Source organism: Salvelinus fontinalis, chromosome 30, assembly GCF_029448725.1.
Source record: "Salvelinus fontinalis isolate EN_2023a chromosome 30, ASM2944872v1, whole genome shotgun sequence".
Lineage (NCBI taxonomy): Eukaryota > Metazoa > Chordata > Actinopteri > Salmoniformes > Salmonidae > Salvelinus > Salvelinus fontinalis.
The window spans coordinates 27745828-27814980 of record NC_074694.1 but is presented as its reverse complement, the minus strand read 5'-3'; the positions used below and the strand labels follow the sequence as shown (position 1 = coordinate 27814980).

General features: G+C 43.7%; 4 protein-coding genes across 4 annotated transcripts; 1 reads left to right on the top strand and 3 right to left on the bottom strand.

Annotated features, from left to right (window-relative positions):
* Positions 1-19525: 19525 nt before the first annotated feature.
* On the bottom strand, positions 19526-21559 carry msrb1b (methionine sulfoxide reductase B1b). Its single transcript, XM_055890259.1, has 4 exons — positions 21408-21559; positions 20971-21113; positions 20687-20804; positions 19526-20482 (listed from the first exon to the last, which is right to left on the bottom strand). Exons 1-4 carry the CDS (start codon positions 21460-21462, stop codon positions 20472-20474), a joined length of 327 nt encoding a protein of 108 aa, XP_055746234.1. The 5' UTR covers positions 21463-21559; the 3' UTR covers positions 19526-20471.
* Positions 21560-21791: 232 nt separating this feature from the next.
* Positions 21792-23355, bottom strand: neurl2 (neuralized E3 ubiquitin protein ligase 2). Its single transcript, XM_055889515.1, has 2 exons — positions 22288-23355; positions 21792-22153 (listed from the first exon to the last, which is right to left on the bottom strand). Exons 1-2 carry the CDS (start codon positions 23096-23098, stop codon positions 22038-22040), a joined length of 927 nt encoding a protein of 308 aa, XP_055745490.1. The 5' UTR covers positions 23099-23355; the 3' UTR covers positions 21792-22037.
* A 1549-nt stretch (positions 23356-24904) lies between these two features.
* Positions 24905-63627, top strand: tex2l (testis expressed 2, like). Its single transcript, XM_055890255.1, has 12 exons — positions 24905-25423; positions 41063-42566; positions 43615-43815; positions 44113-44440; positions 44939-45189; positions 45289-45438; positions 45786-45885; positions 49715-49865; positions 51379-51516; positions 55658-55873; positions 60224-60344; positions 60559-63627. Exons 2-12 carry the CDS (start codon positions 41094-41096, stop codon positions 60736-60738), a joined length of 3309 nt encoding a protein of 1102 aa, XP_055746230.1. The 5' UTR covers positions 24905-25423; positions 41063-41093; the 3' UTR covers positions 60739-63627.
* Positions 61372-62979, bottom strand: rnf151 (ring finger protein 151). Its single transcript, XM_055889532.1, is given in 5 exon segments — positions 61372-61389; positions 62073-62379; positions 62644-62725; positions 62728-62830; positions 62947-62979. Coding segments are annotated over 5 exon segments (543 nt in total).
* Positions 63628-69153: the final 5526 nt, after the last annotated feature.

Here is a 69153-nt window from a genome sequence, read left to right as displayed (position 1 = left end):
TGGGCCAGCATCCCTGTGTAACGCTTTCGACACCTTGTAGAGTCCATGCCCGGACTAATTGAGGCTGTTCTGAGGGCAAAAGGAAACATTGCATGCGCAGTTTGAGCTACTCTAGGAAGTGACGTTGCAGGCTAGCTCAGTGCTGCCCCCTCTCATGGAGTAGCTGAAGTTTAAGGCCGAATGAGGTACTGCAGACTGCCATTAGCCACAAATTATCCTTATAACTTTGTCTGTGTGTGTGATTTGAAAGTAATCGGTTCAAGGACATACATCTGGTGAAATAGAAGCAATTATTGGTACCATGATTGTGTTTTTTTTATTTTTATATCCACGAATATTGACTAGAAGATTGAGATTTCCCCATTCACTATAATGGGGATCCTGTTTTTCTGGAAACAATGCCTGCAGTACCGTGGTCGGTCTTTAACTGGGAATCCTCAATGCGAGTGGGCAGTCATTCTCCCCTGATTGACCTCTTACTGTTACCTGGCAGCCCGTCAATGTGATCCAGTCATTAAAGCTCAAATAAATGATTTATCTCTCTGACTCTTTGACTACTCTTCCATATCGATCTGTTTGGAATGTTGAAAAACAGCAGGATTCGCTTCTCTGTTTTTTGCCTCTGCTACTTTGGTCAAACTGATAAATAGATAAATAACACTCAATTTAAAATATGTTATATGGTCAGTTGTATTGCGCACGCACGCACACACACACGTACGCACGCACGCACGCACGCTCACACACACACACGCACGCACACACACACACACACACACACACACACACACACACACACACACACACACACACACACACACACACACACACACACACACACACACACACACACACACAGTGACACCTCCCGTGTTGAATTCCTACCGGCCTGTGTAAGGTGCTAGGTGTGGGAAAGAAAACGGCTGTATAAAGCTTGGCAGCAGATTATTATGGTCTGTCGTCCTGGGTAAGTACCTATGACGATCTGCCCTGGCTCTTCAAAGAGAGGATCCATTTCAACTGTCTCCTCGGCTCAGATCCCCTCGGGCTTAAAGAGGATAGACACAACTAGAGACTTGTTTTATGATCATACTGACGTGTTATTGTTTACAGAAATATAAACGTTATCGCTTGTCGTGTCATGAGGAGCCAAAATCCTCTTTCATCGAAGCTGAAAGTGACATTGAGTTGGAATGTATGGATCAGGGCTTGGGAAGGAGGTGGCAGACTACCAAACAGTTCCTTTTTGTGATAGAAAAATACTTTTCTGTTTCAGCATAATAGCTTTGTTCAATGCTTTAAAGCTTTACACAATGGTTTAGCACTTCACTGTCTCTGGTGAAACTGTATGAGCAACACTTCTCAAGTTTACCGTTTTGAAGAGGATGACAGATAGTGAGCTGGTACAGTTGTCCCGTAGGAGAAAGACAGTATTGTGTCTATATAATACAGGACTACAGGAGATACAATGCATGGGGCTATCTGCTTGAAGAGGTGCTCTTGAAACTGGCCTATTGAGTCACCTGGATGGAATGTCTGTGCTGGCCTCACTCTGAGGGACAGTAATCACACACGCGCGCACACACACACACACACCTAGTGAGCCCTTCTGTCATAAGGGATCATACACAGGAACCACAGGACAAAAGGGGCCATGACACATCATGCTGAACCCGACAGCTCATCCCTTTCAAGGAACCGGAGCCTGCTGTAGTGAAGGAAGAGATCTGGCTGCTCCCTGGCTGTTTATCCAGCAGAGAAAAGACAGTTGTTGAAAGGTGCAGCCATGTCCTATCAGCTTCCCCTGTTCTCACAGTCCTCTTTAGAAAACATCAAATCAATATCATCACCCCCCTGAGGTGCCGATGGCAAGGGCTGCACTGAATACAATGAAACCAGATTGAAATATCCTTGCGGTAACACCTAAGTGAACTTTAGTGTGTCTCTATAAACTTTAGTGTCTTTCCAATCTCTGCAAGATGTTGTTTTCATTCAGCTTTAACAGTAGGCCTATGTAGATTTCATCTATGATGTTATGTAGAGCAGTCTTGCCAACCATGTTTGCTCAAAACAGCTGAATAGCAAACGAGCAAACTGCCTCTAAACTAACGAGTCTCTTCTAAGTATGGAGGGGAGGTACTGAAGGTCCCAGCATCCTCTCTCTCTCTCGTTCTCTCAATCTCTCTCAGCCCTAACTGCAGGGCAAAGTACTGCGGTTAGCTGGCTAAGTATAGTTATCGCAGGGCTAGCAGGCAAGCATCGCAAAAATGCTTTCAAACGGGAGCAGCTTTCAGGGTATAAGTAAGTGCCAGGCATGCCTATGCAGGAACATATTCCTGCAAGATGTGAGAATTTGGGGAATAATAACAAATGTTTATCAGCCTGTGAAACTATTAAAGATGACAAAGAGGCCGTGGAGGCAGCTGCTGCTGGGAGAGCCAAGGTGATGCCTGACCAACCACCATTAATGGCTTTATTGCACTGCATTGTGGTTATGTACCCTCATTGTCTCTAGTAAAAGGAGAAGGGGTGAAGTTGCCCCCTGAGATGTTCCCGTTTACTTCTGGTCTGATTGTTTCACCGTACTCATTACTCACTGTAAACTAATATGTATAACTTAATGTAAACTGTTTGAGATCAGCCTTTAGGTTTGGAAAGAGAATTAGCGGAGGCCATCAGCTGGGTTATGCTGAGTGAAAACAGTCAGGGCCTCACGTTAAAACAAATACTTTGACCATGATTACTGGGTTAAGTCCTTATAAAACTGACATTCTATGTAGGGACTGGGGGGGAATGCACAGTGGTCTTAAATTCAAAGTTGAGTTTTTCTGCACCAGCACCATACCGTGCTGTCAGCAGCTTGTCACAACTAGAATCTGAAATCTAACCTCATTCCTTTGATTGGGATAAGATATCCCCTCAGGTGTGATACAGTCTGGAGATCCAGACACAACATTGGGCGAGAACCACTGGAAATGTAGAGGCCTGAAGTACGTCTCTACTGCTGCTGCTGCTAGATGGAAAAAGCAGATGAATGAGACTGAGTGGCACATTTACAGCAGTTACAGGAAGACTATGTTGGTATTTCTATCATTAGTCCATTGGTGACATAGTCCCAACATGTTTTGCTTGTCAGCACGCAAGTTTTCAAGATATGTAACTTTCAAAATACAGAAATCATCACAGTATGATACATTTTGCATCATGTGATGCTGCGTTTTGCATCATACGGGGATGATTTCTGTATTTTGAAAGTTACATATCTTGGGAACTTGGACAACTAAATATGGACAATACGCACTCCCAGGAACGATGAAATCACGACGACAAGTCAAATACAAAATCAACCTCAGAGGTAACAGAGCATCTGGCCTTTAGTCTACAGGAGTAAGCAATTAGCCCAGCTTTGATAGGTTGTTATCTGAAAGGTGTAATTCACCGTGATAAGACCACCCGTAACAACCTGCAGTGGACAGCATATGGACCCACATGAAGTGTGTGTGTGTGTGTGTGTGTAGTGTACCACATATACTGTGTGTGTGTGTGTGTGTGGCTGTTTGTGTACCTGCCTGCCTGCATGTGTGCGGTATGTGTGCGTGCATGTATGTACACATGGGGTCGTTCTTGACCTGATGTTTCCCTCCTGCAACAAATCTGACCACTTAGCCTAAGCTCAACAATACAGTATGCATTTCATATACATTACTGCATAGTGGGACACATACAGAGAGAATCCCAAACCACTTGATGAAATGATCTATGATGTCATCTATGGAATAAGGAGAGGCCTGTAATCATGCTGGTCTCTTCTTCGTCTGTGATGGCTTCCACAGAGAAAGAGAATGTATCACAAACCAGCTTATCCATAAATAAACAGAAGTGTCCATTGGTGGCTAACCATTTCAGAGAAACTTCTAGAAACCAAAAAAGCAACTAAAAATGATTAACGAGACTGAGATTTATGTCAGTATGTTTTTCTTTGGAAAAGAGCAAATGTATCTCTATGATTGATATTCAAATGTGATTACGTGATCCTGATTCTGCAGGACCTTGGGTCTATGTGTTGTATGATAAAAAAAAATGATTTTTTAACATCAACCAAACTATTGTGAGCCTATTCAACAGCTTGACTCATCATCTTGTCAAAGAACAGAACAGAAATAGAGCTACATAATATATTTTTCCTCAGTACAACTCCCACAAACGGCACCCTATTCTCTACATAGTGCACTACTTTGGACCAGAGCCCTATGGACACTATATAGGGAATAGGGTGCCATATGGGATGCAGACATAGTTCCAGGTCCCTGCAGAGGGAAGGAGGAGATAACCTGATTAAATAGTTTCAGAGCCCGCATCGCCATGGTCTGGGACATTGTTTCTTTTGAAGTCTTCCCCTGGTTCGGTTGATGTGTTTCAAGGTTATCTCTCTCATAGGAAAGATAACACTACAGGACAGGAATCAGAGGTGATGTTTACTAACATTCACTACCACAGCCTTCCTCTAAGTAGTGATAGGATGAGGCAGCGATACATGTCTAGCAGAAGCAACTCTGGAAATGCCAGCTATTTAGTCTTGAATGCATTGAATACTATTTGTATTTGTATGTATTGTGGATCCAAGGCAGCAGCTACTCTTCCTGGGGTCCAGCAAAATTAAGGCAGTTATACAATTATTTATATTTTTTTACAATACATACACAGATTTCATGACACACTGTGTGCCCTCAGGCCCCTACTCCAGCACTACCACATATCTACAGTACTAAATCCATGTTTATGTGTGTGTATAGTGCGTATGTTATCGTGTGTGTGTGTGTGTATGCATGTGTCTGTGCCTATATTTGTGTTGCTTCACAGTCCCCGCTATTCCATAAGGTGTTTTTTTATCGGTTTTTTAAAATCTAATTGCACTGCTTGCATCATTTACTTGATGTGGAATAGAATTCCATGTAGTCATGGCTCTTTGTAGTACTGTGCGCCTCCCATAGTCTGTTCTGGACTTGGGGACTGTGAAGAGACCTCTTGTGGAATGTCTTTTGGGGTATGCATTGGTGTCCGAGCTGTGTGCCAGTAGTTCAGACAGACAGCTCGGTGCATTCAACATGTCAATAACTCTCATAAATACAAGTAGTGATGAAGTCAATCTCTCCTCCACTTTGAGCCAGGAGAGATTGGCATGCATGTTATTAATATTAGCTCTCTGTGTACATCCAAGGGTCAGCCGTGCTGCCCTGTTCTGAGCCAAATGCAATTTTCCTAATTCCCTTTTTGTGGCACCTGACCGCATGATTGAATAGTAGTCACGGTGCGACAAAACTAGGGCCTGTAGGACCTGCCTTTTTGATAGTGTTGTTAAGACAGAGTTGCACTTTATTATGGACAGACTTCTCCCCATCTTAGCTACTGTTGTATCAATTTGTTTTGACCATGACAGTTTGCAGTTCAGGGTTACTCCAAGCAGGTCCAAGGATGTGCATAATTCACCAAGCAAAGAATAGAATGTGGATATATACAGTATACTCTATATATAATAAAAATTGTGATAATATATTACCTACAGCATATACTGTGCATGTTGTATATTACCTCCAACTGATCTGTGAACTGTGTCCCTAACTCACATCCCATAGAGACGAAACATCCTTAGACAAATAGACTGTTACTAATATGAAGGATCAACCACAACCACAACCACAACCAATCTCTGCCAGAGATAACAGAACTCTTTTGATCCTTCCTCCAACTTCAAGTTCCTTCACTTGCACATCACTGAGGACCTGAAATGGTCCCACCACACCGACACCGTGGTGAAGAAGGCGCAACAGCGCCTCTACAACCTCAGGCAGCTGAAGAACTTTGGCATGGCCCATTAGACCCTCACAAACCTCTAGAGATGCACCATCGAGAGCATTCCATTGAGCTGCATCACCGCCTGGTACGGCATCTGCTTGGGGCACGCTGCCTGCCCTCCAGGAAATTTACGCCACTTGGTGTGAAAGAATGGCCAAGAAGATCATCAAGGACCTCAGCCACCCGAGCCACGGTCTGTTCACTCTGCTACCTTCTTAGCAGACAGAGACTGCACAGATGCATCAAAGCTGGGACCGAGAGACTAAACAACAGCTTCTATCTCCAGTCCATCAGACTGTTGAACAGTCATCACTAGCTGGCTACCTGCCTGGTACACTGCCCTGTGCCTTGAGACTAATGCCCCATGTACTGTACAGAGCCATTTAATGCAGGTCAATTCATATTCTGTTTATATACTGTTGTTTACATACAGTGTATGTATATACTGTATTCTCAACATAGCTCATCCTAATATACATAATGTACATACCATTCTCTTTATATATTTATATTTATATTCTGGTCTATACACACCACATATTTATATTCTGGGTGTATTTATATTCTGGTCTATACACCACATATTTATATTCTGGGTGTATTTATATTCTGGTCTATACACACCACATATTTATATTCTCGATTCGGACAAATGCTCACTCTATATCTACTCTGGATTGTTAATTGGTCCCGTTTGTCATTTCTTTATACAGTATCTTGTTTAGGTTTTTTGATTATTTGTATTGTATTTGCGTGACATTTACTGCACTGTTGGAGCTAGTAGCATAAGCATTTCACTGCACCTGCTATAACACCTGCAAATCTGTGTAAGTGGCCAAGTGACTCCATATTTACTGTGGCCTACATGTACTCTGCAGATGTTTAGTTACACACATCAAAGCATGATGCATTCTGTGTGAAAACACATTGGGTGCCTTTACACTGTAGTATGACAAGCATATTGTCAATTATAAGTTCATTTGAATGTGTGAGTCTTTATATGCACACACAGTAGTAGAGTGCAGTGTAAGGGACAACTTAGCCTTCTTGTAATAAAACTATGATTAAATCCACTTCAAGGACACAAAGGCAATAAGTCATCTTGTTCCGTTGTCGATTTCTAACTTCATATCAAATCCTATATGGATTTGAAATATGTCAATGCTATTTTCTTTGACTGTAAATTGACCATTAATCAGGCACAGCCTGTCCCCTGTATCATGGTATTTGATGCATTGCTGAGTGTGTGTGGTCTTGAGGGACTATGCGGGTTACATGGGACTATGTGGTGCGGTCTGGGGCAGCATACAGCATGTCAGAGGAGGAAGATGGATGTGGCTATATGCCAGCCACCCATTGGGGGAAATGGAGGCTAACGCAGCCCAGATGTGGTGTGATCCTGTCCCATTTGACAGGTGAGGGTCCCTGCAGGCTTAGAATGATGTGGATAGAGGGGTCTTTATTTAATCCAATATATACTCCTCTATCCACTGTCTTGCTAATTAAAATGTTGGCGGAGTATTTTTTTTTTTAAATGTTCTAGAATATTTTAGCATGTTAGTGGGATTAAAAATGACTGTAGGAATTACTAAAATTGCAGTTAGGATTTGTCTACTCAGACTGAAAGCCACCAACTGCAAATTGAGAAATCATGTGACTAAACTGAATAAAAAAAAAAAGAAACAACACTATGAAACAAAGATAAATGGCATAAAGAATGATATTAAAAAGTTTTGGATCACCAAATTCTGGGCAGAAAGGCAAACTCCACTCCATCATTCATTGAATAAGATGGCTCATTCATTACAAAACCAATTGATATTGCCAACTACTTTAATTCTTTTTTCATTGGCAAGATTAGCAAATTTAGACATGACATGCTAGCAACAAACATTGACACAACACATCCAATTATATCTGACCTAATTATGAAAGACAAGCATGGAAGAGTTTGGAAAAGGTGAAAAAGTGATTGTTGTCTATCAACAATTACAAGCCAGAATTACAGACTTTCAGCATGTTTATAGGGAAGGACATTCAACAAGCACAGCACTTACACAAATGACTGATGATTGGCTGAGAGAAATTGATGATAAAAAGATTGTGGGGGCTGTTTTGTTAGACTTTAGTGCGGCTTTTGACATTATCGATTATAGTCTGCTGCTGGAAAAATGTATGTGTTATGGCTTTGCACCCCCTACTATATTGTGGATAAAGAGTTACCTGTCTAACAGAACACAGAGGGCATTCTTTAATGGATGGCTCTCCAACATAATCCAGGTAGAATCAGGAATTCCCCAGGGCAGCTGTCTAGGCCCCTTACTTTTTTCAATCTTTACTAACAACATGCCACTGGCTTTCAGTAAAGCCAGTGTGTCTATGTAAGCTGATGACTCACCATTATACACGTCAGCTACTACAGCGACTGAAATGTCTGCAGCACTTAAAAAGAGCTGCAGTTAGTTTCAGAATGGGTGGCAAGGAATAAGTTAGTCCTAAACATTTCAAAAACTAAAAGCAAGCTAAACCTCAACAAAATCTTGTAATAAATAATGTGGAAATTGAGAAAGTTGGGGTGACTAAACTGCTTGGAGTAACCCTAGATTGTAAACTGTCATGGTAAAAACATATTGATACAACAGTAGCTACTGTAAGATGAGGAGAAGTCTGTCCATAATAAAGCGTTATTCTGCCTTCTTAACAGCACTATCAACAAGGCAGGTCCTACAGGCCCTAGTTTTGTAGCACCTGGACTACTGTTCAGTCGTGTGGCCAGGTGCCATTTAGGAAAATTTCAGTTGGCTCAGGACAGGGCAGCACGGCTGTCCCTTAGATGTACACAGAGAGCTAACGTTAATAATATGCATGTCAATCTCTCCTGGCTCAAAGTGGAGGAGAGATTGACTTCATCACTACTTGTGTTTGTGAGAGGTATTGACATGTTGAATGCACCGAGCTGTCTGTCTGAACTACTAGCACACAGCTCAAAGGAGATGATCGGGGACTACAAGAAAGTAGGACCGAACACGTCCCCATTCACATCACCAACAAACTGTCCGCTGTCCGCAGCAGCTAATGGGGATCCATAATAAATGCAAATACAAATATAAACACGTCCCTGGATGGGTGGTGTGGATATACAGATGTAGGATCTTAATTTGATCACTCTGTTCCTTCAATGCAGAAAATGTAAAACGTGTAGTGTATTTAAGGTTTAAAAAGGCATCTGAAGTAGTAATTTCCACTTTGAAATTTCAGGCTTGATTTTCCTTTACAAAAATGTATCAACCCCTACAAAAATATCCATTAATTATAATCCACATAATAATTCACATTTTCTGTTGCTGCCAGATTATTTTCCTGCTGTAGCAAACTGAATCAAATTAAGATCCTACATCTGTCTGTACACGCAGGTGTGTAAATACCCTTAGTGTAGCTTCCCCTATGGGATAATGCATTTCCGTTTGAACGTTTACAGGTGTTTTTAACGGCAGTAATCAGACAACAGACTGCTTGAACTCTCCCATGACGACGGCATTGTATGTATGTGTGCGTTTATGCGTGTGTGTGTGTGTGTGTGTGAATGATGGAGTATGCGGGTCCGTAGGTCCCATGTACACTAATAACCAAGACACACCTGCTGTCTCACTGCTAGGGTCAATGACTATTTGTGTGTCCCTGTCCTCAATGATGCCCATTGGACAAAAGCAGCTGCGGTGTGTACTGTAATAAGTACAGTATAAGTGCATCAAGTGCATATTCCTGTTTTTCTGGTGTGTAGCTTAGACTTTCACACTTCTCTGAATGTTACCTCTGTATCAAACATTAACCTCATCCCCCCACTTTACCTGCCGTGTATTTGGAGTTTTAGATGTTCAGCGACTGTGGTTTCAGATGAATGCATGACAAGTCTCTGCTCTGATCAAGCTCATTAACTCAGCTTCAGCAGTGTCCTCAAATCACCTTCAACTCAAGTCCTGTAGATGACTCTGCTTTAAGAAGACTGAGAGAGTTGCATTGTAATGACTGGGCCAGAAAGTACTATGTAAACAGTTGAACTTGACTCACATGCATACAGTATTCGTGGATTTTACTGCTAAGCAAATGTAGATTTACATAATATCTTACACATAACAGTTACAGTTAATATGAGGGTAAATCCCTGTGGCTATAATGTCACTGATCTCGGTGTGAAGAGCTACATGTCAGAGCACAACTGGTCGTCTACGTCTGCCTCAACAGAATTCACTGTTCAAACCAGTTTGTGGCTTACCTAACAGCTTTGTGGTGGAGACGCATACTTCTCCGAGGCAGCCAAAACACTGCTTTGTGTCGGGCTGGCCTGCACCACCCAGGATTGTGAAGTGATGTCTGGTTTCTTCAGCTGTACCCTGATTAAACATTTCTGCTGCCCAGTTATCTAACGTCCAGATCATCCTGTGTGTGTGTGTGTGTGTGTGTGTGTGTGTGTGTGTGTGTGTGTGTGTGTGTGTGTGTGTGTGTGTGTGTGTGTGTGTGTGTGTGTGTGTGTGTGTGTGTGTGTGTGTGTGTGTGTGTGTGTGTGTCTGCATGCGCGTGCACGTGCGTGTGTGTGAATGATGGAGTATGCGGGTCCGTAGGTCCCATGTACACTAATAACCAAGACACACCTGCTGTCTCACTGCTAGGGTCAATGACTATTTGTGTGTCCCTGTCCTCAATGATGCCCATTGGACAAAAGCAGCTGCGGTGTGTACTGTAATAAGTACAGTATAAGTGCATCAAGTGCATATTCCTGTTTTTCTGGTGTGTAGCTAAGACTTTCACACTTCTCTGAATGTTACCTCTGTATCAAACATTAACGTCATCCCCCCACTTTACCGGACATGTTAGTTTAAAATACTTTTAGATACATCATCTATTTGGAGTGTTAGATGTTCAGCGACTGTGGTTTCAGATGAATGCATGACAAGTCTCTGCTCTGATCAAGCTCATTAACTCAGGTTCAGCAATGTCCTCAAATCACCTTCAACTCAAGTCCTGTAGAGGACTCTGCTTTAAGAAGACTGAGAGAGTTGCATTGTAATGACTGGGCCAGAAAGTACTACGTAAACAATTGAACTTGACTCACGTGCACACAGTATTTGGTGCATTTGACTGCTAAGTAAACATTTATTTACGTAATGTCTTACACAGTTTCAGTTAATATGAGGGTCAATCACTCTGGTGGAAAAATGTCACGTAGCTCTTCACACCGAGATCAATGTCAGAGTACAGCGTGGCACAACTGGTCGTTTATGTACGTATGCCACAACAGAATACACTGTTCAATCCCGTTTGTGTCTTACCTAACAGCTTTGTGTTCGGGAGGCAGTCAAAACATTGCTTTGTGTTTGGCTGGCCTGCACTACCCAGGATTGTGAAGTGATGTTCAGTCTCTTATAGGACGAGCCATGACTAGAATACATTATATACATATAAAGTGGGTAAAACAATATGTAAACATTATTAAAACCTTTTAAGAATCGGAACCTTAATCTAACTGCCTGTAGCTCAGTACCTGAAGTAAGGATATGCATATTCTTGATACCATTTGAAAGTAAACACTTGAAGTTTGCGGGAATGTGAAATGAATGTAGGAGAATATAACACATTAGATCTGGTAAAATATAATACAAAGAAAAAAACGTGTTATCTTTTTTTCTTATTTTTATCATCTTTGACATGCAAGAGAAAGGCCATACATTCAGATATTATTTACCTTCAGCTGTGAATGTATCAAACCAGTTGCCATGATAAAAGTGTTTTGTTGTTGTGCACTATCCTCAAACAATAGCATGGTATTTTTTGCTCTAATAGCTACTGTAAATTGGACACTGCAGTTAGATTAACAAGAATGTAAGCTTTCTGCCCATATAAGACATGTCTATGTCCAGGAATTGGCTGTGTTTACAACGTCATTCTAGTCACATTATCGCATATTGAGAAACAACTGTCCCGGTTTAGGGACACCGCTCCCGCAGAGGTTTTAATGTGCCCAGTGTTCAATGACTATGTACATAGTGCAGCAGTCTCTAAGGTGCGGGGTAGAGTACCGGGTGGTAGCCGGATAGTAACAGTGACTAAGTTCAGGGCAGGGTACTGGGCGGAGGCTGGCTAGTGGTGACTGTTTGGCCTGGAGATACAGAAGAAGCTGTTTCTCAGTCTCTCATCCCAGCCTTGATGCACCTGTACTGTCTCCGCCTTCTAGATGGTAGTGGGGTGAACGGGCCCTGGCTCGGGTGGCTGAAGTCCTTGATAATCTTCTTGGATTTCCTGTGACACCGGGTGCTGTAGATGTCCTGGAGGGCAGGCAATGTGCCCCTGGTGATGCATTGGGCTGACCACACCACCCTCTGGAAACCCCTGCGGTTGCAGACGGTGCAATTGCCGTACCAGGCGGTGATACAGCTCGACAGGATGCCCTCAATGGTGCATCTGTAGAAGTTTGTGAGGGTCATAAGGGCCAAGCCATTTCAGGTTGTCAGTAGGGTAGTAGTGGAGGGTAAACTCACGTAAAACACCAGTTACGTTACCTTTTTATTTGTGAAATAGAACTTACTCACTTTTTTATTTTGTTAATGATTGTTTACCCATTTATTATTGAGTTCCCAGCATTGATCAACGCTCAGAACTCTAACATTCTTGATCAAATCAAATCAAATGTTGTTTGTCACATGCTCCAAATACAACAGGTGTAGACCTTACAGTGTAATGCTTACTTACAAGCCCGTAACCCCCCCCCCCCAAAAAAAAATTAAGAGATAAAAATAACAAATAATTAAAGAGCAGCAGTAAATAACAATAGCGGGGCAATATACAGGGGGTACTGGTACAGAGTCAATGTGCAGTGGCACCGGTGTCGAGGTAATTGAGGTAATATGTACATGTAGGTAGAGTTATTAAAGTGACTATGCATAGATAATAACAGAGAGTAGCAGCAGTGTAGAAGACATGGGGGGGGGGGGGGGCAATGCAAATAGTCTGGGTAACCATTTAATTAGCTGTTCAGGAGTCTTATGACTTGGGGGTAGAAGTTGTTTAGAAGCCTCTTGGACCTAGACTTGGCGCTCCGGTACCGCTTGCCTTGCGGTAGCAGAGAGAACAGTCTATGACTAGGGTGGCTGGAGTCTTTGACAATGTTTATGGCCTTCCTCTGACACCGCATGGTATAGAGGTCCTGGATGGCAGGAAGCTTGGCCCGGGTGATGTACTGGGCTGTACGCACTACCCTCTGTAGTGCCTTGCGGTCGGAGGCCGAGCAGTTGCCATACCAGGCAGTGATGCAACCGGTCAGGATGCTCTCGATGGTGCAGCTGTAAAACCTTTTGAGGATCTGAGGTCCCATGCCAAATCTTTTCATTCTCCGGAGGGGGAATAGGTTTCATTGTGCCCTCTTCATGACTGTCTTGGTGTGCTTGGACCATAGTTTGTTAGTTTGTTGGTGATGTGGACGCCAAGGAACTTGAAGCTCTCAACCTGCTCCACAATGAGAATGGGGGCGTTCTCAGTCCTCCTTTTCCTGTAGTCCACAAACATCTCCTTTGTCTTGATCACGTTGAGAGACAGGTTGTTGTTCTTGCACCACACGGTCAGGTCTCTGATCTCCTCCCTATAGGCTGTCTCATCGTTGTCGCACCACACGGTCAGGTCTCTGATCTCATCGTTGTCGGTGATCAGGCCTACTAGTGTGGTGTCATCAGCAAACTTAATGATGGTGTTGGAGTCTGTCTGGCCGTGCAGTCATGAGTGAACAGGGAGTACAGGAGGGGACTGAGCACCCACCCCTGAGGGGCCCCCGTGTTGAGGATCAGCGTGGCGGATGTGTTGTTACCTACCCTTACCACCTGGGGGCGGCCCATCAGGAAGTCCAGGATCCAGTTGCAGAGGGAGGTGTTTAGTCCCAGGGTCCTTAGCTTAATGATGAGGTTTGAGGGTACTATGGTGTTGAATACTGAGCTGTAGTCAATGAATAGCATTCTCACATAGGTGTTCCTTTTGTCCAGGTGGGAAAGGGCAGTGTGGAGTGCAATAGAGATTGTATCATCTGTGGATCTGTTGGTGCGGTATGCAAACTGGAGTGGGTCTAGGGTTTCTGGGATAATGGTGTTGATGTGAGCCATGACCAGCCATGTGAGCCATGTGAGCCATGATCTGAGTTTTAATCAAGCTTTCTTTTCTGCGATTCAGGTATGCTCATTATATTTCCCTGCTCCCCCTGATTTGCCAGCGCATTCATTCAGCAAATTCATTCATCACTCTGTCCAACAGCAAACTCTGCCCATGGCTTAGGCCGAGATGTGAAACAACTATGGCCTTCTCCTTCAATGTTTTTTTTTTAAGGAGGCGAAGAGGAAATAGGACACAAGGAGTATGCAAATTAGATTCTTCCAGTGTCCTTGCGAGATGCTGGACATAACATCCCTCAAGTCATGCCGTGTCAATAGACATCCCCCCTAACAAAACAACCCAGACTCTCAGAGAATGAGTGTACAACTGGTAAATAGTCGCTGATATTTCAGCCAGATGGGCTCTGGCTTCTGTAGCTATGATCTTAACAAAAAATAGGCTACTATAAGTTCTAATAAAATAAACTTGCTTTACAAAGAGTAGTGAGACAGACGAGGCAGGCTGCAATGCAGGAGGCAAAGGAGACACAGAGAGAGGAAGCAAGCAGAGAGAGAGGTTAGTAGAACAGTGGTTCCCAATCTTGGGGTCGGAGACCCATGTGGGGTCCCCTGAAATGTAAATGGGGTCCCATAAGAGAATCTTTATTCTCATCAAACACATTTATAACTTGTTTCTCTTCAAATGGGTATAGAATACAACATTTTATAGTCCACTAAGGGCATTTTACACTGGTGCACTTTATCAGTTTACAACATAGAACACTGAATTGCAGTGCAGCTCACATGAGATACTAAGAGCATTAAATTAATTAATTAAAAGATAACACATTTGAATATAAACATCTGCACATCCTATTTTTCTGGACTTTTCTAGTGTCCAGTCCAAATTCGCTATTTTGGGAGGGATGTGCATTTTGTGTCATTGTTAACTACAGGAAATTACATTAGGCCTTCTTCCATAAAAACCTGCATGAAAATGCCATCAAACAATACAGTTCTGAAAATGTAATATGTTTTGGTTTATATCGGTGGTTGTTCGTCTTATCTCGATCGCCCACTGGAGTTTATAGTTTACCCACCTTTTTTTTACCACTACAAGCCGAGAAACTTGAAGCTTTAGACCCTCTCTGCTGTGGCGACGTCGTGCTCTCTCTGCTGTCTCCAGAAGTCCACAATCAGCTTCTTAGTTTTGTTGACGCTGATGGAGAGTTTATTTTCCTGGCACTACTCCACCAGGGCTCTCACCTCTTCCCTGGAGGCTGTCTCATCGTTGTTGGTAATCAGGCCTACCACTGTTGTGTCATCAGCAAACTTGATGATTGAGTTGGAGACGTGCGTGTCCACGCAGTTATGGGTGAACAGGGAATAAATAAGGGGGTTGAACATGTACCCCTGTGGGGCCCCCGTGCTGAAGATCAGCGTGGCGAAGGTGTTATAGCCTACCTTCAACATGTAATTACAGTGAAAGTGCAGAGTCATGTGTTGGATCTGTCATCACTGCTAGGAACACTAGCCTTGTCGCGAAGCCTGGGGAATTTCCATGGCAGAAATAAGCTGAAGAGGGGTCGGAACCCTGTGTAAATCAGTGACACCTCGTAACAAATCAAATGGCTTGCATTTTACAATGTTTGCAGCACACTGGTTTTCACAGAATTTCTGTTATTACGAAATGAGCTAGAGCTGCAGCAAGAGGGGAGAAATGATCTATAGCTGCAGCAAGAGGGGAGAAATGATCTATAGCTGCAGCAAGAGGGGAGAAATGATCTATAGCTGCAGCAAGAGGGGAGAAATGATCTATAGCTGCAGCAAGAGGGGAGAAATGATCTATAGCTGCAGCAAGAGGGGAGAAATGAGCTATAGCTGCAGCAAGAGGGGAGAAATTATCTATAGCTGCAGCAAGAGGGGAGAAATGATCTATAGCTGCAGCAAGAGGGGAGAAATGATCTACAATGCTGGCATATCAATATTTTACATTTTGATGTTTCTGAAGTCATATTTGGCTGTAAAGACTAGCATGAGGGACAGGAAGTAGATGGCAACAAGAGGTTTGTTTTGAGAACAGTCAGCTAACCTTGTAAGCTACCTATGTATAACTAGCTAGCTACTAGCTAGTTATATTTCTTTCATGATTATAAAGCCAACAAAATGTTCATAAAAACAGCATATTATTGACCTAAAAGGCTGGCAGTGTTAGCCCAGTCACTAGCTTATTCTTCAGCAAGGCCATTCTACTGCCAATGTTTCCCTATGGAGATTGCATGGCTGTGTGCTCGATTTTATACACCTGTCTGCAACGGGTGTGGCTGAAATAACCTAATCCACTAAATTGATGGGGTGACCACATACTTTTGTCTATATAGTGTATGTGTATAATCGACATTGACAGTAGTTCATTTTGAAAAATAGTTCAACAATTAAAACAACTTTAAACACTTCACTTGAAAGAATCAACACTTCATCACTTCAAAATGTAAGCTAACTGGTATGTAAACAAATAAGCTAACTGGTATGTAAACAAATAAGCTAACTGGTATGTAAACAAATAAGCTAACTGGTATGTAAACAAATAAGCTAACTGGTATGTAAACAAATAAGCTAACTGGTATGTAAACAAATAAGCTAACTGGTATGTAAACAAATAAGCTAACTTGTATGTAAAGATTAGATATCTTAGTCTTAACAACAATAGATAATTGAGTAGTAACAAGTAGGATATTATTACTAAAGCAGGATTTCTAGTGAACAGAAAATACTCCATACGAGACCTGGCCAACCTTGCTCCTCTGATCCCTGACCTACTAGGTGAGCAGACTTCTATTCCAGCCCAGCAATAGCACACTTGATTATCAACTCATTAGATTTGGTAGCAAAGCTGGATCCTAGAGCTTTGTGGACGAATGGAGACAAGGAATAAAGCATGTTTGTCACCAGGGCGGTTTAAAACATGTTGTGACGTTTAACTTTCCCCGCGTAATCCACTGTTCATTTCATGAAAAATTAATCGCAGGCCGACGGCCACACTTGATAACTTTGACTATAACTTTGACTATCCTACCGATCCTCGACTTCGGCGATGTCATTTACAAAATAGCCTCCAAAACTCTACTCAGCAAACTGGATGCAGTCTATCACAGTGCCATCCGTTTTGTCACCAAAGCCCCATATACCACCGACCACTGCGACCTGTATGCTCTCGTCGGGCTGGCCCTCGCTACATATTCGTCGCCAAACCCACTGGCTCCAGTTCATCTATAAGTCTTTGCTAGGTAAAGCTCCGCCTTATCTCAGCTCACTGGTCAGCATAGCAACACCCACCCGTAGAACGCGCTCCAGCAGGTATATCTCACTGGTCAACACCTGCTTTGGCCGCCTTTCCTTCCAGTTCTCTGCTGCCAATGAACGAATTGCAAAAATCGCTGAAGTTAGAGACGTATATCTCTCTCACTAACTTTAAGCATCAGCTATCTGAGCAGCTTACCGATGGCTGCAGCTGTACGCAGCCCATCTGTAAATAGCCCATCCAACTACCTACCTCATCCTCATATTGTTATTATTATTTTTTTTGTTATTTTGCACACCAGTATTTCTACTTGCACATCATCATCTGCACATCTATCACTCCAGTGTTAATTTGCTAAATTGTAATTATTTCGCTACTATGGCCTATTTATTGCCTTTACCTCCTTACTCCATTTGCACACACTGTATATAGAATTTTCTATTGTGTTATTGACTTTTGTTTATCCCATGTGTAACTCTGTGTTTTATCTTGGCCAGGTCGCAGTTATAAATGAGAACTTGTTCACAACTAGCCTACCTGGTTAAATAAAGGTTAAATAAATAGATTTTTTTTTTTTTTTTTTTAATAACTTGAAAACTAGCACTTGAAACTAGGATAGGCAATAACTACCTGGACGGAAAACAATGAAGCACACACACAGCACCCGTTCTACGGGCGTGTGGGGGAGGGTTCTTGAAATGTAATATCCAATCAAAATCTTGCAGCTGGGTGTCAGCGGACCATTCAACCCGTTTTTGCAATACCAAATTCTCCAGACCTCAAAGGGAGGCGACAACGACATGATTTTGGAGGTATGGCAAAAGGACACTAGAAACAATATAACAGAGATTATTTATATCTGACAAGATACATATCTCTCCGCCCTAACAATGGTAGTTGTTGTCCACAAAGCGGCCCGGCGGGCAGTCTAGCTCCCGCCTATCCTTTATTTTGATTGGTGGATACATCTAATTATTGTCATCCATTTTTGAATATTCAATGAGGGTTGTTGACGTCAACTGTCTGTATACAATGGCGAGAGATGTTACTAGCCTCATTTTATGAATATGCATAGCTACCTCGAGACAAGTCCGATATAAAGTGTTTTTTTTTCTCAAAGTTGCTGGGATGTCTTGTGTCTTACTTATATCAGTACACTCATAACAACTTAAGCATGACGAAACTTCTATTAGATCAAATAAACCTCAAGTGTTAGCCAAATTCAACACTCATTGACCTCCATGCAAACACTCCTTGCTTGGTGGGCGAAACAACGAAAAAACGCCACCTGCTGGAGGGAAACAGATTGTCTTCCTCTTCTTTTCTGACTACAATGACAACAGCCAGGTCAGACTGTTTAACCCTAATGGAGTTCAGATCATATGTTGGTTTTCAAAGGGCGTAACTGAGGGATACGTAGGTCAAAATGTATGCATTTATACTCATGTTCAGGTCTTCAGTGTGTTGATTATATATGTTTAAAAATGTCTGAACTCTGCTTTGTTTTAATGGGCTCGAGTACACTCTCTTAAACATTGAGTCATACAGTATATGATCACTACAAGGATCAATCTTTTTAAAGAAAATAAGCATAACACTTGTGGTGAAATCCACAAAAACACACAGCAGCTCCCTCAAGACACATACAGCAGAGTAGGAACTGCTTCAGATACATGATGTCAAGAGCGAGTATGTGATGCGTAAGAGGGCAGTGTGTCTGTCAGTAGTGCTGGTACAGTAAATGATACCCCTCTGAGTCTAGCTGGTCTGCAGGGCCCCTCCTTCCCCCACAGGGTCCGTCCGTGCCACTGCCAAGTCTCACAGAATGACTTCCAGCTGGGGCACAGAGAAAGAGACCAACCGTGGCCACTTGGCACATAATCAAATAACTAAAAGGCAGCTTGCTGCCAAAATGTTGGTGACACTATACACTGCATCACGAAGACGTTAAACACAGTACGGTGTATAATGTTCAGCTACATTTTTTGTTAAAACGATCTACACCTCAATTTCCACCAACCTAAATCTGGCAAATTCAAGGGGAGTTTTTTCCTTACTTTAAAATACTCCTTTCCCACAACCAGGCATACAAAATCCGATGCGCCAAGCTGGGGGTGCTTTCAGTGGCTCATTTACAGAGAGATAGCCCCTCCAGCTGGACAGGAATTGCAAATGTCTATAACCTCAATTCGAATGGATTTCTCAATTTCTGAGTAAATAATGAGAGACAATGCAACAGAGGCAATGGTTTTAGTAAACTATAGTCATTTATTGTTATCAATATAATAGAATCATGACAGATAAACAACGCATCTGCATTTCATCAGTGCAATTGTATTAATACCAGAAAAAGCATTGTTTATTCCATTTGCATTGCCAGTTAGAACATGTATTAATTCAAATAATGTCATAGGAATCACACAACAGAACACTCATAGTCATAAATGACATACGAGATCATATAAATAATAAGCAATCATGCTAGTCAATTCAAGTATGCCATTTTACATGGCTCAATGTGCAAATATACTGTAGCAATGTTAAATCACAAATGGTCCATACAACCAAAATTCAGCCAATTGTTCAATATTTATCTACATAATATAAGGAAGTGATATTTCAATGAGAAGTATACATGTACATCAAATGCATAGATATGATAGCAAGCCTGCGTATGTCTTTGGCTAAATTGCAGTGAGAGTTTTTTTCAAGAGCATGACACCTTGCACCAACTGTGTCACCTCCTTCCGGAATACATGGTAAGTATATTCAAATGAATCATCAAATAACTAAATACAAAAAAACGTCAAATTGCTTCACATGCTTGAGCTGCTACAAAGCAATGGAATGCAGATTAGCATAAAAAGCATATAATCCACCATAGGCCTATATCTTAACGTAACCTATATCTTAAAGATGAACTAAATCTGCATGCTTATTATAAGAGGTTTTCAAGGAATGCTTTTATATCTGTAATGCACTGAAAAAACTACCACATCTATAGAACAACTATCTTGGGGGAAAAGAATGTTTCTCTAGAATGTCCCTGTATTCCAGGCTGGTCATAGAGTCATCAGTGTACAGGGTTTCCCTCCTGGGCCTTGTTCCTGTCCACGTCACATACTGACCAGGCCCTTACACAGGGCTGTGATGTGAGGCTACAGCTACCTGCTTGGGCTCCTCAACTCGACTTACTGTTTGTCTGGAGCAAGGTGAGGAGAGCGAAGAGAACGAGAGAGAGGAGAGTGCATTTTAGTACACACTCAAATAGAAAACCAAATGTGAGTCAAAATATGGACGTTTTTATTTTGATAAAAGGCAAATCCTCATTCAACTAGGTTAATATTAACACAACTATACATAAACCAAACAGTTATTTTTTCTGAATAGTCTTTTGGCACGTTACCTTTATTTGGGACAAACTTGAGCGAGTTGCTGAATATTCAGAATCGTGAGATGCCTTCCTCCGGACCGTCGTTGACAAACTCATGGCCCAGTCCATTACCACACTTCCCACAAAGCACCTGGACACCATTACCACAACATTACACCACTATTGAGGTAAGAAGAGACTGATTTTGAGGTAAACAATCCCATTAAAGGTCAACTCTGATATTTACAGCTATTTAAGATTGGGTTTAGAGGCACAATCTGGGATATTCATGTAAATCTCTAGGAGAGTCAGCCTACCTTGAAGGCTGTGAGTGACTCCATCATCTTGGTGACACTGTCCTCTTTGATGGTCTCAGTGAAGGCAGGCCACGGGGAGGAGTGGGGGAACTTAGACCTGCTGGAGAACAGCGGGTTGTTGCACTGAGAACACACATACATACCTAGAGAGAACCAGGTAGAGGGGTGTAGGGGGTTAAGTCATCATTAAGGAAAGATACACATTATGTATGTAACAATATATTTACATTGCATTATAATACATGTAATGACTATTTTAGATGTAGTGAGGTTTTTATACAAACCTTGTATAACACACAAGAATAGTAGCCTAACCTGCAGCTTAGAGAACTGATTAATTCGCCTGTAGTAACAGTTCAGTAGTATTTAATCCTGAAACAAGAGCAAGTCACAACACCAATCAAAGCAAAAATGTGCTTAATCACAGAAATACTCACCTTGTTTGAAATGGTCTTTATAGACCTCGCCATCAAAAAATGAGCAAAAAGACATTCTGAATGTAAAGAGAGAACACTATTTGTGGAGATGAGCTTTGACAGCGACAGTTAAACTGGCAGCACAGAATGGGTCGGGCTACAAGATAAGCTTCCGCACATGTGACCAAGTTGTATTATGCAAGTCCTGCCCATGGTTCAAATCTTGACCACTAGATGTCAGTGCTGGACAAACAGTGAGACAACAAGTGAATCTTGGAGAAAGTCCTGGCGAAGCAAGTGAGTTACAAGTAGCCTAAGTAAGTGATACATCTAGAATACTTTTCGGGACATAGCGGACACAAATAACTGTATGGTAGATATAGGAGGAAAATAGACCATAAAAAGTTGATGTCATCCATTTATTTACCAGTCTTCCATAAAAGCATCTCTGACATACAAAAAATAATATGTCAATCAGCAATTAAAAACATAACTGGTAAGAGACCAGTGATTCATTGTAAAGAAGACCTCAAAAATATAAACACATGAAGTACATTTATCTTTTCTGAAATGCATAAACCACTTGGATCTTAAGTTCGGCTCTCGTGAGAAGCTTCTTCAGGAGGTGCTCAGTCCAAAGTGCGCTGTATGTCACTCATACTTGCAGTAGTGTTTGAGTCTCTCAGGCAGTTCCAGCCAGTCCAGAGCCATCCTGTGGACTATGTTTTTCTGGATGCACTTTCTACACAGAGTCTGCAGGGAGGAAACTGAAGCAAGGGATGAGAAAAGAAAGAGAGAAAAGCCTTGTTAAAACTAATTAATAGAAACTACAACGACCTCAATCTGAAATATTTGTATGTGTATATTGTATATGTTTTCGTTTCATTCACTTAACACTTACATCCATATTCCACCTGGACAATGCGAACTTGCTTTGTAGCAGAGTACACGTCAACCACAGCATACAAAGGCTGCAGCATTGGGATGCCCTTAGCTGATGCACCCATATCCTCTCCGTTAATGACAACATGCATGTCAGCCAGGCCCTGTCCTTTGGGCACATACAGCACCCCTATCCGACTACGTCTGGCAGTGGGGGGGAGGGCATTGGTCTTGTACAGGTCATCCAAGATGTGGCTGAAGCGTCCGGGTCGACTCCGACCAACCAGCTTGTCCATGGGGATTTTAACTTTCTCAATGTGCAGGTGGGAGTCTGTGAAGAACGTCTTGGGTTTGGGATTAATCGCTTCTTCTTCCACATCACCACCCCCCAGCCTAGGTAGCCTCCTACCTCCCTCTTCCCTACCATCCCCTAACCTATGACCCCCGGCCAACCCTCCATCTCCTGCCCCCTCTCCCTCAGGTGCCACAGCCTCCTCCTCCACTACCCGGTTGTGGTTTCGTGTGATAGCAAACACCCAGCTGTCCCCCAGGTCCATGAGGTCCGGCAGGGAGTACTCAGGCACCGTTTCAAAGGTCAGAGGGTCTCTGGCGGTCAGCCCGATCCGCAGGTGGCCACACCAGCCCAGCTCCTTCTCCTCGATCTCCACCAGGAAGATCTCCCCAGGACTCAGGGGCTCTCTGCTGAAGCACACCCCGTTGGCAAAGCTCTCCACTCGGGTAGCCTGGGTCCCTGTAGGATCTAGCTGCACGTTGGTTCCATGGATATGGTGGAATTCCTGAAACTGGTCAAGAAAAGGTAAAGGTTCCATGTCACAAAGTGACTTGGTGGACTGGATACAGTTACTTCAGTGGAAATGATATGCCTAAAGAGTAGGCCTGTCGCCTGTGGATCTGAATAAAATAATAAAATAAACAAATACACTCCCAACCAAAACCATGCAAAAAGGTGTACAGTGGCCCTCTATCCAAAGCGCTTACGGCGTCTTCCTTATTTTGAGTAGAGTTGGTAGTAAACGCATGGTCATTGTGCAGACACACACTCGCATACACACAACTACCCCTTAGCCTAGTGCCTATCTGTTGGCTACTCAGGGAAGTTTCTGGTGCCATGGAGAGGGCTATTTTTGAACAGCTGCATATGTCAACAGATGGCAAGGTATGCAAGGGGAGACCCATAAACACACACATGGATGGATGGGGAGTGGTTAGTTTGAGAACCCCCTGGGCCCAAGTGCTCATATAATTTCACAATATAATATGCACAGTATTATACAGTAGTCTAATTATCACAACGCCTATATGCCAGATAAGACCATGGATCTACAGTATTATATTAGTAAGTCTAAAGTCTGAACAACATTGTCTGAATACAATTTGTAGGTAAATCAGTCATTAGGCCAATATTCTGCAATATAGAGGTGTCTAATTGCTGTATGATAATACCTAATTACCATAGTATCATATGTTAATAAATTCATATGTTGCTAGGTGTACTATCTGATATCCGATTTCTAAATATAGTCAGTGCAAATGTATTCTTATGTAAATCAGTCATTATAATGATATATTAATGCACCCCACAGTTATATCACGTACCTCTGAAGAAGCCATAGGACCATCACTGCGTCCCAAAGCGCACCCTATTCCCTACACAGTGCACTGCTTTTGAGCCCTGGCTGAAAGTAGTGCACTATACAGGGAGAATGCTGCCATTTAAGATGCAGACCATGTCTATATAAGACTTGAACGAGATGACTCTGCTTGATGTAGATTGTGTATTCAGTATGTTGACTCTGCTCCCATTGTAAGAAAAAAACATCAGTGACATCAGTGTTGTGTTAGAGGAGAGGGATGAACGGTATGATGTCACAGTAGCGTTGAGAATAGCTACAACAACAACTGTTCCTTTGGGCAGAGGAAGGTATCCTCTAATAGGGGGTTATCCTAGAGAGAGGGGGGGTGGAGAGAGAAGAGAGAGAGCGGAAGAGAAGAAGAGAGAAAGCAGGAGAGAAAGAGCGAGAGGGAGAGAGGCAAAGAGAGAGAGGGAGAGAGAGATGATAGAAAGAGAGGAGGGGGGGGGGGGGTATTCCCCAGCTGCAGCAGTGAGTCTGAACACTATGCCCAGTTCCTTGTCATTTCCAGAGCTTTCTGTATCTAGGCCAAGATAGATGGAGTGCCCTGTTCATTATTTTCTCCCTCTCCCCTGCTTTCTGAAGTGTTCTCCTGCTCCAGGCCAGTGAGATGACTCCTGCTCTTTTTATCTATAGGACAAGTTAATAAAGGTTTCTATGGAATGGGGTTGAGAGCATTGTCATAGCATCCATGGCCTGTGAAAAATAGACTGACTCAAAATGTGATTGTATATTTTTTTATTGGCTTGCTTGTGTGAAATAATATATTGGCCATTTCATATGTGGTTTCACAATTGTTTGAATTTATATAATGACTTCAGAATAAAGTTAAACCTTCCATAAAAAAAGAGAGGTAGGCTATAGAAGCAACACCAACTGAACATCTCTGTTTCACTCTAGGTGTGTGTGCGTGTGTGTGAGAGTGAGAAAGTGCGGAGAGAGTGTGTTGAGGCTGGAATATTTAATCTGGATTAAAGTGCACTGCGGCTGTGGTTTTTATAATCAGATTGGTGAGAGGAGCTCTAGAGCTTCTGCTGATGATGCTGGGAGCGCGTGTCATATCTAGAACAAAGTCGGCAAGTGGGAGGTGTGCACGAGCGCAGCGCGTGGTGGAACTGGAGTCACACTATATTTTCTATTAAAAGATCAGTGGGCAGCGCACCTTTCTCTTTTTAATAGACAGTCACTACACATCACTGAACACGAACAACCGACAATTATTCTTACTGTGATCCGTCGTGAAGAATTAACATTGTTGATACAAGTGGGCGCAGCAAACCAGGCTTGTGATGTGACAAGCGCGCACTGTGAGCATTTCGCTGGACATCTCTCTAGGTCGCATCTGACAACCTTGACACACCGTTATTTTGGAGAATAAAACTATCGAATTGTAAATCGTATCAAGTTAATCGTGGAGACTGGAGTTCGCTTCTCGATGTGTCAGTGATAATTGAACAATACAGGAGAAGTGGTGTGGTTTGTCCATGCTGCAGCGATAACCAGGTAAATTGAATTCAGTTTTGGTACTTGATATTATTGCTTTTTAATTGAATATGTTTTGGAGCCTCGAAATATTTAATTTCAAGTTCAAATACTTTAAAGGGTAACTATCAACCCCAATGTCAACCTTTGCCCAACCCCTTCAAAATGTACATTTGACCCGGCCACAAACACAACATCTCAGGTGAGAAGTTGTGGGTGAAGTTGTGGGTGGGAGGAATTGCTAATAAATATTAATTTCGTTGGTAGGTGAACGTAGATGTACCTGTCCCAAAACTTTCTCAGTAGACATACTTAGCAGGAGTCCACTGACACGCTCTGATAATAACATTGTGTGCATCACGAGCAAAAGACCCTCTGGACAGTTAGCTCACAGTGGTAAGGCGCCGAGTTGTAAATTGGAATCCCTAATGGGGTATAAAATAAATATTTGAAATGTGGACTCACATGTATTGTGTTGGAAAGAAAAGTGTAATCATCACCTTGAAAATTAAGATTAGGGGCTCAATCCAACCTGCATTGCAGTATTTACAAGGTAGCTCTTTTTCCAATGGTCAAATTTACTCACAGATTGGTTTTGGATACTGTATAAAACATACAACTACTACCAGGGTGACCCCTCTCATAGGTATGCTTTCACTTTTCAGAATTAGAAATGTGTGGGCATGGGGTGAATATTGTAAATAAAGGATTAACAAATACACAGGTATGTACAGTTGAAGTCGGAAGTTTACATACACCTTAGCCAACTACATTTAAACTCAGTTTTTCACAATTCTTGACATTTAATCCTTGTAAATATTCCCTGTCTTAGGTCAGTTAGGATCACCACTTTATTTTAAGAATGTGAAATGTCAGAATAATAAGAGAGAGAATTATTTAGTTCAGCTTTTATTTCTATCATCACATTCCCAGTGGGTCAGAAGTTTACATACACTATATTAGTATTTGGTAGCATTGCCTTTAAATTGTTTAACTTGGGTCAATCGTTTCAGGTAGCCTTCCACAAGCTTCCCACAATGAGTTGGGTAAATTTTGGCCCATTCCTCCTGACAGAGCTGGTGTAACTGAGTCAGGTTTATAGGCCTTCTTGCTCGCACACGCTTTTTCAGTTCTGCCCAGAAATGTTCTACAGGATTGAGGTCAGGGCTTTGTGATGGCCACTCCAATACCCTGACTTTGTTGTCCTTAAGCCATTTTGCCACAACTTTGGAAGTATGCTTGGGGTCATTGTCCATTTGGAAGACCCATTTGCGACCAAGCTTTAACTTCCTGACTGATGTCTTGAGATGTTGCTTCAATACAGCCAAATACTTTTCCTACCTCATGATGCCATCTATTTTGTGAAGTGCACCAGTCCCTCCTGCAGCAAAGCACCCCCACAACATGATGCTGCCACCCCTGTGCTTCACGGTTGGGATGGTGTTCTTTGGCTTGCAAGCCTCCTCCTTTTTCCTCCAAACATAATGATGGTCATTATGGCCAAACAGTTCTATTTTTGTTTCATCAGACCAGAGGACTTTTCTCCAAAAAGTACGATCTAAAAGTACGATGTGAGGTTGCAAACCGTAGTCTGGCTTTTTTATGGCGGTTTTGGAGCAGTGGCTTCTTCCTTTCTGAGCAGCCTTTCAGGTTATGTCGATATAGGACTTGTTTTACTGTGGATATAGATAGTTTTGTACCTGTTTCCTCCAGCATCTTCACAAGGTCCTTTGCTGTTGTTCTGGGATTGATTTGCACTTTTCGCACCAAAGTACATTTATCTCTAGGAGACAGAACGCGTCTCCTTCCTGAGCAGTATGATGGCTGCATGGTCCCATGGTGTTTATACTTGCATACTATTATTTGTACAGATGAACGTGGTACCTTCAGGCATTTGGAAATTTCTCCCAAGGATGAACCAGACTTGTGGAGTTCTTGGCTGATTTCTTTAGATTTTTCCATGATGTCAAGCAAAGAGGCAGTGAATTTGAAGGTAGGCCTTGAAATACATTCACAGGTACACCTCCAATTGACTCAAATTATGTCAATTAGCCTATCAGAAGCTTCTAAAGCCATGCCATAATTTTCTGGAATTTTCCAAGCTGTTCAAAGGCACAGTCAACTTAGTGTAAGTAAACTTTTGACACACTGGAATTGTGATACAGTGAATTATAAGTGAAATAATCTGTAAACAATTGTTGGAAAAATGACTTGTGTCATTCACAAAGTAGATGTCCTAACCAACTTGCCAAAACTATAGTTTGTTAACAAGACATTTGTGGAGAGGTTGAAAAACAAGTTTTAATGACTCCAACCTCTGTGTATATAAATTTACAACTTCAACTGTATGTATCTGCCCCGTGTGGGATTAGAACTCACAATCATTGAATTTTGAGCAAACTAGGCAACTGTGCCCCCAATCAGTCATAGTTGTGTGTTGGGAAACATACAAGGAGTTGACATGACCACCATTGTCCTCTATTTCTTGTTAAGATGGATGTAGCTTCAAATATAAAGGTATACTCCTCATAGCCTACATGTTGTTGTTTTTTGTATAACACATAGATGTGTATGAAATGGTAAGCAAAAACATTGATTTTGGTCAAATCTGGAAATGTGCCATGTAGCAACATTTGAATGTGCCCTAGTCAAGGAAGCATCATGCAAAATATATTAGCATATTCCATTTACCAAAACCATTGCCAAATAAAGCACGGTCACCTGCTTTTATAGTAAGCCTTGGGGTGGTACCACCCAGCACATCTAGAAGTGAGTGTATTTCATACTAAACCCCTCCCTTGAGATACTATTTCCATGACAGATTGACCAGGTGAAAGCTATGATCCCTTATTGATGTCACTTGTTAAATCCACTTTAATCAGTGTAGATGAAGGGGAACTTTGGGACAATTGAGACATGGATTGTGTATGTGTCCCATTCAGAGGGTGAATGGGCAAGACAAAAGTTTTAAGTGCCTTTGAACGGGGTATGGTAGTAGGTGACAGATTTTTCATGCTCGACCGTTTCCTGTGTATATCACGAGTGGTCCACCACCCAAAGGATTTCCAGCCAACTTGACAGAACTGTGGGAAGCATTGGAGTCAACATGGGCCAGCATCCCAGTGGAGGCTTTTCTGAGGGCAAAAGGTGGTGCAACTCAATATTAGGAAAGTGGTCCTAATTTTGTACACAGTGTATGTCACGTTTTCAACAAACTGTCAAAATGAAGACCATGATTTCTGTGTTTCACTGTAAGTGAGCTCCTGAGTGGTGCGGTGGTCTAAGGCACTGCATCTCAGTGCTAGAGTCTTCATTACAGATCCTGGTTCAATTCCAGGCTCTATCACAACCGGCCGTGATTGTGAGTCCCTTAGGGTGTCGCACAATTGGCCCAGCATCGTTAAAGTTTTCCTGTGGTAGGCTGTCATTGTAAATAAGAATTTGTTCTGAACTGACTTCCCTCCTCAAATACCTATTTGGTTTTTGATTTTAAAAATGTACTCTTTATGGAACTATTAAAACATAAACCTAATGCTTGAAATGCTCTATTTAATTGTATGTCATAACAGCATGTCAGCAACGTTTTGTCTTTTGTCTCTAGACAGGGCATAATTTATAGCCATAACTGATCACCATTTATTTATACCATACATGTATCATTGAACTCGCTAGTCATTATCCTGTACCACTTCCCGTTTATTGGAAGATATTTATAGGCCTACTGCTGTCACTCATCTCTCTCAGTGATGTTTGCATAAAGAAAACAGTCATCATGCATAAACACGTTTCCAGATTCCAAACATATCCGTTATTATTTTTGTCCATAATCCTCCTAGCATGATTTGTCTGACTTTACAGTGAAAGCCTGCATTATGGTTAATCCGGTTCTCTGGCACTGTCCCCCTGTCTGATCAGACTCAGAGAGATGTATTGACACTGCATGGCCTGAGAGGAGAGCAGCAGTAGGAACAGACCTGCCTGCTTGTCTGTCAGTTTGTCTGTCTGGCTTGGTCTGTGCAATAATTCTCTCATTGCGATGGAGAATATTGACTTGCCCTAGGAGAAGTAGAATAACAGTCATCCTCCATAACTCCTATATAGACAGAATGAAATCTCAGATTAACAGGGCAAATACTTGCTGCTTCCTATGAAGTTTTTCTCTATAGCCTGTATTGAATAGTGCAGTACACATGAGATTTGGAATCAATTTTATGTCGAATTTTACTTTTATTAAGGGTTCAACCTCACAATAGAAAATCCACGTACTACTGAAACTGGTAAACTAGTTCATAATCATTTGTTTTGTTCTATACTGCCAGTGTGCACCAGCATAATGTCGCACTTTGCATGTGCCACTGACTGGATGTACTCCTTGCTCTTTACATCACGCGTCGAGTTGGCACGTCAAATCTTCATCATTGTGTGTCATGCAGTTGACAGGATCAGAGGCATTATATTAGCCAAGCCATGGTTGAGCCTGTCTAGGATAATGCTGGTTGATAGATAATGCTGTGGCGTTTCATAACCATGGACGCTTCCCGAATGGCACCCTATTTAGTAATATATAGGGCAGAGTCCTACAGTGCCTTCAGAAAGTATTCACACCCCTTGACTTTTTCCACATTTTGTTGTGTTACAGCCTGAATTTAAAGTGGATTACATTGAGAGTTTTGTGTCACTGGCCTACACACAATACCTCATAATGTCAAAGTGGAATTATGTTTAGACATTTTTACAAATTAATAATATATCAAAAGTTGAAATGTCTTGAGTCAATAAGTATTCAAAATCAAATGAATTGTATTTATCACATACAAATGTATTGAACACATACAACTGGTGTAGACTTTACAGTGAAATGCTTGCTTACGAACCTTTTCCAACGATGCAGAGTTTATCAAATAATAATAAAAAATAAATAGTAACTAACACGTGAAATAAAATAAAAAACACAAGAATGGAGCTACAGTATATACAGGGAGTACCAGATCAATTTGGAGCTATATACAAGGAGTACCAGTACCAGATCAATGTGTAGAGGTATGAGGTATTTGAGGTAGATATGTACACGAAGGCAGGGTAAAGTGACTAGGCATCAGGATAGATAATAATAAGGTATTTGAGGTAGATATGTTCATGAAGGCAGGGTAAAGTGACTAGGCATCAGGATAGATAATAATAAGGTATTTGAGGTAGATATGTACATGAAGGCAGGGTAAAGAGACTAGGCATCAAGTTAGATAATAATAAGGTATTTGAGGTAGATATGTACATGAAGGCAGGGTAAAGAGACTAGGCATCAAGTTAGATAATAATAAGGTATTTGAGGTAGATATGTACATAAAGGCAGGGTGAAGTGACTAGACATCAGGATAGATAATACTGTCGTTGGCTTGCCCTCGCTTCATACTCGTCGCCAATCCCACTGGCTCCAGGTCATCTACAAGACCCTGCTAGGTAAAATCCCCCCTTATCTCAGCTCGCTGGTCACCATAGCAGCACCTACCTGTAGCACGCGCTCCAGCAGGTATATCTCTCTGGTCACCCCCAAAACCAATTCTTCCTTTGGCCGCCTCTCCTTACAGTTCTCTGCTGCCAATGACTGGAACGAACTACAAAAATCTCTGAAACTGGAAACACTTATCTCCCCCACTAGCTTTAAGCACCAGCTGTCAGAGCAGCTCATAGATTACTGCACCTGTACATAGCCCATCTATAATTTAGCCCAAACAACTACCTCTTTCCCTACTGTATTTATTTATTTTGCTCCTTTGCACCCCATTATTTCTATCTCTACTTTGCACATTCTTCCACTGCAAATCAACCATTCCAGTGTTTTACTTGCTATATTGTATTTACTTCACCACCATGGCCTTTTTTTTGCCTTCACCTCCCTTATCTCACCTCACTTGCTCACATTGTGTATAGACTTATTTTTCTACTGTATTATTGACGGTATGTTTGTTTTACTCCATGTGTAACTCTGTGTTGTTGTATGTGTCGAACTGCTTTGCTTTATCCTGGCCAGGTCGCAATTGTATATGAGAACGTGTTCTCAACTTGCCTACCTGGTTAAATAAAGGTGAAATAAAAAAAATAAAAAAATAAATGAAGGTAGATATGTACACGAAGGCAGGCATCCGAATAGATAATAATAAGAGTTAAATAAAGAACAGACTAGCAACAGCAAATGATGAGTGTAAAAGTGTGTATGTATGTGTGTTTGTGTTGTCTCGGTATGCGTGTGTGTGTAGTATTTGTGAATGTGTGAGTGAGTGTGTATATGGTGTGTATATATAGTCTAGTGAGTGTGCATAGGGTCAATGCAAGAGACAGTCAGTGCAGACAGTTAGGGTACCATTAATTAACTATTTAGCAGTCTTATGGCTTGGGGGTAGAAGCTGTCTCAGGGCCTGCTGGTCCGAGATCCAATGCTCTGGTGCCATTTGCAGGACGGTAGCAGAGTGAACAGTCTATGACTTGGGTGGCTGGAGTTTTCGCAATTTTATGTGCCTTCCCCCGACACCAGCTAATATAGAGGTCCTGGGTCCTGGATGGCAGGGAGCTCGGCCCCAGTGATGTACTGGGCTGTCCGCTCCACCCTTTGTAGCGCTTTGCAGTCAAGGTCGGGGGGGCAATTGCCATACCAAGCGGTGATGCAGCCAGTCAGGATGCTCTCGATGGTGCAGCTGTAGAACCTTTCGAGGATCTGAGGGCCCATGTTAAATCATTTCAGCCTCCTGAGGGGGAAGAGGCGCTGCCATGCCCTTTTTACGACTGTGCGGGTTAATGTGGACCATGTTAAGCTCCACAACAGCCCCGTCGATGTTGATGGGGGCCTGCTCTCCCCTCTTTCTCCTATGATACACAATCAGCTCCTCAGTCTTACTGACGTTGAGGGATAGGTTGTTGTTCTGGCACCACACTGCTAAGTCTCTGACCTCCTCCCTGTAGGCTGACTCATCGCCGTCTGTGATCAGGCATACAACCATCATGTCGTCAGCAAAGTTGATGATGGTGTTGGAGTCGTGCGCGGCCACGCAGTTGTGGGTTAACAGGGAGTACAGGAGGGGACTAAGCACACACCCCTGAGGGGCCCCCATGTTGAGGGTCAGCGTGGCGGAGGTGTTGTTGCCTACCCTCATGATCTAGGGGCGGCCCGTCACGAAGTCCAGGATCCAGTTGCAGAGGGAGAGGTTCAGTCCCAGGGTCCCTAGCGAGGTGATGACTTTGAAGGGGACTATGGTGTTGAACGCTGAGCTGTAGTCTATAAACAGCATTCTCACATAGTTATTTCCCCTCTTGTCTCGGTGGTAGAGGGCGGTGTGAAGTGCATTTGAGATTGCATCATCTGTAGATCTGCTGGGGCGGTCTGCGAATTGGTGTGGGTCTAGGGTGTCTCGGATGATGATGTTGATGTGTGTCATGACCAGCCTTTTGAAGCACTTCATAACCCCTTTGTTATGGCAAGCCTAAATTAGTTCAGGAGTAAGGGCCTCCCGGGTGGCGCAGTAGTCTAGGGCACTGCATCGCAGTGCTAATTGCGCCACCAGAGTCTCTGGGTTCGCCCCCAGGCTCTGTCGCAGCCGGCCGCGACCGGGAGGTCCGTGGGGCGACGCACAATTGGGCTAGCGTCGTCCGGGTTAGGGAGGGTTTGGCCGGTAGGGATTTCCTTGTCTCATCGCGCTCCAGCGACTCCTGTGGCGGGCTGGGCGCAGTGCGCGCTAACCAAGGGGGCCAGGTGCACGGTGTTACCTCCGACACATTGGTGCGGCTTGCTTCCGGGTTGGAGGCGCGCTGTGTTAAAGAAGCAGTGCGGCTTGGTTGGGTTGTGCCTCGGAGGACGCATGGCTTTCGACCTTCGTCTCTCCCGAGCCCGTACGGGAGTTGTAGCGATGAGACAAGATAGTAATTACTAGCGATTGGATAACACGAAAATTGGGGAGAAAAGGGGATAAAATGTAAAAATAAAAATAAAAAAAATAAAAAATAAGTTCAGGAGTAAAATTGTGCTTAACAAGTCACATAATAAATTGCATGGACTTACTCTGTGTGCAATAACAATATTTAACATGATTTTTTAATGACTACCTCATCTCTGTACGCCACACGCCATATTAGTTATCAGTCGAGCAGTGAATTTCATACACAAATTCAACCACAGAGAACAGGGAAGTTTTCCAATGCCTCACTAAGAAGGGCACCTATTGGTAGATGGGATAACAATAAAATACATAGAATATCCCTTTGAGCATGGTGACATTATTAATTACTCTTTGGAGGGTGTATCAATATAAACCCTGTCACTACAAAGATACAGGCGTCCTTCCTAACTCAGTTGCCGGAGAGGAAGGAAACCACTCAGGGATTTCACCATGAGGCCAATGGTGACTTTAAAACAGTTACAGATAGGAGAAAACTGAGGATGGATCAACAACATTCTAGTTACTCCACAATACTAACCTAATTGACAGAGTGAAAAAAAGGAAGCCTGTACAGAATAAAAAATAACAAAACATGCATCTTGTTTGCAATAAGTCAGCAAAACTGTAAAAGTAAAACTGCAAAACATATGGCAAAGAAATTAACTTTTTGTCCTGAATATAAAACGTTATGTTTGGGGCAAATCCAACACAACACATCACTGAGTACCACATTTTAATATTCTGTAGCATGGTGGTGCCTGCATCATGTTATGGGTATGCTTGTCATCAGGAAAGAACTAGGAAGTTTTTTAATATAAAAAGACACGGAATAGAGCTGAGCACAATAAAAATCCTAGAGCAAAACCTTGTTCAGTCTGCTTTCCACCAGACACTGGCAGACAAATTCCCATTTCAGCAGGACAATAACCTAAAACACAAGGCCATATACAGTGCATTCGGAAAGTTTTCAGACCCCTTTTTCCAAATTTTGTTACGTTACAGACTTATTCTAAAATGGATTAAATAAATACAAATCTCATCAATCTACACACAATACCCCATAATGAAGTGAAAACAGGTTTTTAGAAATGTTTGCAAATGTATATATTTTTTTAAACAGAAATACATTATTAAGTATTCAGACCCTTTGCTATGAGACTCGAAATTGAGCTCAGATGCATCCTGTTTCCATTGATCATTCTTGAGATGTTTCTACAACTTGGAGTCCACCTGTGGTAAATTCAAATGATTGGACATGATTTGGAAAGGCACACATCTGCCTATATAAGGTTCTACAGTTGACAATGCATGTCAGAGCAAAAACCAAGCCACGAGTTTGAAGGAATCGTCCGTAGAGCTTTGAGACAGGATTGTGTCAAGCACAGATCTGGGCAAGGGTATCAAAACATTTCTGCAGCATTGAAGGTCCACAAGAACACAATGCCACCATCATTCTTAAATGGAAGAAGTTTGGAACCACCAAGACTCTTCCTAGAGCTGGCCGCCCGACCAAACTGAGCAATCGGGTGAGAAGGGCCTTGGCCGGGGAAGTGACCAAGAACCCGGCGGTCACGCTGACAGAGCTCTAGAGTTCCTCTGTGGAGATGGGAGAACCTTCTAGAAAGACATCCATCTCTGCAGCACTCCACCAATCAGGGCTTTATGGTAGAGTGGCCAGATGGAAGCCACTCCTCAGTAAAGACTCTCAGACCATGAGAAACAAGATTCTCTGGTCTGATGAAACTCTTTGACATGATTGGACTCTTTGGCATGAATGCCAAGCATCAACCCCATCAAACCCGGCACCATCCCTACGGTGAAGCATGGTGGTGGCAACATCATGCTGTGGGGATGTTTTTCAGTGGCAGAGACTGGGAGACTAGTATGGTTGGGGGGAAAGATGAACGGAGCAAAGTACAGAGAGATCCTTGATGGAAAACCTGCTCCAGAGCACTCAGGGCCCTGTTGGAAGGTTCACCTTCCAACAGGACAATGACCCTAAGCACACAGCCAAGACAACACAGAAGTGGCTTCAGGACAAGTCTCTGAATGTCCTTGAGCGGCCCAGCCAGAGCCCGGACTTGAACCCAAGCAAATATCTCTGGAGAGACCTGGAAATAGATGTGCAGCGACACTCCCCATCCAACCTGACAGAGCTTGAGAGGATCTGCAGAGAAGAATGGGAGAAATTCCCCAAATACAGGTGTGCCAAGCTTGTAGCGTCATACCCAAGATGACCCAAGGCTGTAATCGCTGCCAAATGTGCTTTAACAAAGCACTAAGTAAAGGGTCTGAATACTTATGTAAATGTGATATTTCAGTTTTTTTTATTTTGAATACATTTGCTAAACTTTCTAAAAACCTGTTTTTGCTTTGTCATGGGTTATTGTGTGTAGATATCTGAGGGAAAACAACGATTTAATCAATTTTAGAATAAGGCTGTAACATAACAAAATGTGGAAAAAGTCAAGGGGTCTGAATACTTTCTGAATGCACTTTATACTCTGGAGTTACTTACCAAGACCACATTGAATGTTCCTGAGTGGCCTAGTTACAGTTTTGTCTTAAATTGGCTAGAAAATCTATGGCAAGACATGAAAATGGCTGTCTAGCAAGGATCAAAAACCAACTTGACAGAGCTTAAAGAATCTTTTAAAGAATAATGTGCAAATATTGTACATTATTATCTAGGTGTGTGCAAAGCTCTTAGAGACTTATCCAAAAAGACTCACAGCTGTAATCACTGCCAAAAGGGATTCTAACTGACTCGGGGGATGAATACTTATCTAATCAAGATATATTAGTGTTTCATTTTTCATATTTTTTACAAATGTTTGAATTTTTCTTCCACTTTGACATTACAGAGTATTTTGTGCAGATTGTTGACATAAAAATGACAATTAAATCCATTTTAATCTCACGTTGTAACACAACAAAATGTGGAAAAGGGATGAAAGGGGTATGAATACTTTCTGAAGGCACTGTATGGGCCCTGGTCAAAAGTAGTGCACTATAAAGGAAATATGGTGCTATTTGGGATGCAGACATGTCTGTCACAATACAGTGCCGCCTCTGGTTTAGGCTATGGATTACTACAGACTGAGGAAAGGGCTTTATTCTCAGAATATGTGGTAACGCTTTATTTGGATAGATGCTCTACAGCCTATCAGTGACATTTCAACTAACTATCTACTGACCCTAGCCCTAACTCTACATTTAACCCTTATTCTAAGCCTAAATTTAACCCTTACCGTAATCCTAGTCTTAACCCTAAATTTAACCCTTACCCTAACCCGCATTCTAAACCTAACCCTAACCCTAACTGTAACCTTAGCAAGCAGTTACTAATCAACAGATAGTTTGTTGTTAGTATGACCATCTGTAGAGCGTGTTTGTGTGTGTGCACTCATGCACCTGTGTATATTTCTACTATTCATGTAATTGCACTGTGCACCCATTTACCCTGCAGAACTTGCCTTCTATTCCCTTGTCCCCAGGCTGGGAGGCAGGTCTAATGCTGTCTGCGAATCTGTGACTCTAATATCTGATGGCTCTCCAGCCCATTTTGGCTGAAGGGATTACAGAGAATCTGCCGCCAGATGCTGTAGACTTTGTGCCATAGCTCCATAATGCAGTTACATAACCAACCACAGATGGTGGAGTTTAACTCACAGAGTAATTGACCTAGTCTGCATCTGAAATGGTATCTTATTCCCTGTCTATACATTACATGACTGAAAGATTGTGGACACCTGCTCGTCGAACATCTCATTCCAAAACCATGGGCAGTAATATGGACTTGGTCCCCCCTTTGCTGCTATAACAGCCACCACCCTTCTGGAAAGGCTTTCCACTAGATGTTGGAACATTGCTGCCGGGACTTGCTTCCAATCAGCCACAAGAGCATTAGTGAGTTTAGGCACTGATGTTGGGCGATTAGGCCTTGCTCCCAGTCGTTGTTCCAATTCATCCTACAGGTGTTCAATGGGGTTGAGGTCAGGGCTTTATGCAGGCCAGTCAAGTTCTTCCACAGCGATCTCGACAAACCATTTCTGTATGGACCTCGCTTTGTACATGGGGCATTGTCATGCTTAAACAGGAAAGGGCCTTCCCCAAACTGTTGCCACAATGTTGGAAGCACAGAATCCTCTAGAATGTAATTGTATGCTGTAACGTTAAGATTTTCCTTCACTGGAAGTGAGGGGCCTAGCCCAAACCATGAAAAACAGCCCCAGACCATTACTCCTCCTCCACCAAACTTTTAAGTTGGCACAATGCATTCGGGCAGGTAGCGTTCTCCTGTCATCCGCCAAACCCAGAATCGTCCGTCAGACTGCCAGACGGTGAAGCTTGATTCATCAATCCAGGGAACGCGTTTCCACTGCCCCAGTGTCCAATGGCGGCGAGCTTTACACCACTCCAGCCATCGCTTAGCATTGCGCATGGTGATCTTAGACTTGTGTGCGGCTGCTCAGCCTGTCAGCAATGGGTGTGGCTGAAATAGCCGAATCCACTAATTTGAAGGGGTGTCCACATACTTTTGTATATATACAGTGCATTCGGGAAAGTATTCAGACCCCTTGACTTTTTCCACATTTTGTTACGTTCCAGTCTTATTCTAAAATAGATATTTTTTTTATCTACGGTACCAGTCAAAAGTTTGGACACACCTACTCATTACAGGTTATTTATTTTTTTTACTATTTTCTGCATTGTAGAATAATAGTGAAGACATCAAAACTATGAAATAACACATATGGAATAATGTAGTAACCAAACAAGTGTTCAACAAATCAAAATGTATTTGGAATGAGTAGGTGTTTCTAAACTTTTGACTGGTACTGCACACACAATACCCCATAATGACAAAGCTACATTTTGGGGATTTTTTTGCATATGTATTACAAATAACAAACAGAAATACCTTATTTACATAAGTATTCAGATCCTTTGCTATGAGACTCGAAATTGAGCTCAGGTGCTTCCTGTTTTCATTGATCATCCTTGGAATGTTTCTACAACTTGATTGGAGTCCACCTGGGGTAAATTAAATTGATTGGACATTATTTGGAAAGGCACACACCTGTCTATATATGGTCCCACAGTTGGCAGTACATGTCAGAGCAAAAACCAAGCCATGAGGTAGTGGGCTCCATCATTCTTAAATGGAAGAAGTTTGGAACCAGCTGGCTGCCTGGCCAAACTGAGCAATCGGGGGAGAAGGGCCTTGGTCAGGGAGGTGACCAAGAACCCGATGGTCACTCTGACAGAGCTCCAGAGTTCCTATGCGGAGATGGGAGAACCTTCTAAAAGGACAACCATCTCTGCAGCACTCCACCAATCAGACCTTTATGGTAGAGTGGCCAGACAGAAGCCACTCCTCAGTAAAAGGCACCTGACAGCCTGCTTGGAGTTTACCAAAAGCCACCTAAAGGACTATCAGACCATGAGAAACAAGATTCTCTGTTCTGATGAAACCAAGGTTGAACTCTTTGGCCTGAACTCCAAGCGTCACGTCTGTAGGAAACCTGGCACCATCCCAATGGTGAAGAATGGTGCATCATGCTGTGGGGATGTTTTTCAGCTGGAGGGACTGGGAGACTAGTCAGGATCGAGGGAAAGATGAATGGAGCAAAGCACAGAGAGATCCTTGATGAAAACCTACTCCAGAGCGCTCAGGACTCAGACTGGGGCAAAGGTTCACCTTCCAACAGGACAACAACCCTAAGCACACAGCCAAGACAACACAGCAGTGGCTTCGGGACAAGTCGTTGAATGTCCTTGAGTTACCCAGCCAGAGCCCAGACATGAACTTGATCGAAGATCTCTGGAGAGACCTGAAAATAGCTGCGCAACGACACTCCACATCCATCCTGACAGAGCTTGAGAGGATCTGTAGAGAAGAATGGGAGAAACTCCCCAAATACAGATGTGCCAAGCTTGTAGCGTCATACCCAAGAAGACTCAAGGCTGTAATCGCTGCCAAAGGTGCTTCAGCAAAGAACTGAGTAAAGCGTCTGAATACTGATGTAAATGTGATATTTCAGTTATTTTATTTATAAATTTGCAAATATTCTAAAATCCTGTTTTTGCTTTGTCATTATTGTGTATTGTGTGTTGATTGATGAGGGGGGCCGGGGGGAAAATGGTTTAATCCATTTCAGAATAAGGCTGTAACGTAACAAAATGTGGAAAATGTCAAGCGGTCTGAATACTTTCCAAATGCACTGTAGTGTATCTCATAGGGTCCTTATCATCATCTTCCTCCTGTCCATTGATCTACACATGCTCTTTTCTTGGACTGACTTGGACTACTAGCTGCCTTTAATGCCTATAATGTTATAGCCAGGCCTACTGCCAATTCTGCCATTCAGCTCTTTAGTACCATGGTGTAGAATAGATGTTAACATACATGCTGTCAAAATGGCTGCCTGGAGGAGGTGATTGAAAGCATCTCTGACTACCGTTACCATTCATCTTAGTATTACATAAGCTGCTCTTTAAGCTGCTGAAGCAGTCATCAGATCATGTTGGCGGGCTGCTCTGGACTGCTCTGGGTTCTGACGGCAGGGATCAGAGTAAAACCAACTGATGTCTCATAGACGGATGAGTATGAGAGACACGTACAGTACATCTTATTTCCTCTGAGAGTGGAATCTGAAGTGCCTTGATTGAGGTGAATCTAAAAATCACTTGGTTGCATGGCAACAATGCAGAGAAGTGTGTATAATAGATCCCCAATCATACGATTGGTCAGAGCTGAAGTGCACATCGACTTATTCTATGATGTGATAGGCCAACACCTCTACAAACAGTGTTTACATCAGGCTTATATGAAAAATGTGTCTTTTCCCTGTTCATATACATGAAATTATTAATATATTAGTCTAGCCTTGTGAATGAGTGTAATCTTACATTTTAATCAGTACTTCTTCCACCCCAAATCTGCATGGTATTTGGAGCAACAGGCCCCCAAAGTACAGCATTGGATTCAAGCCCAGTGCTCTGCCCTACTTTAAACAACATTTGGGGAGGAAACTCTTATCTATTTCTGTATAGGCCCTACTTTCCAAGCACACACCTACACCTACACATACACACACATACACACACAAATCACTAGTCACTTTAATAATGCCACTTTAATAATGTTTACGTATCTTGCATTACTCATCTCATATGTATATACTGTCTTCTATACCATCTATTGTATCTTGCCTATGCCGCTCGGTCATCGCTCATCCATATATTTATATGTACATATTCTTATTCCATCCCTTTACATTTGTGTGTATTAGGTAGTTGTTGTGGAATTGTTATATTACTTGTTAGATATTACTGCACTGTCTGAACTAGAAGCACAAGCATTTCACTACACTCGCATTAACATCTGCTAACCATGTGTATGTGACCAATAAAATGTTATTTGATTTGATTTGAAATGTGAAGCGACAGCAGCGGGAGACGGAGAGGTTGTTATTGGGGGCCAAATTCAGATGTAGGCAAACGTCAACATAGAGATTTAAAATTATGTAATTTCCCTTTGCTTGCCAAGCTGCATTCACACCTCCTTGCATGAACACGAAGGGCAGACTCTCACTGAAAGGAATGCTAACGATGAAAATGAGGCGTAACATATGAAAAGAAGCTCTCTCTCTTTCTCTTCTCCCTTTCGCCTGGGACTTAATCATGAACAGTAGCTGACCGGGTTGCTCTTTCTTTTGCTGACTCCTAGGTGCCTCGGGTCTACAATGATAAGACAATAAATGGCAGAGATAGGAGAAAATGTGGCAAGAGGAAGAGAAGGAGGAGATGATGGAGTGGGAGGTTTAAGGCCACCTCATGACCCCCAGAGCCCTGCCCACTTTCCCTCTTCTGCTCCCCCAGTTAGGGCCCACCAGGTCGGGCTCAGGAGGGGCATCGTGATCCAGCTAACAGGCACCGAGGGTGAGTGGGACAGTCTGGATGACGACGAGCTCATCTTCCCCCTTGAACACAACGACTATGATGACCAGACTCCCTACATCTCCCTCTCCAAGGAGAGACAGAACTCCATGGAGGAGGAGAACCAACACTACCTGCACTCCCCAGCCTTCCACGTACCCCTCTCCCCCTCCTCACCTGGGTCCCTGGGGGACTGCTCCAACTCAGCCCCCAGCTTCCTCTCCCCCAGCCCAGCCACCCCCACCCACCGGCCACTGGCTAGCCTGGTGAAGTCCCTGTCCACGGAGCTGGAGCTCCCTCATGGCTCATCCCTCAGACCCAGGCCCTTCCTCAGCCTAGTCAAGTCCATCTCTACTGAGATCTCCCGCTCAGAGCCAGAAGTGTCGCAGTCCAAGTCTGACTCCCGCCTCAACCTGCACCTGCAGTGGAAGAACCTGACTCAGCCTAAGGGAAGGAGTGACGGAGACTCCCGTACCGCGCCACCCTCGCCCATCGCTCTATCCCCATCCGAGGGCACCAAGGCGGGCTTCTTCAAGATGGAGCTGGAGGACACGAAGCGGAAGTTCTCTGAGGCCATGCAGGAGCCTATGTTCAGTAAACCTATCAGTATTTTCAGTAAGATCATGGGGGACGAGAAGGAGAATGCAGCAGCAGGCAGCCCCAAGCATCAGAGAGCTACAGGGACTCACTCAGCTGGCTCCCCCAGCTCCAGAGGTGTCTATGTGGGGAGGATGGACAGCCCGGAGGTGGGCATCACAGAGTCTCCGCTGCGGTGCGCCAAGAGAGCGGACGGTGACTCTCCGCCGGTGTTTGACTGGCCGTGCGTCAAACACCCAAAGAAGGGTCTGCCCACTAGAACATGTTCTGTCCACGATCACCACGGTAACAAACTCAACGACAATTCAGAGGAACTGGAGATCTGCACCTACGATGAAGTCATGCAGGTTGTGGCCATCGAGAGTCATCATCACAGGCGCCCGCGGAGATTGCCTGGTTCGCTGATCCCCTCAGGACCCCATCGTGTGGTTGTTCAACCCACCTCTCCACCTCCTCCACCACACATGGTGTTGTTCTGTGTGGCTGTGTTGTCCTACGCCTACTTCATCCTTCCCCTGGGCCCCTATATGTCAGGCCTGGCTCTGGGCATGGCCTTTGGCTTCCTGCTGGGGCTGCTGCTCATCAGGCTGGGCTCAACCAGACACACAGCTCAGCCACATCCACACAGAGACGTTCAGGCCCTGACTGAGGTTGTCAAGCAGGCTGATGCCCTTGGCAACGAATCAGACGTCCTCAAGGTAAGTTAATGTTCAATAGTGAAAACCTTTTCCCCCAAAAAAGATAAGAAGCTGAAGGTGAATTCCTTTTTGTACAGTTCATTTCTCTCAGCACAAAAGACCAGCTAGGTCTGAATGGGAACTTATAACCATGGAGTCAGAAAATGGCCTTGGTCTTTACAGATCTTGACACCCACACAAGAATTGTCTGAATAGAAAACTATCTTTTTAAATCCTCCATACTGTGGCATGCACTTCTTAGAACTTTTCTTCCTAAAACAAGTCAGCACTTCCCATTCCCCCCTCTCTCCCTCTCTGAGCCTGAATCCTTTCTAATGTGGTGCCTGTGCGATAGCTAAAAGTGCCTGGAATGCAATTAACGTCGCCCAATAAAAAGTTCCTCCAAACTTAAAGAGATACAGAGCCTCATTAGTGTTGTCTCCCTTGGCTGAGAACAGCAGGGCAGAGCACAGAAGAGCAGAGCACAGCCGAGCAGAGCACAGCCTTGCCAGATGCAGGGTATAGCTCCGACCCAGCGTAGTCAGCTCCAGAGGCAATTAAATGAGGTTGAGGCGGTGTAATTTCTCAGGTTCATTGGCAGGCAAAACAGTCTTATCAGTGGTAAAGTGTAGCGCCACAGGGGGAAAGAGAGGTTATCTTCGTGAGGAGGGATAATTCCCTTGGTTAATTGGTGGGTTTGTTTATAAGGTGGATGTCAGACTGAGCCTTGGGGTGAACAGTTAGTCGTGGACGTCAGTGGGAGGGAGTTTTGAGACTTTTCCTCTCTAACACTAACACTATTTAAATGACCTAGGCTCCCCGAAGAGTCAAGTCTAATATTGATAGATATTTTGTTTTGTAGCTTTTTCTATGTGTCATGGTGTATGTTCACTCTTTGACTAACTGCATTGACATGTATTCTGAAGGACAAGCTATTATCAACATATAAAATAGCTTGTAACACAACAGCTTGTCTTAGTCATTGAAGCATGCTCTCAGTGTATTCCCATGTGACGTTCAAGTATTCGCTTACTGTCTCACTATATAACTATATTCCCATTGGTTTCAGGGCTGGCTGAACGAGATGTTTGAGTACGACCCGGAGACCTACCACCTGTCCCTGACCCACTCTGTGTTCGCCACCCTGGAGGGGCACTGCCTTCGCCTGGACTACCCCAGGAACAACATCAGCCGCAGAGCCACCTACGATGAAAAGCCTCCCGAGGCTGTGGTTGTCAGCTCACGCTGCTTCCAGCTACGACACAGCAAGGTCTGTCTGCTTGGTCTGTCAACTTACCCCCGCTGTTCAAAGCTTAACGCTTCATTTGAGGAAATATGATGCAAGGTTTTATATTTTATTCATTGACTTCATAAAACATTGAGATGTTTTTAAAATGTATTTTATATGTGTGTTACATACAATAATCGCATCACTAGTGGTCCTCTGTAGCTCCGTTGGTTTAGCATGGCGCTTGCAACGTTTTTTGAGATGGTCTGAAAGCATAATAAGCAGATGTATTCATGTTGTGTTATAAGAGGTTTCTAATAAGTCGAGTTGTAATACCAGGTGTTCCTGCTGCCCTCTGAGCTAGCCCGTAAGAGGCTATGGAACCTGAAGTACCCTATCTGCATTGAGCTGGCAGAGGGAGAGGGGGTCATGGAGGAGGAGAGGGGTACAGTGGAGACCCCAAGAGAGGAGCAGGGGGGAGACCCCCAACTCCAAACACGACCCACCTCCAACCCCAAACCAGCAGCCAACCTCCCTACAACCCTATACCTCTTTGGACGGACAGGAAGAGAGAAGGAGGAGTGGTTTCATCACTTCCTGTCCGCGTCCATGGTAATGGAGCAGGAGAAGGAGAATGAGAGGCCTGGCAGATGTGTGTCCAGATCAGGTAGGATAAACTGTTTTTGTTTGTTTTTGTTGTTTTGTATGGTTGTCTTTTTTTCTCATTCAATTGACTTTGCGTTAGTATTATATATGTGTTTTTTGCGTAATGACAAATCTTCACAGTACATATATTGGCCATGAAAATATAATGCATTAGCAATACATGTGGAAAGGGAAGGATAAATCAAGCAAATGTTACTCTACTGGATTATATGCAACAGTTCCATGTTTTCCAGGATGATTCATTTCTAGATTACAGATGCGTGGACATGTAGGAGAATATAGCACTGTCGTGATGCTCTCAAAGCACTTAACCACACATGTTTCTGCCCCTGCTCTGGTCTGTCCTGGTAGTAAACTGAACAGTGTTGTCCTCCATCTTAGACAGTCCACTAAGTCCCCTGAAGCTAAATCTTACAGATGCACTCTCATGTAACACTTAAAAGTATTTATCACAACATTGTCAAATCTGTGAACCGACAGCTGTCATCTCTGTATCTAGATGTGCCGGTAGTGCGAGGGGTGAGCCCCTCAAGACGGTCCCAGGACAGCAGAGGTTCCAGCAGGATTGGGAGCACTGAAGAGGACCTCCCCGTTCCCCCTTCTGCCCCCTCGATCCAACCATCCAGGGTGGGCTCTCCGCTGCTGGACTACCCCACCTACATGGCTCGTTTCCTGCCCTCAGAGCAGCCCAGCCCCCTGCCCAGTCCACCCCTCAACAGCACAGAGACAAGCCCCACCAACAAAGTGAGGGTGAGTTCCGCTGACCACCTGAATGAAACATCTAGAAACAGATAGATTATATAATTAAATAGTGTGTTAATCTGTAGTGGCGTATATATTTCCCTACAGTGCACCTGTGATTTCCCAGAGTTCCCGGGGGAGGGACACACTGACTGGGTCAATGCACTGATTGGTCGAATATTCTGGGACTTCCTGCGCGAGAAATATTGGGTGGACATTGTCTCCAGAAAGATCCAGAAAAAGTTGAGCAAAATCAGAGTGAGTGTGTGAGCTCTCACAGTGTATAATCCCCTCTTCAGAAGTAAGGGGAGCTTGTACAATGTTTCTATTTGGTAATTTTCTAGTAGTATATATACCACAAAATCCACTGGAAACAAGCAAAACAGAGGAGCGAAATTATATTTCTTTGTTTGTTTGTTTGTGTGTGTGTGTGTGTGTGTGTGTGTGTGTGTGTGTGTGTGTGTGTGTGTGTGTGTGTGTGTGTGTGTGTGTGTGTGTGTGTGTGTGTGTGTGTGTGTGTGTGTGTGTGTGTGTGTGTGTGTGTGTGTGGTGTGTGTGTGTGTGTGTGTGTGTGTGTGTGTGTGTGTGTGTGTGTGTGTGTGCAGCTGCCTTACTTCATGAATGAGCTGACTCTGACTGAACTGGACATGGGCTCCTGTCTGCCCCAAATCACCAGTGCGTCCAGACCTGTGGTCAACAGCAGAGGCGAGTGTCAACTAGAAAGCTCAATCTTCCTTTTTACTCTCCCTGATGTTTCTGCAATGATGACTAAGGCCTGGTGTTTTCCAGACCATGTGACCTGACCAGGAGAAACTCTGCGGCCCAAATATGGTCAGGAATAACTCCTGACCCTAATGATGACACAGCGAATCAGCCCACTCTGCATACAGTACATGACACTCTCAGAACACCAATTAGTGAAAGACAATGACAGTGTGTCATACTTAGTCTAATCTCAATTCTGGAGGGGTACTTAGAAGCATATTAAATGGATTTGCCCTGATTATGAAGGTCTGCAAATTACAGCAAATTACGACAGATTATAATTCCCCAAAAGAATGATGGTGACAAATGTGGACTGTGCAGGGGGAGCTCTGTATAATGGGATGGTGTGTGATTAGAGAGGCATGGATGTGACGCAGGTCGTGTTTCCTTGCGCACATTGTGATGCGAGCAGAGAGACATGAGGAAAGGGTTTACAGACAAACCTCTCTGGAGGTACTAAACTAACACATGGAATTCTTTTAAGACCCCTTTAGGTATAATAATAATAATAATAATATTTGCAAAAATATTTAATTTGTCCATTAGTACTATCACCCATAGAAACACCTTGAATTCATAAATGGCAAAAAATATAGTTAAAAAAAATTATCATAAGGAATAAGGTTTTGAAGTATCTGTCCTATATCTAGCAGATATAAGAAAGCTCAGGAAATATATATTTTTGGCGGGCACATATTTAACCCCTTATTTTTTTTTCTATACTTCCATTTGTTTGTATGGGTTTCCTTCAGACGAGTCCCATGACTATTGTGGGGTTCTTATAGCAAAACGGAGAACACCATCGTGTTCATGAGAGTCTGCCCTTTCCTTAGAAGGGTCAAAACGTTCAGACGCTACAGACATTTCTGTGAGAAGACCGATTTCCGGGATGTCTCATGGTCTGACAAACACCGCTGTAGCTCTGTCACCTTTCACGTAGATTTGGAAGGCCAACATAGGCGGATGCGACAGATTGAGATGTGATATCTCTAGCATAATCTGACAGATTGAGATGTGATATCTAGCATAATCTGACAGATTGAGATGTGATATCTCTAGCATAATCTGACAGATTGACATGTGATATCTAGCATAATCTGACAGAATGAGATGTGATATCTCTAGCATAATCTGACAGATTGAGATGTGATATCTCTAACATAATCTGACAGATTGAGATGTGATATCTAGCATAATCTGACAGATTGAGATGTGATATCTAGCATAATCTGACAGATTGAGATGTGATATCTCTAGCATAATCTGACAGATTGAGATGTGATATCTCTAGCATAATCTGACAGATTGAGATGTGATATCTAGCATAATCTGACAGATTGAGATGTGATATCTCTATCATAATCTGACAGATTGAGATGTGATATCTAGCATAATCTGACAGATTGAGATGTGATATCTCTAGCATAATCTGACAGATTGAGATGTGATATCTCTAGCATAATCTGACAGATTGAGATGTGATATCTAGCATAATCTGACAGATTGAGATGTGATACCTCTAGCATAATCTGACAGATTGAGATGTGATATCTAGCATAATCGGACAGATTGAGATGTGATATCTCTAGCATAATCTGACAGATTGAGATGTGATATCTCTAACATAATCTGACAGATTGAGATGTGATATCTCTAGCATAATCTGACAGATTGAGATGTGATATCTCTAGCATAATCTGACAGATTGAGATGTGATATCTCTAGCATAATCTGACAGATTGAGATGTGATATCTCTATCATAATCTGACAGATTGAGATGTGATATCTCTATCATAATCTGACAGATTGAGATGTGATATCTCTATCATAATCTGACAGATTGAGATGTGATATCTCTATCATAATCTGACAGATTGAGATGTGATATCTCTAGCATAATCTGACAGATTTTGAAGGGATTCTTTTATTATGTTGCTTAGATTGACGCGCGGGTGCGTCAATAGACTATTAAAGACAAGCCAGCAAATCCTGTCCAAGCACTATAAATTTTTTTTTTTTTTTTTTTATTTCACCTTTATTTAACCAGGTAGGCTAGTTGAGAACAAGTTCTCATTTGCAACTGCGACCTGGCCAAGATAAAGCATAGCAGTGTGAACAGACAACACAGAGTTACACATGGAGTAAACAATAAACAAGTCAATAACATGGTAGAAAAAAGAGAATCTATATACAATGTGTGCAAAAGGCATGAGGTAGGCAATAAATCGAATAATTACAATTTAGCAGATTAACACTGGAGTGATAAATCATCAGATGAACATGTGCAAGAAGAGATACTGGTGTGCAAAAGAGCAGAAAAGTAAATAAATAAAAGCAGTATGGGGGGTGAGGTAGGTAAATTGGGTGGGTAGTTTACAGATGGACTATGTACAGCTGCAGCGATCGGTTAGCTGCTCGGATAGCAGATTTTTAAAGTTGTTGAGGGAGATAAAAGTCTCCAACTTCAGAGATTTTTGCAATTCGTTCCAGTCGCAGGCAGCAGAGAACTGGAAGGAAAGGCGTCCAAATGAGGTTTTAGCTTTAGGGATGATCAGTGAGATACACCTGCTGGAGCGCGTGCTGCGGGTGGGTGTAGCCATCGTGACCAGTGAACTGAGATAAGGCGGCACTTTACCTAGCATAGCCTTGTAGATGACCTGGAGCCAGTGGGTCTGACGACGAACATGTAGCGAGGGCCAGCCGACTAGGGCATACAGGTCGCAGTGGTGGGTCGTATAAGGTGCTTTAGTAACAAAACGAATGGCACTGTGATAAACTGCGTCCAGTTTGCTGAGTAGAGTGTTGGAAGCTATTTTGTAGATGACATCGCCGAAGTCGAGGATCGGTAGGATAGTCAGTTTTACTAGGGTAAGTTTGGCGGCGTGAGTGAAGGAGGCTTTGTTGCGGAATAGAAAGCCGATTCTTGATTTGATTTTGGATTGGAGATGTTTGATATGAGTCTGGAAGGAGAGTTTGCAGTCTAGCCAGACACCTAGGTACTTATAGATGTCCACATATTCTAGGTCGGAACCGTCCAGGGTGGTGATGCTAGACGGGCGTGTGGGTGCAGGCAGCGAACGGTTGAAAAGCATGCATTTGGTTTTACTAGCGTTTAAGAGCAGTTGGAGGCCACGGAAGGAGTGTTGTATGGCATTGAAGCTCGTTTGGAGGTTAGATAGCACAGTGTCCAAGGAAGGGCCGGAAGTATATAGAATGGTGTCGTCTGCGTAGAGGTGGATCAGGGAATCGCCCGCAGCAAGTGCCCCCATTTGTATGCGTTCGCAGATGCACACACTCATAAACACACACACATAGACACACACATACACACACATAGACTCTCATAGTCACACACACACATAGACACACATAGACACACACACACATAGACACACCACCAACAAACCAATATGCTGCATGTCCCCAGCAGGAGATAACAGCTCCCTGGCTCACTGAGATTACAACAGATTACTGTAATAATATCGACTCATCTGATGCTCAGTACTCTATCGTAATCAGATGACATGAGCAATGGACCGTCTCCTCCCTCTCAATCATCTGATCTGTCTCTTAATCTCTGTGCTGGTGTGTGTGTGTGTGTGTGTGTGTGTGTGTGTGTGTGTGTGTGTGTGTGTGTGTGTGTGTGTGTGTGTGTGTGTGTGTGTGTGTGTGTGTGTGTGTGTGTGTGTGTGTGTGTGTGTGCGTGTGTGCATGCGTGAGTGTGTGTGTGTGCGTGCATGCGCACACGTGTGTGTGTGTGTTCTCCAGGCTTGTGGCTGGAGCTGGAGGTGGTATACACTGGGGCCCTGCAGATGACCCTGGAGACCAAGATCAACCTGTCCAAACTGGGCAAGGAGGGCAAGGAGGGCAAGGAGGGAAGCCTGGACACTGACAGCCTCACTGATACTGGCAGCCTAGGGTCAGTTACATTGCAGTTAATACTGCACTATCATCTAAAAGAAAATATATGGTTTACTGTTCAACATGCATTTTACGTAGTACAACTAACATTATTATTTCATTGTAAATTGAACTGCAAAATTACTTGCCTGGGTTCCAGTCTGTTTGTGCTATTATGGAATTTTTGCACAAAACAGATCTGGATTTCAGGCTACAATAAAACCACTGCCTTGCGGCATCTATGCTGACATCCTGGTAATGATTAGCTGCTATGCTCTGTCAGAGGGGACCGACAATTAATGCTCATTAAGAGACCAACCTACAAAATCCACTTAATCTGTCAAACTCCTCTAATAGTGAATCTTTAAACGGAGCCTGTCGATGACAGAGCTCTCTATACATGACAGAGCTCTCTATACGCGACAGAGCTCTCTATACATGACAGAACTCTCTATACATGACAGAGCTCTCTATACATGACAGAGCTCTCTATACATGACAGAGCTCTCTATACGTGACAGAGCTCTCTATACATGACAGAGCTCTCTATACATGACAGAGCTCTCTATACATGACAGAGCTCTCTATACATGACAGAGCTCTCTATACATGACAGAGCTCTCTATACATGACAGAGCTCTCTATACATGACAGAGCTATACGTGACAGAGCTCTCTATACATGACAGAGCTCTCTATACGTGACAGAGCTCTCTGTACATGACAGAGCTCTCTATACGTGACAGAGCTCTCTATACATGACAGAGCTCTCTATACATGACAGAGCTCTCTATACATGACAGAGCTCTCTGTACGTGACAGAGCTCTCTGTACATGACAGAGCTCTCTATACATGACAGAGCTCTCTGTACATGACAGAGCTCTCTATACATGACAGAGCTCTCTGTACGTGACAGAGCTCTCTATACATGACAGAGCTCTCTATACATGACAGAGCTCTCTATACATGACAGAGCTCTCTGTACGTGACAGTTCTCTCTATACATGACAGAGCTCTCTATACATGACAGAGCTCTCTATACGTGACAGAGCTCTCTGTACGTGACAGAGCTCTCTGTACATGACAGAGCTCTCGATACATTATGTTGATTAGTTGGTCTGTTTCCAGATTTAAATGGATTCCTACAGTAGATCCTTGTTCTGTCATAAAAATATAATCTTATTTGTAAAGCATGTATGAGCTTGTTTTTACAGTATGGTTGGCTCTGCTGAATATGGTTTTATTTAGGTGTCAAATCCATAAAACAGCTAGGGTTGGGGCAGAACTGTGGACATGAAGCTAGGGTTGAACTCAGATGAGGATTAAGGTTAGTCTCAGTGAGAGCTAAAATCATTTTTCTCTCATGCTTAGCCAGAGCGACTTACAGTAATGAGTACATACATTTCCACCCTTTTTTGTACTAGTTGCTAGTGGGAAGTGAACCCACAACCCTGGCAGTACAAGTGCCACGTTATACCAACTGAGCCTCACGAGACACTCGGGAAACCTGTGTTGTTGTGTTTTGTGTCCAGGTCCAGACCCATCCTCAGTGTTCTGGCTGACAGTGATGAAGAGTCCTCCAGCGCCGGCTCTTCAGATGAGGAGGAAGTACTGCTCTCAGAGCACCAAAGCATTGTGGGAGAAAAGGGGACTCTACCTGGTGCTGAAGGGTAATTGATGTCTCTTTCTCTTACACACCAAATATAGTCGGCCATGTAGAATGATGCGGCCAGGAGTTTTTCCTGACTGTGACCTGACTCTGACCTTGTAAACGCTGCATATATCGGCTTAATCAGAAATGATCTCGACATTTCAAGCGTGCTATAGCGCTGAACTTTGAGCCCTAATATCATTTTCTATAGTCAAAACCAGAGTTGTGGACTCAAGTCACATGACTTGAACTCAAATCTGACTCCAGTCACAAATTTGATCCCTTTAGACTCAACTTGATAGAAAATAAAATAACTTGAGACTTGACTTGGACCCTCAAGACTTGGGACTCGACTTTGACTGGAGACTGATGACTTGAACTTATCTGGCCAGGTTTTGTAATGTTTTGTCACTCATTTTGTGGCACAGAGTCTATGTGGATTACTGTACACCCAGCCAGAGACAGTAGCACAGGATCGCCCTTGCAAAAAAAACTGCAAGAGATTGGCTAGTGAAACGCACACTCGGCACTGTGATTGGACCAGCAAACTGTCAATCAACACAGGTCGGGGGGCGAGCTAGGGTACAGATTGCTAACTTGCTGTACAGCTACAGGATCAGGTGCACCACAAATGTCAAATCATAGAAGAGAGGATTGCCGTAATACATATACAGCTACAAAAATTGCTTGGTGATGAAGAACACTTTGCAAGCTCATCAGTAATGGGGCAACAATTGCTAGTATAGGCCTACTGGCATTTTGGTATGCAACAATTGCTTTAAATTGGTAATTTACAGATGAAACTTGCATTTGGAATTTGTTTAAAATATATTATTACTGGGCCTCCCGGGTGGCGCAGTGGTCTAGGGCACTGCATCGCAGTGCTAACTGTGCCACCAGAGTCTCTGGGTTCGCCCCCAGGTTCTGTCGCAGCCGGCCGTGACCGGGAGGTCCGTGGGGCGACGCACAATTGGGCTAGCGTCGTCCGGGTTAGGGAGGGTTTGGCCGGTAGGGATTTCCTTGTCTCATCGCGCTCCAGCGACTCCTGTGGTGGGCTGGGCGCAGTGCGCGCTAACCAAGGGGGCCAGGTGCACGGTGTTTCCTCCGACACATTGGTGCGGCTGGCTTCCGGGTTGGAGGCGCGCTGTGTTAAAGAAGCAGTGCGGCTTGGTTGGGTTGTGCCTCGGAGGACGCATGGCTTTCGACCTTCGTCTCTCCCGAGCCCGTACGGGAGTTGTAGCGATGAGACAAGATAGTAATTACTAGCGATTGGATACCATGAAAATTGGGGAGAAAAGGGGATAAAACATTTTTAAAGAAAAAAAATATATATTATTACTGTGGTAAAGATGCACCATTGCGCACCTCTTCACTTATGCTCTCCAAACTGCTTCTTTTCTCTTGTTGAAGTGTTTGCTGTTGCTTTCACACGTTAAAGTGCATAGGCCCTATCTGGTAAATCTATATTCCATCTAATACTACAATAATTGACAGCGTTTCATCATTCCATCCCTGTACCGTTTATTGTGCACATGAACGTTCACAAGACTTATCTGGTAGAAGTTCTGTTTATTTCATATTTCCCGGGTTATGTCGGACTTCCGTTTGTCTGCGCTCCACGAGAAATTGATTCTTGGTGTTGAAATATCATTAACAATCATTCATCTTGATTAAAAGGAATGTAACAATGGAAGTGGAAATGGCCTTTTACATTGTAGAACCAGTTTATGGGTTGTAATTGCCAATTGGGTAATTGTATGGTTCTGGGGACCAAGTGATTATATCATATAGGCCAACCTGTTTGAGCTTCTGTTAGACAGATTCGATTTGGTTTCTCAAGGGGAGGCAACACAGTCTTGTCCTCTACCTGTGTCCATTCAGATAGGACAGGTTAAGCCTGATACAGAGGTGATTTCTTTTGTCCTATTGCCCTTGTATATTTTGTATATGGCGCGTTCAACATTGGATCACCTGTAAATAAGACCAGTAAATAAATCTACACTCCGAGCACTTCAACCTGCCTTGCCTTCTGCTGATTTCATGCCCTTATGGCTGCTACAAATAAAGGGCCGTCTGGTAGCCTCAATAAATAGACAAGGATTTGTAGTTGAACAAGTAGATTTGATTTTTTACTCGACTTGAGACTTGACTTAAACTTGTGACTGGACTCGACTTGACTTGCTCTTAGAATGCATAATATGGACTTGACTCGAGTTTTGCCCCGTTCCGCTTGGGACTCTACTTGAGACTCGGACCTTGTGACTTGAGACTTGCTTGTGACTCGAATAATAGTGACTTGGTCCCACCTCTGGTAACAACAGATACAGTGCATTCGGAAAATATTCAGACCCCTTCCCCTTTTCCACATTTTGTTACGTTACAGCCTTATTCTAAAATTGATTGAATAAAAAATGTTCCTCATCAGTCTGAACACAATACCCCACAATGACAAAGCAAAAAGAGGTTTAGATATTTTTGCAAATGTATAATTTTTTTTAAACTGAAATATCAAATTTACATAAGTATTCATACCCTTTACTCAGTACTTTGTTGAAGCACCTTTGGCAGCGATTACAGCCTTGAGTCTTCTTGGGTATGACGCTACAAGCTTGGCACACCTGTATTTGGGGAGTTTCTCCCATTCTTCTCTGCAGATCCTCTCAAGTCAGGTTGGATGGGGAGTGTCGCTGCTTAGCTATCTTCAGGTTTTTCCAGAGATGTTTGATCGGGTTCAAGTCTGGGCTCTGGCTGGGCAACTCAAGGACATTCAGAGACTTGTCCCGAAGCCACTGCTGTGTTGTCTTGGCTGTGTGCTTAGAGTCGTTGTCCTGTTGAAAGGTGAATCTTTGCCCCAGTCTGAGGTCCTGAGCGCTCTGGAGCAGGTTTTCATCAAGGATCTCTGTACTTTGCTCCGTTCATCTTTCCCTCCATCCCGACACTTAAATATATATTTTTTTTAATCTTCATTTAACTAGGCTTAAAAACATCCCCACAGCATGTTACTGCCACCACCATGCTTCGCCGTAGAGATGGAGCCAAATTTCCTCCAGATGTGACAGTTGGCATTCAGGCCAAAAAGTTCAATCTTGGTTTCATCAGACCAGAGAATCTTGTTTCTCATTGTCTGACAGTCCTTTGGGATGTCATGTGCCTTTTACTGAGGAGTGGTTTCCATGTGGCCACTCTACCATAAAGGCCTGATTGGTGGTGTGCTGAAGAGATGGTTGTCTTTCTAGAAAGTTCTCCTATCTCCACAGAGGAACTCTGGAGCGCTGTCAGAGTAACCATTGGGTTCTTGGTTACCATGGCCCTTCTCCCCCATTGCTCAATTTGGCTGGGTGGCCAGCTCTAGGAAGTGTCTTGGTGGTTCCAAACTTCTCCCATTTAAGAATGATGGAGGCCACTGCGTTCTTGGGGATTTTAAATGTAGCATGAAATGTTTTGGTAGCCTTCCCCAGATTGGTGCCTCGACACAATCCTGTATTGGAGCTCTAAGGACAATTCCTTCGACCTCATGGCTTGGTTTTTGCTCTGACATGCACTGTCAACTGTGGGACTTTATATAGACAGGTGTGTGCCTTTCCAAATCATGTCCAATCAATTGAATTTACACCAGTTGGACTCTAATCAAATTATAGAAACATCTCAAGGATTATCAATGGAAACAGGATGCACATGAGCTCAATTTCAAGTCTCATAGCAAAGGGTCTGAATACTTATGTTAATTTGCAAACATTTGTAAAAACCTGTTTTGACTGTCATTATGATGTATTGTGTGTAGATTGATGAGGATTCTTTTTAAAAATCAATTTTAGAATAAGGCTGTAACTTAACAAGATGTGGAAAAAGTCAATGGGTCTGAATATTTTCCGAATGCACTGTACTTTGACATCACTTTCCCAGAATATAGTTTACATTTAAGCTACTAAGGCTGGATTCAATCCGTATCGCAAAAGATCTCTATTAAAATATGTGAATTGTTAATCACGCTATGAAGTGGATCTTCAGTATTATGGATTGAATAGGGCCCTTAGTTTTAGATCATAGCAGAGCAGGTCATGGCAGTGCTGTTTTCATTTGTGACCGGTGTGACATTTACCTCTGAAGGCATAAGTCCTCTCATGTATAAGTCCTCTCTCCTCCTCTCCTCCCCTCTGCAGGATTGCTGCTGGTGGTGGGAGGACAGGCAGGCGGATTTTGAGATTTGTAGACAAAATTGCTAAGTCTAAGTACTTCCAGAAGGCGACAGAGAATGAGTACATCAAAAAGAAGATTGAGGAGATGTCCAACACGCCCCTGCTGCTGGCAGTGGAGGTTCAGGAGCTTTCTGGAACACTGGCTGTCAACATCCCTCCTCCCCCTACTGATAGAATATGGTATGGACCACACTTAACATCCCTCCTCCCCCTACTGATAGAATATGGTACGGACCACACTCAACATCCCTCCTCCCCCTTCTGATAGAATATGGTACGGACCACACTCAACATTCCTCCTCCCCATACTGATAGAATATGGTACGGACCACACTCAACATCCCTCCTCCCCCTACTGATAGAATATGGTACGGACCACACTCAACATCCCTCCTCCCCCTACTGATGGAATATCTTCTACTTCATCACAATCCCGGGTCCGGGAGCACCCCCATCAGTAAAAAAGCTGACTAGCATAGCCTAGCATAGCGTCACAAGTAAATACTAGCATCTAAATATCATTAAATCACAAGTCCAAGACACCAGATGAAAGATACACATCTTGTGAATCCAGCCATCATTTCTGATTTTTAAAATGTTTTACAGGGAAGACACAATATGTAAATCTATTAGCTAACCACGATAGCAAAAGACACAACTTTTTTTCAGGTATAAATCATAGTTTAACATTGCAGCCACCATCACAACTCTCACCAAAGCAACTAGAATAACTACAGAGACCATTGTGTATTACCTAAATACTCATCAGAAAACATTTCTGAAAAATACACAGCGTACAGCAAATGAAAGACAAAGATCTTGTGAATCCAGCAAATATTTCAGATTTTTTAAGTGTTTTACAGTGAAAACACAATATAGCATTATATTAGCTTACTACAATAGCCAACCACACAACAGCATTGATTCAGGCCAACAATAGCGATAACGAATAAACCAACAAATATATACATTTTTCCACTAATCTTCTCAAACTTCTTCAGATGACAGTCCTATAACATCATATTACACAATACATATAGAGTTTGTTCGAAAATGTGCATATTTAGAGGCACAAATCGTGGTTATACAATGAGAAAAGTAGCCAAGCTGCCAACAATATGTCGGGAAAAATCTTGGGAGAGGCACCTAATCAGTAACTAATCCTAAACTTGACTAAAAAATACAGGTTGGACAGCAACTGAAAGATACATTAGTTCTTAATGCAATCGCTGTGTTAGATTTTTAAAATTAACGTTACTACGACATACAGCGTGCGTTAAAGCGAGACCGCACCGAAATTAATGGCGGAATATGAGTTTAACATTTTTCAACAGAACAACGAATTAACATCATAAATAGTTCTTACTTTTTGATGAGCTCCCATCAGAATCTTGGGCAAGTTGTCCTTTTTCCAAAAGAATTGTTGCTCGGTTGTAGATTGTCGCCTTCAACGTTGGAATTAGCAGTAAACATTAGCCATGTGGCAAAGACGTGTCCAACTCACTATAACGCAGCACTAATAAATATCCGAAAATCGCAATATACTGATATAAACTGATATAACTCGGTTTAAAATAACAACATAATGATGTCTTTAACACGTATATCGAATAAAAACAGAGCCGGATATATCTAAGGGCTATAACGGGAGCTTTCTAGAACGACATCCAGAGATCCTTGGCGAAGAGAAGAAAGGAAGGACCCCACGTTGCCAGCCCATTTATAAGCTCTCAGATCTGCCTAGCAACACCATTTCAATTCTCACTATTCGCTGACATCCAGGGGAAGGCGTATGCAGTGCATCTCAACCAATAGAAGACAGGCAAATTAATAAAGGGACCTCAGAACAGCCTGCAGATTTCAGCATTCTCACATCCTCATAGGAAAATTGCTCCAACTCCAGTTCTGTTTTACTCACAGATATAATTCAAACGGTTTTAGAAACTAGAGAGTGTTTTCTATCCAATAGTAATAATAATATGCATATTGTACGAGCAAGAATTGAGTACGAGGCAGTTTAATTTGGGAACGAAATTATTACAAAGTGCCAACAGCACCCCCTATTGAGAAAAGGATATGGTACGGACCACACTCAATATCCCTCCTCCCCCTACTGATGGAATATGGTATGACCCACTCTCACTCAAAGTTACTCAATGACACAGATCATGAACTCGATTCTGACGGATGATTTTTTCTTGAGTAGAAGGTCGGGGGGGCCTGAACATAATTGCAAATAATTTGTAGACTACAAATTGACCGGAAGAAGCCCAAACAGATATAATATTTGACTTTAACATAATAATTTCAACCCTTGCTTACATTTGTATACGATCACGTGTCTCTTTATTATGCATCGGAATACTTGGGAACAGATTTCCAAAATTATAATCTCTTGGAGCTGACTTCCTGGTGTTTTTACAGAACGCTGCAATCCGCCTGGTATTCAACCTTCCCACGTTCTCTCATCTCACCCCATTCCGCCGCACACCACTCCACTGGTTTCCATTCGAGGCTTGCATCCACGACAAGACCATGTTACTTACTCCCCCCCCCCTCCCCAGTTCAAACAACCTTCTAGCTCTGACTCACAGCTCTTACTCTACGTTATTGAGGGAAAAAAACGTCCTCTCACTGTCAACTGCGTTTATTTTCAGCAAACTTAACACGTGTAAATATTTGTATGAACATAACAAGATTCAACAACTGAGACATAAACTGAACATAAACTGAACTGAAGTTCCACAGACATGTGACTAACAGAAATGGAATAATGTGTCCCTGAACAAAGGGGGGGGGTCAAAAGTAACAGTCAGTATCTGGTGTGGCCACCAGCTGCATTAAGAACTGCAGTGCATCTCCTCCTCATGGACTGCACCAGATTTGCCAGTTCTTGCTGTGAGATGTTACCCCACTCTTCCACCAAGGCACCTGCAAGTTCCCGGACATTTCTGGGGGGAATGGCCCTAGCCCTCACCCTCCAATCCAACAGATCCCAGACGTGCTCAATGGGATTGAGATCCGGGCTCTTCGCTGGCCATGGCAGAACACTGACATTCCTGTCTTGCAGGAAATCACGCACAGAACGAGGAGTATGGCTGGTGGCATTGTCATGCTGGAAGGTCATGTCAGAATGAGCCTGCAGGAAGGGTACCACATGAGGGAGGAGGATGTCTTCCCTGTAACGCACAGCGTTGAGATTGCCTGCAATGACAACAAGCTCAGTCCGATGATGCTGTGACACACTGCCCCAGACCATGACGGACCCTCCACCTCCAAATCGATCCTGATCCAGAATACAGGCCTCGGTGTAACACTCATTCCTTTGATGACAAACACGAATCTGACCACCACCCCTGGTGAGAAAAAACCGCGACTCGTCAGTGAAGAGCACTTTTTTCCAGTCCTGTCTGGTCCAGCGACGGTGGGTTTGTGCCCATAGGCGACGCTGTTGCCGGTGGTGTCTGGTGAGGACCTGCCTTACAACAGGCCAACAAGCCCTCAATCTAGCCTCACTCAGCCTATTGCGGACAGTCTGAGCACTGATGGAGGGATTGTGCGTTCCTGATGTAACTCAGGCAGTTGTTGTTGCCATCCTGATGTTGGGATGTACCAATCCTGTGCAGGTGTTATTACACGTGGTCTGTCACTGCGAGGACGATCAGCTGTCCGTCCTGTCTCCCTGTAGCACTGTCTTAGGTGTCTCACAGTACGGACATTGCTATTTATTGCCCTGGCCACATCTGCAGTCCTCTTGCCTCCTTGCAGCATGCCTAAGGCACGTTCACACAGATGAGCAGGGTCCCTGGGTATCTTTCTTTTGGTGTTTTTCAGAGTCAGTAGAAAGGCCTCTTTACTGTCCTAAGTTTTCATAACTGTGACCTTAATTGCCTACCGTCTGTAAGCTGTTAGTGTCTTAACGATCGTTCCACAGGTGCATGTTCATTAATTGTTTATGGTTCATTGAACAAGCATGGGAAACAGTGTTTAAACCCTTTACAATGAAGATCTGTGAAGTTATTTGGATTTTTTTTAATTATCTTTGAAAGACAGTGTCCTGATAGGGTTCTTTGCCTGTGATATATGGTTGTCCCACCTAACTATCTTAAGATGAATGCACTGTAAGTCTGGTTAAAAGGTTAAAAGCGTCTGCTAAATGACAAAAAAATGTATATAATAATTTACATGTTTTAAGTCCAACAATGATATGTATTGTTTTTACTTATATTTTTTCAAATAATCATTTTGCTCAGAAAACTCCCCAGTTGGGGAACCCTGCTCTATGGCGTTGTACACATTCACTCTAGTCCACATTCACTCCGATTCACTTTATCTCTTCATTTACGTACTTGCGTCTTCAGCACGAAAGAGCATGACTTTTCTTTTTGTGACAAGTTGAACAAAGGGTCAGGGAACCGATGATAAGACCACATTTTGTATAAAGGTTAGGTCAACATGGTAATTGCCTTCGGTTACTGTCTCTGTATTTAATTATGCTCCTATATTTGTGCATGTGTGTGTGTATTCCAGGTACAGTTTCTGTGTGCCTCCCAAGCTGGACCTGCGTGTCAGACCCAAGTTGGGGGAGAGGGAGGTCACCTTCTGTCACGTGACCGAGTGGATCGAGAAGAAGCTGCAGGATGAGTTTGAGGTTAGACTTCTCTTTCCTTCCTGCTGCTACACCTCCTCTCTCTCTCTCTCTCCCCCTCCCTTCCATACCCTTGTATCTCTCACTCTCGCCCTCCCTTGTCTTTTCTCATCCAGCTCTTCCTCTTTTACTCTCCCCTGCCTCCCCTTCCCCCCAAATCCCAAGTAAGACAATCTATCCCCAATAAAACAATTCATCTATCTTCTCTCCATTCCAGAAAGTATTTGTGCTGCCCAACATGGACGATATCTACCTGCCTCTGATGCATTCTGGGATGGACAGTCCTCCAGCTGGGCTGCTGGAGGAGTGTCCAGCCCAGTCGTCACACTCACAACACTCCTCCATGGAGTCCATCGAGAGGATCTCCCAGGACAATACTGCTGCAGACTTGGACTAGTTCCTCTCTGTGGCCCAATGACATTAAGACACCCCTGAAATTCTCAAAGCACATCAAGTACACTGAACAAAAATATAAACGCAACATGTAAAGTGTTGGTCCCATGTTTCATGAGCTGAATAAAGTAGAATTTCTGTCTGTAATAAAGCCCTTTTGGGGGGAAAAACTCATTCTGATTGGCTGGGCCTGGCTGCCCACCAAGTGAAATCCATAGATTAGGAACAAATGTATTTATTTAAATTGTCTGATTTCCTTATGTGAAATGTAACTCAGCAACATTTTTGAAATTGTTGCATGTTGCGTTTTTTTTGTTCAGTATAGATGTGCCACCAAATGTAGTGAGATACTGTATATTACAGAACTTCAACCGACTTTAAGTGATACCTTTGGTCAATGTTTACATGTGAGCAACAGTAAAGAGATGTGTGTTTGTGTGTTGATTTCATTTTTTACAGTTCAATGTCCTTTTGATTAGACAGTCCATATTTAATACGTGAAAGATGAAAACGATCGTTGAGTAAAACCAAGACATATAGAAATGTTTTTATGTCATGTTTTTAATCATTCAAGATTTGGATTTGCCAAAATACAATAATCAACCTAATAGAAACATTATGAAAGTAAAAAAATCCATCAGAATACATCTGCAGTCTGTACAAAATACACCAAAATGAAATTAAAAGTTTAATTAAAATACAAACCTCTTTCATTTTCATAGTTCCACATAATCATTATTTTATATAAAAACCCTTATGTCATTTAAAACGTCATTAATCGTTTGTAAAATACAAAAATAAACCCTGTTCCCATCTTAGGAGCTGCTGCTTGTGCTGCTCCCCCCTTTAGTCTCCCCCCTCTCCATATCCCTCATACACTTCTCCTTCCCCTTCTCCCTCTCCATATTCCTCTCCCTCACCCTCCTGTACCCCCTCTGCCTCTCCCATGACCTCTAGACTCACAGATTCCCCCTCTCCCTCTCCATATTCCTCTCCCTCACCCCCCTGTCCCCCCTCTGCCTGTCCCATGACCTCTAGACTCACAGATTCCCCCTCTCCATATTCCTCTCCCTCACCCTCCTGTCCCCCCTCTGCCTCTCCCATGACCTCTAGACTCACAGATTCCCCCTCTCCCTCTCCATATTCCTCTCCCTCACCCTCCTGTCCCTCCTCTGCCTCTCCCATGACCTCTAGACTCACAGATTCCCCCTCTCCCTCTCCATATTCCTCTCCCTCACCCTCCTGTCCCTCCTCTGCCTCTCCCATGACCTCTAGACTCACAGATTCCCCCTCTCCCTCTCCATATTCCTCTCCCTCACCCTCCTGTCCCTCCTCTGCCTCTCCCATGACCTCTAGACTCACAGATTCCCCCTCTCCCTCTCCATATGCCTCTCCCTCACCCTCCTGTCCCTCCTCTGCCTCTCCCATGACCTCTAGATTCACAGATTCCCCCCCTCCATATTCCTCTCCCTCACCCACCTGTCCCTCCTCTGCCTCTCCCATGACCTCTAGACTCTCACAGATGAGTGCCACCTGCCTCCTGACTTGTGTCATGGTGGTCTGCATTCTCCTCATCTTCCTTCGGGGGGCACTAGCGATGGCTCTGTGGTTCTGCCTCTGGTACTCCACCTGCTGCTTCAGCCGCCTGGGGTAACCATAATCATCATCAAAGAGGATTCATCCATTTACACCAAGATCATTTGTATATTGTCAAGGGGAAATTCTAGCCTGGAATCCAAACTGAAAATCCTTCCTTTTCAGTGATATTCCATTTGAATTGACAGGAAAACTCACCTCATCTACCACAAAAGAAGGAAAGTGAGGAAAGCTTCTAAATGTAAGATACAAATGCCATGTCTATTCTGGCCCACCTCATCCACCCATTCCCAGTGTTTTAACGCCCACCCACCTGAAGCAGTTGTGTTGGGTCTGGGTGGCCTGTGTGAGCAGAGCACCACAGCCCATGGGGCAGAGCCGGCTCCAGGGCTGACCGGTGCACCAAGGAACTCCTCAGACAGAGGGAAGGTGGCCGAGCAGCAATCATTGTTACACTGCATGGGAGAGTGAGAAGGGGAGAGAGGAGAGGAAGTGGAAGACTGTGGGAAAGTGCAAGTCAAAGATTGTGGTCAGTTGTTTACAAGATTTAGGGATAGTTCTACATTTTTTGTACTTTTGGCTCTATATTTGACACATTTGGATTTAAAGTGCAGACTGTCAGCTCTAATTTGAGGGTCTTTTCATCCATATTGGGTGAACCGTTTATAAATTACAAATTACCTTTAGGGGAGCAAAAGTATTGGGCCAAATGCACTTATATTTTTATTAAAGTTAAGTATTTGGTCCCATATTCATAGCATGCAATGACTACATCAAGCTCGTGACTACAAATTTATTGGATGAATTTTCTGTTTGTTTTGGTTGTGCTTCAGATTATTTTTTAGAATGAATGGTAAATAATGTATTGTGTCATTTCGGAGTCACTTTTATTGTAAATAAGAATATAATATGCTTCTGAACACTTCTACATGAATGTGGATGCTACCATGATTACGGATAATCCTAAATTAAGCGTGAATAATGAGTGAGAGTGAGATGAGTGAGAAAGTTACAGAGGCACTAATATCATACCCCAATTGGTAACTTTCTCACTCATGAATAATCACAATTTCCTCCCCTAAAATTGTGGCGAACATGTACGAACAATTGCTTCAAATTAAAGCTGACAGTCTGCACTTCAACCTCATAGTCATTGTTTAATTTCAAATCCAAACTTTTGGAGTTTAATAAAAAATGCTTCACTGCCTCAATAATTAAGGAGGGCACTGTATATGCACACAGTACAAATATTTTTTGAAGTGATCGGGATTGCACAATAAAGTTGGGGACTTATTTCCATTGTGGTCCCTATTATTTACATAGATACATATACAATTACATAGATACAGACACATTACATAGATACAGACACATTACATAGATACAGACAAAAAGGTTACACTCATTAGCCAGATTTTGGTTATGGTTGGTATGGCTTTTTTGTTACTGTGGTAGTATGTTCCACTCAACAAATTGGTATATAAAAATGTGTTCTTACCAGATAGATTTAAACAGTGAGTATTCGAGTCTCTGCCTCTGGTATTATGCTGGTGAACATCTCTAACAAATGAAAAATAGTTGGATAGGTATCTGGAGTCCGTAATAATTCTGTGGACCAGACCAAGTTCAATTAATTCTACTCTTTTTTTCCCACAGATAGCCTGCTTAGCTGCTTAACATGTTTGACCTCCACAAGGGGAGAATTTAAGCACAATTCTAATAGGCTTGTTTTGGCTGGTCTTTAGCGTATTCTTTAGATGCTTGGGGCTGCTGTTGAACCATGATGTGCAGGCATAATCAACGTGACACTGGACTAGCGCACTTGAGTCTTTAGGGTGTCAATGTCAAGCCATTTTGAGGATGCTGGAATTGTATTTTGAACGAACGTACGCATGTCTACAGGAGACTTTTGAAGTAGCCTAATCAGATTTAAACATTGTACCTGTGTTTATGCCACATCTAAAGGTACTACATTTTGAAGATGAAAGGACACATATTTGGGATATAGTGAAGCGTTAGGTTCTAGTTGCGCTGGGATCAGTTTCTCAGATTGGAGGTTGTAGCAGTTTGCTTGTTAAGCTTTCAGATTTCAGGGCTCAAACCACCAGTTTATAATAAAAGTTAGTGTGCTGAGAAGTGTAATGCATAAGGGAAGTACCAACACACCTTGATATAGAGGAGGCACATGCAAGCAGATGAGCAAATTTGGCAACACTCTTAGAAAAAAGGGTTCTTCGGCTGTCCCCATAGGAGAACTCTTTTTGGTTCCAGGTAGAACCCTTTTTGGTTCCAGGTAGAACCCGTTTGGGTTCCATGAGGAACCCTCTGTAGAAAGGTTTCTACATGGAACCCAAAATGGTTCTACCTGCAACCAAAAAGGGTTCTTTAAAGGGTTCTCCTATGTGGGCAGCCGAAAACCCTTTAATGTTCTAGGTAGAACTTTATTTTCCAACATTTTTTTTTTGTAAAACCAGACATAAAAATGAATGTAAAGACAGTAAAAAAATCAACGACCCTCTCCTGTGCCCAATAAAAAACAATTAAACCCCCCCAAAGCAAAACAAAAAGTTTGATGACCCTCCCATCAGTTCCTCTATGCTTGAAAAATCTAATTTCCTTCCCACTGTGTGACCCTCACACATTGCTTCTTGAGAAAAAGGAAACCCATTACTTTGTAAAAGAAACATTTAGCAACATCAGGCTGTCATGACTCACCTTAATCCCCAGGCGGCTGATAGTTTCCCTCAATTTGTACATGACTGTAACGGTCCTGACCTGTTTTATGTTGTTTTTGTATGTGTTTTTGGTCAGGGCGTGTGTTTTGGGTGGGTAGTCTATGTTTTGTATTTCTAGGTTGGTTTTTGTGTTCGGCCTGGTATGATTCTCAATTAGAGACAGGTGGTTTTCGTTTGTCTCTAATTGAGAGTCATACTAAGGGAGCCAGGGTTTCACTGGGGTTTTGTGGGTGTTTGTTCCTGTGTCCTCACAGGACAGTTTGAAGGTTAGTCTCATTTGTTGTTTTGTAGTGTCTTGTTTGCTGTTTTTATTAAAAGATGGCTTATTTCCCTCAATCCGCATCTTGGTCCTATCCATGCTCCTCCTCGTCTAAGGGGGAGAACAACAATGACTGCCTTTACAGAAACACCCACCACAACAGGACCAAGCGGATTGAGGAGAGAGAAAAAGAACTAAGGCACTGGACACAGGAGGAATGGTCTTGGGAGATCATGGACGGAAAAGGACCCTGGGGAAGGGTTGGAGAGAATCGCCGCTCTCGGGAGGTGAAGAAGGCAGCCACAGCCCAGGAGCGGTGGATTGAGGAGGCAGCACGTATGAGAGGCTGGAAGCCCGAGAGGCTCACCCAAGAATTTCTTGGGGGGGGCTAAAGGGGAGTGTGGCGAAGCCGGGTTGGATACCTGAGCCAACTCCCCGGGCTTGCCGTGGAGTAAGAGGGCGTCGTACTGGTCAGACACCGTGTTATGCGGTAAAGCGCACGGTGTCCCCAGTACGCGTGCTTAGCCCAGTGCGGGCTATTCCACCTTGCCGCACTGGGAGGGCTAGGTTGGGCATCGAGCCGAGTGCCATGAAGCCGGCCCAACGTATCTGGTCTCCAGTACGTCTCCTCGGGCCGGCGTACATGGCACCAGCCTTACAGGTGGTGTCCCCGGTTCGCCTGCATAGCACAGTGCGGGCTATTCCACCTCGCCGCACTGGCAGGGCTACGGGGACCATTCAACCTGGTAAGGTTGGGGAGGCTCGGTGCTCAAGAGCACGTGTCCTCCTTCACGGTCCGGTATATCCGGCGCCACCTTCCCACCCCAGCTCAGTACCACCAGTGCCTAAACCACGCACCAGGCTTCCAGTGCATCTCCAGAGCCCTGTTCCTCTTCCACGCACTCTCCCTATGGTGCGTGTCTCCAGCCCGGTACCTCCAGTTCCGGTACCACGCACCAGGCCTAGAGTGCGCCACGAGAGTCCAGTGTGCCCAGTTCCTGTTCCCCGCACTCGCCCTGATGTGCGTGCCCTCAGCCCGGTACCTCCAGTTCCGGTACCACGCACCAGGCCTATAGTGCGTCTCAGCCGGCCAGAGTCTGCCGTCTGCCTAGCGCCAGAGCCGTCCTGCCATGACCAGCCAGAGCCGTCCTGCCATGACCAGCCAGAGCCGTCCTGCCATGACCAGCCAGAGCCGTCCTGCCATGACCAGCCAGAGCCGTCCTGCCATGACCAGCCAGAGCCGTCCTGCCATGACCAGCCAGAGCCGTCCTGCCATGACCAGCCAGAGCCGTCCTGCCATGACCAGCCAGAGCCGTCCTGCCATGACCAGCCAGAGCCGTCCTGCCATGACCAGCCAGAGCCGTCCTGCCATGACCAGCCAGAGCCGTCCTGCCATGACCTGCCAGAGCCGTCCTGCCATGACCTGCCAGAGCCGTCCAGCCAGGACCTGCCGGAGTCCCTACGCCCGGACCGGTCGGAGTCCCTACGCCCGGACCGGTCGGAGTCCCTACGCCCGGACCTGCCGGAGTCCCTACGCCCGGACCTGCCGGAGTCCCTACGCCCGGACCTGCCGGAGTCCCTACGCCCGGACCTGCCGGAGTCCCTACGCCCGGACCTGCCGGAGTCCCTACGCCCGGACCTGCCGGAGTCCCTACGCCCGGACCTGCCGGAGTCCCTACGCCCGGACCTGCCGGAGTCCCTACGCCCGGACCTGCCGGAGTCCCTACGCCCGGACCTGCCGGAGTCCCTCAGCCCGGACCTGCCGGAGACCCTCAGCCCGGACCTGCCGGAGTCCCTCCGCCCGGACCTGCCGGAGTCCCTCCGCCCGGACCTGCCGGAGTCCCTCCGCCCGGACCTGCCGGAGTCCCTCAGCCCGGACCTGCCGGAGTCCCTCAGCCAGGACCTGCCGGAGTCTCTCAGCCAGGACCTGCCGGAGTCTCTCAGCCAGGACCTGCCGCCCCTTATCCCGGTGCTGCCCCTTATCCCGGTGCTGCCCCTTATCCCGGTGCTGCCCCTTATCCCGGTGCTGCCCCTTATCCCGGTGCTGCCCCTTCATTTAGGTGGTGTTAGTGGGAGGGTGGTCATTGGGAGGGGGATAAAGAAGCGGGGATTGATTATGGTGGGGTGGGGACCTCGCCCTCAGCCTGAGCCACCACCGTGGTCAACTGCCCACCCAGACCCTCCCCTGGACTTTGTGCTGGTGCGCCCGGCGTTCGCACCTTGAGGGGGGGGTTCTGTAACGGTCCTGACCTGTTTTATGTTGTTTTTGTATGTGTTTTTGGTCAGGGCGTGTGTTTTGGGTGGGTAGTCTATGTTTTGTATTTCTAGGTTGGTTTTTGTGTTCGGCCTGGTATGATTCTCAATTAGAGACAGGTGGTTTTCGTTTGTCTCTAATTGAGAGTCATACTAAGGCAGCCAGGGTTTCACTGGGGTTTTGTGGGTGTTTGTTCCTGTGTCCTCACAGGACAGTTTGAAGGTTAGTCTCATTTGTTGTTTTGTAGTGTCTTGTTTGCTGTTTTTATTAAAAGATGGCTTATTTCCCTCAATCCGCATCTTGGTCCTATCCATGCTCCTCCTCGTCTAAGGGGGAGAACAACAATGACTGCCTTTACAATGACAAACATAAAGCTGGACCTGGTAGGTTTCCTACAGCAGGGATGTGTCTCCTGTCTAGAGAGAAAGCTGAATTGAATCAATAAAAGGAATGTTACACTTCTACAGTAGAAACCTGAAGAAACTAGATGCTCATCATATTTAAGCACTGTGAAAATGTGCCAGAAATCTACATTTTGTGTCCTAGAAACACAGGTTGCTTCATATCTTTCATAATAATATAGCTACTACCTTTTCTTATGAATAACCAGTTAAGGTTACACTGAGGACATGATCCACTGGACTGTACCTCCTGAGCCACTGTAGGATTCAGGTCTTGCAGAAGACATGGTTCCAGGCCACTCTGACAGGACACCTCAGGACAGCTCTACAGATGGTGCAGAGCAAGTCATAGTCTGGACCGTCCACAAACAGGTCCACGTCGTAACCCCCACTCTGAAACACACACACACACACACACATGAGAGAAGTTAGTTAGGAAATATGATTGTTGTACTTTGGGTAGTTCTAAATCAAAGGAATGTCAAAAGCAGTAAGTTAGTCAAATCAAAGCCACTTTGTTAGAAAAAATCAGAATCCGTGAAAAGGAACACAGGAAGAATCAAATCCCCCCCAACAATGTTACGTGGTTGACGATTTACAACATCCAGGCACTTTTTTTATATTTGATTTTCCATGTGTTCCTTTCAACGACCCCATTCAATATCAACCAGCAGATGTATTTTTGGATACCCTTAGCTCTCTAGACACAAAGTTGTATTCGAAAGTCATAATCCATATTCCATCCGTAAAGTCACTGTTCATTATAATTTACATTTCCTAACTCACCATATTTCACTGCTCTGTTTTCAATTGTCATGAGGTCACAGTTGCCACTGTTTTCATTCCCACAGCTCAGCCCCTCACTCCCGTAGTTGAGACCAGCCTACATGTCAACAGCACAAGCACATACACAAACAAATAGTCATTAGTGCCGAGCCACAACAATACACTGCTTAAACACCCTGGAAATAAGACATCAACTGACCAATAATCATTCAGCTCCATGTCATTCCTCTTCTCTGAAGTTTTAGGGCCCACACTATAGTACTTACTGTTTGGCTCCAGAGCTAGTGACTTCACCACCTGGGCATTTTTTTCTCTCCCTCTCTTTACTGCTTTGGCAGGATGTTGCCATGGAAACGTAAATAGGGCTTTGAATGGCGGCTGGCTCTAG

Coding starts and splice junctions, on each gene's coding strand:
- tex2l (XM_055890255.1), top strand. CDS start 41,094: ATGGCAGAGATAGGAGAAAATGTGGCAAGAGGAAGAGAAGGAGGAGAT. Junction 44,441..44,938: donor CAGATGTGTGTCCAGATCAG/GTAGGATAAACT, acceptor CTCTGTATCTAG/ATGTGCCGGTAGTGCGAGGG. Junction 55,874..60,223: donor CCCCCTACTGATAGAATATG/GTATGGACCACA, acceptor TGTGTATTCCAG/GTACAGTTTCTGTGTGCCTC.
- neurl2 (XM_055889515.1), bottom strand. CDS start 23,098: ATGGAACCTTTACCTTTTCTTGACCAGTTTCAGGAATTCCACCATATC. Junction 22,154..22,287: donor TGTCCAGGTGGAATATGGAT/GTAAGTGTTAAG, acceptor CCCTTGCTTCAG/TTTCCTCCCTGCAGACTCTG.